General features: G+C 34.6%; 1 pseudogene; it reads left to right on the forward strand.

Annotated features, from left to right (window-relative positions):
• Positions 1-33,366: 33,366 nt before the first annotated feature.
• Positions 33,367-33,485, forward strand: LOC112470240 (annotated as a pseudogene).
• The last annotated feature ends 23,881 nt before the right edge of the window (positions 33,486-57,366 follow it).

The raw sequence follows: 57,366 nt of genomic DNA on the forward strand, positions 1-57,366 counted from the left end.
GCCATGACTGAAAATTTCACAAAGTACTCTCAATCTCAGGGTATTTTTTTCACTACTTTTCATGGTGTAGCCCCAGCTTTACCTACCCAGAAATTCCCATCATTATGAAGGTATTCGTTGTTTAGATAATAAAAGCAAGGACATACTCTCTAGAATTGTATTGGCCAATTGTAGTAGCCACTAGCCACATATAGCTAGTTATGTTTTAATTAACTGAACATATTTAAAATTTCAGTTCTTTAATTGTAATATCCCCATTTCGGGTGTTCAGTATGCACATGTGGTTGGTTGGTGGCTACACAGTGGACAATGATGATCATTTCCATCACAACAGAAAGTTCTCTTGGTCAGTACTGCTCTTAAAGGTCTATAAAACTATCTAGTTAATAACTTGGGTCTCGATTAAGATTCAAGTTACATTTTATGAGAGCCACAGATCTATCTAGCATTATGTATTCGTAGATGTTATTCTTTGTTAAGGGTCACAACAGTCCTGATGGATAGGTATTATCCTTCTCATCTTAGAGATAAGAATGCTGAGGTCATGTATAACACAAGAGTAAATGACAAATTGTAAGATTTTATTCTTTTTTATGGCCAAGTAATATTGCATTATATACGTAGTCACAGGGATGTAAAGTACAACATAGGGAATATGGTCAATAATATTGTAATAACTATGTATGGTGGTGTCAGGTGGGTACTAGATTTACTGGGGTGATCGCTTTGTACATTATATAAATGTCTAGCAACTATGCTATACAACTGAAATTAATATAACATTGAATGTCAACTTCAATGAAAAATTAAAAAAATATATTTTAATTACACAAAGCCACATCACCAAAAAAAAAAAAAAAGAGTAAATAACAAGTTGATTCATGTACTCTCCACCATAATATGCTGCCTCAAAGCCTGAAATATACTCAAGGACAATCCTCAAGAACCAGCATGATAGAAAACACCACCCTAAAAAGAGCTTCATTTGGAAGACTTTCTTCAATGAGGTAAAAACCCTAAAATAAGAATGTTTATTGCTGGGAAAATTGACGCAAGGATGGAGTAAGAAAAAATCTGGAACATAGGGCCCTATCTAGAAGGAATACTTGAGCGTTTTGGTTTTTCTTTTACATATTCAATACATAATAGTGTTCTATCCTAAGGCAAAATGTAAAATATATAAAAATTTTATGCATCGATATAGACTTCATAGTGTTATTTATAGGATAGGAAAAATAGAAACTATTTAAATATATAATGATAAAAATATAGTTAATGAAGCTCAATAGAATAGTATCTAGCCACTGAAAGCAATTGTTAGGAAACAGATATAATAACACAGAAAAGCGCTTTAATATTCTCTTCAGTTCAAAAGATATTTCTAACTCAAAACGTATGTACAAAAATGATTACAACCATATTCATGAAAAGTGTACCCAAACTTGCATAGAAAGATATGAAATGCTAACATTTTGAACTACTGAGTAGTTAGAATTTATTTCCCCCTCTATAGTGCAATGCTAGAAAATTACATGGATCGCACAATTAAAAATGTTTAATAACCTAAACAACAAGACAATTTGGAAATAGTCACAAATCAAATGGGAAGAGGCAGTAAATTTAAAGAACTTCAATTAAGGTCCACTGGTTATGTAATAAAACTTTCCTTATGTGTTCACCTCACCACCACCAACGCATACATATAAACCATCTCTCAATCTATACATTAGTGTCATTTAAAAATTTATCCATCAGATCAAACCCACATATGGCAGTATTGTCATATTTGGATGATCTATCAAAGGAAAAATTGTTTTCTCATTCACAAGTCTATGTACATGATCTCCAGATATTTTCATGGCACTTGTGTTTGTAGGAAACTGCTATTAGGAATTAGAATCAGGGCCAGAAAATGTTAGATCTGGGAGCTCTTTGAGAAAATAATGTAATGGCTGTGGAAAATTATCATATATATGCTCCGCAAAGAAAATAATTGCATGAATTATTATGTCTTACTTCAATTGATCCCAGTCATTTGCAGATTTCACCATAATGTGAACACATGCAGGGACATTAAGGTATTGTAATTCAGATTCAATTTTAAAAATGCAAAAATCAATACCTCAACATTAGTTGTACTGGGCTTTCAATTTTATATTTAAAACAGGTCTCTTCTGAAGGAGAAATATTTCTCATTCCTACCAAAATAAATAAATTCTGAAAAAACAGTTTTAGAACTTCAGTAACACATTTCACAAAAAAGAATGAAAACGTAATTTTCTCTCCAATGGAAAAGTGTTGTTGTTGTTGTTTTTAATTTAATGGTTTAACTTTAATTTCCTTGCTGCAGAATGAGAAAAATAACATGTCAATGAGTAACTATGGTGTGGTGTCTTCACTAAGGAATCTTTCCTACATGCAATATGAGAAAATTTAGCCCACTCCTATTACAGGTCAATAAAGCAGGTTTTTAGAAAGAGTCTCAGAAGGTGCAGGGGAAAAAAATGAAGAAAAGGAACTTGACTGAATAATTGTCTCAGTTTCTAATGGGACATTGAAGTACAAGTGCAGCCCAGATCCATCCAACCTCCAGGATGCACATTTCCCACAGGGGAGAGCTCTAGAAGTGGAGGAAAGCTTTCAGTCATGTCGTAATTCTTTGGTCACTTTTCTGCCTATGAAGTTAAAAGGAATTTCTCGAAGTGGAAATTGTTATTACCTCTGTTCCAAAAGCAAGTAGTGGAATCACCCTTCCTCTAAGTCCATAGACTCTGAAGCAAAGTTCAGAACATCCTAATGACCTTAGTTTTTAATGATGTTTTTTTCCCCCTAGGAACTATGAGGAAAAATGAGCTCATTTCCACATCTAGATATTGTGAGAAAGATAGATGCCTTGGCCCAAGGAATAGATTATTCATTTATTTAAAAATATAAATTCCAAATCGACTTTTTCCTGCTATTAGGAGACAATATGGCTCTTCCTGAGTTTGTTAGCATGTCTGAAATATGGCACATCCATCTATTTATTCAATTAGGCCTCCTTGAATTTATAGGCCTCCTTGAATTTATAGGCCTTTCTCTCTGATTTAAGTTACCATTTTGTTAGTATTCTATACATCCTAATGAAGTCAAGTGACACTGAAAATCTGCCCCATAAAAATTAGTCATATTTCAAAGATATAAATAATCTCTAAATGCCAATTTTAAACTTTTCATCTGAAAATAGAAGTCCTGTTCTCTTTTACATTCAATCTCCACTGTCCCTGGTAGGATTCGCTATAGTAGTTGATATTTCACCAAGAAATATCAGTGCCCTCCTAGACACGCAGAAGTTAGGACATTGCCTTCTATGTTCTCTTGAAACGCACTGTAGCATACTGACTAGAGGTTTTTATATTTTGTAGAAACGAGACATTATATCACTTTGCTTAATGACTAATTAGTTATATATTGCAATTAGACATACCATTTTTTCCAGCTGAGTTTTTGTTACAATTGCGTATTTCCCAAGTTTGAAAGGATTTAAAACACTTTTCTAACATCCTATTGTATCATAACTGGAGTTTTTAAGGGTGATGAGAAATAAATCAACAAATGAAAGTATTCAATTTTTTTTTCACAGAAATAAAGAGAAATGAAGCAGTGACTCGGTAGCAGATAAAGATCCATACTTAAAAACTGAGGGTTCATTAGATAGATGTAGATCTTGAAAGCTCAGCATCATATGCAGTGACATAATTTAGAATACTAATATGTAACCATTTTGAGTCTATTATAAAGCATTTTGGTACGAGAAGCAAAACTTTACAGAATAAATTAGATCTGATGGTCTAGTTCCAAATCTGATAAATGTATGATGCTTTCATATTATAATTCTTTTACTTCCTGTCTTTGTTAATAAAAACCTCTTTTTTGTTTTTAATATTGGTATCCAATATAGTTAATCCAAGGTCTTAAAATAATTAAGTGAAGAACAGGGTATTCAAACAACATTTATCCTTTTCTAAGAGAATATCTATGAGAAATCCCATCAGCATTTGGGTCAAAACAAAGAAAAAAAAATACCTGGAGGCAAATGAATACTTCTAGAGTGAAGAGTGCTTGTCCCACAAGACTGTGGTTGAGATTTGAACAAGGCTTACCACAAAAAGGCAGTATGTAGAATCCAACAAAGCAAAAATAGTTCTTCAGCTACTAGATGGCTGGGGTTGATTCTAGAAAGTTCCAGAAAGACAAATAAATGGCAGTATCATACTTAAGAGTATGACCTGCTTTCTCAAAGAAATAAAGGCCTAAAGTAAGAGTAGGGGTTTAAGAACCATTACACAACAAAAGAGACTAGAGATTTAACACCCAAATTTAATATGTGAGCTTTATTTGGGTCCTGATTCAAACAAACCAACTATAAACATATATCTTTGAAACAATTACAGAAATATAATACAAATCCAGAATGAAGTAGATATTAAGGACTTACTGCTAAATGTATTAGATGTAATAATGCACGGTGGAGGTAAATATACACAAACATGTATGTATGTAAGTATTCACGTATTCATCAGGAATGTGTACTAAAAGCATTTATGGGTAAATACTTTTATAATGTCTGAAATTTGCCTTAAAAGAGTCAAGAAAAATTAATAAATAAAAAAGAGTGGGTTACAGATGAAACTTAATGGATTTTGTTAACCAATGTCACCATAAAAAAATAAATAATAAATAAAATTTAATTAAAATAGGACAATAACAAATAATAGAAATAAAAATAGAATATGTAGTAAAATTTTGATAAATATGCAGTACAAGATTAAGAGCAAGACAAAGAGAGGTTAAAGGATACAGATTAAAAGGTAATATATCTAATTTTAGTGTATAGATTTTACATGAATACTGATTTAAATATTCAAATTGTTAAAAATATGACAATCTGTGAAATAAGTAAACTCATGCAATATCTAATAATATTAATAAATTGTAATTTTAATATGATAAAAAAGTAAATAAGTATATATGTGTTCATCTGTATTCTCCCTGTAAGTGATTTTCTTGAGATTTGACCTGCATTTTAGTCATTTTTTATATCTCTGGCATTTGATATAGTATAGTATCTTGTTGGATAAATGAATAAAATAAAGAAATGAGTGAAAGAACAAGAAAATAGGGGGTAAATGAAATAGTGAAAAAAGATTGGTCTAATATTGACAAATGTTGAAGGTGGTCAATGGATGCATGGGCTTATTATACTTGACCCTTGAATAACACCAGGGTTAGGGGCACTGAACTCCTGTTCACTCGAAACTCCGTGTATAAATTTTTATTTCTCAAAAACTTAGTTGTCTTTTGGTATCCATGGGGTACAGGTTCCAGGACCACCTGCAGATACCCACATCCACAGATTCTCAAGTTTCCTATATAAAATGACACAGATCAATGCATACAGTCAGCCTTCCACATCCACAGACTCCCAACTGCTGATGGAAAACAGTACAGGTTTTCAGTGAAAAAATCCACGTAGAAGTGGACCCACACAGTTCAAACCCATGTTGCTCAAGGGTCAACTGTATACTATTTTTTCTAAGTTTGTATATATCTGAAAATGTCAACAATAAAATGTCTCTTTTTAAATAAAGGGCTCAGTGGGCAGTCTAGTAGGCAGGGAACAATTCTGTCAGATACTAGACTAGACAGAAGAGGTTGGTTCTAAAGATTGACACTCAGGCAGATAAATGTAGAATAATCAACAGTTATGAATAGGTCAGCAAGATTCAGAATTGTGGGGTTCCAATTGTCAACAAAGTCAGAAAGAAGAATCAAATTAGCTCTCACAGCTAGAGCAGAGTCTGTTCTTGCCCTGTTCTTTTTCTCACTGTCTATATGAGGGGGCGGCCTGGCGTCTGCAGTGCCCATTCTACCTAAATGAAATCAGAGGCCTGATTTGATTCCTGCCCCTTCTCTGCTACAAAGATCTAGAGATCGAGTCACAAGGATCTCTGAACAGAATCGGGTAATAAAATTCTGTTTGCTTAAGGGCAGAAAGAAAAGGAAACACTTAAATGAAAACAGTTATACAAAAATGCAATTATAGTACAGTTCTATTATTGTTATAAAGACAGGACATGGAGTATAATACAAATATTCAATATATGTTTCCTTTATGAATTCACAAAACCCAAGATGGAGGAGGAGGGAGAAGCCTGTCCTTGAATCATTTTTATTGATAAAATAAACATGAAACTTTATAAAATCAGATCTGTCCTCAAGATAAACTTCATTTAGAAGTCTTATGAACACTCAATTCAACATCATATTATACTAATTAATTTACTCCATAAATCAACTTTTTTTCTGACTTTTGTCCTTCTATTTTTAATAACATAATCATCTCAGTCATTCAATTTCAAAATTTCAGAGTGACCTGTGACTTTTCCTTAACAAACAAATCTTCTAATGCAATATTTTTTTAATTGGTCCTTTTTGAATAAAAATAAAAATAAAAATGTACTGCTACTGCTCCAAGTCAGGCTATGATATATTTTCTCATGGAAAATTATTCTTGTCTGCTTATCTGGAAATCTTGCTTCCATTTTTCCCCATAAAATGTTACTTCTTTAAATACTATTTATTTCATATGCCCTATGTGTCTAATCTATGCCATGGAGTTAAAGTGATGTGTACAGCTTAAAGGTTTGCTCAGCTATGTTTAAACCACTTGCCTTAGATTTGCCTCTTTACCACTGGATGGAAATGACGGTGACACCAGGGGCCTTGGAAGATGTGGTTTAAGGGTGGCTGAGCTGCCTCACAAGCCTGAGTGCCCCTGGATAGCCTCGTGAAGCCTACACTCATCTATTTCTCCTGAACATCTCTATGTAAAAGAGTAAAATACTTCCATCTTATCTGAGCCAATGATTTTGCGGAGGTCTCTGTGTTAGAGTAGTTTAATCTGTGCCTTAACTAATATGCAGAAAGAGTAAAGTTATTTTCAGCAGTGCAATACCAAGATAACTACAGCTCAATTCAGCATTTTGTTTTTAGAAAATTAAACTTTATAAGAAATTCCATTAAATGCTGAACATGAACATTACTGAATTTGGGGGAGATTTATTTACTAGCAGTGTTTAGAATGGTCTCCTTTTAGAATCTCACTCTGGTGTTGTAGAAATTTAAATCCAAATGACAAAGTAAATTTGTACTTTGATTATCACGGGCATTCTAAATTCATTGTATCCAAAACTAACTTCAACTTCTGCACTTCCACTCACATCTCATTGATCTGAACTTAACCACATGGCCCCATCACAGCTTAAACTCAGAGAATTCTGTTACTAAAAGGAAGAAGGTTATAATGGATGTGGAAGAGAACGAGCAGTCTCTGCCAAATCTTTACCGAATAGAGTTCATAGTTCCAACCTATGCATTAAATTGGCTCTATGTTGCAATACCAGGCTACTTTTCAAGAGTCAGTGAAAGGATTCCACTGAGTTTCTAAAGTGCACTTCACATTTTCCCAGCTCTTCAAAGCCTTATAGAAATATTCTGGTAATATTATTTGTTTATCTTCAAACCTCACCCACAAAAATTCTGCCAGTTCTTTAAGACCCAAACCAAATTTTGCTATCATGAAACTTTCTGGATTCTTTTGACCTCCCCCTAATCATATAATCATCCATGCAATAAACACTTGCTTAGGCATCATCTCTATGCCAAGCTGTGGATTAAATCTTAGGCAATTTTAGGTGAATAACAAAGAACACGTTGTTGCCTAGACGGTGTCATTCTCGTCCTTCTATATCTCTTTGTTTCATTTAATTTGGTAGTTGTTACATTCTATATTTAATTGGAATTATTTGCTCACATAGTCAATTTTTATTTCATTAAGTCCTGGGGCCAGGAACCACACCTTGGTTTTTTTTAATCCCCTCAACATTTAACAAAGGACATCACCTATTATAGCCACATAGTGAACTGCCAGAAAGAGTGAATGAAAGAATAAATCATACTGTCAGTATTCTTTAATGCATCTCTTATACTAAAGTTCTGTGATTCACTACTTTTCAAACTGACTTTGATTCATAGTGAACCACATCATTTCCTTTCCAGTTTGTTCTTACTCCCCAAATCAAAGTAGGCTTTGTGGTTTAAATCTAGAAATATTTTTCAATCAGATAGTCTCTGAGATAGTAGGAAATAGAAATTTCAAAATAGAATAACCTGGGCTTCTGTCACTTTAAACACAAACATCTCTTTCTTAGGTCTCCTGATACTTCATTAAAATTATAATACATAGAAGAGAAACGTATAAGGCCACAAAACCTTGGGAGTAGAGCCATCAACAGCCAAGAAATGACAACAGATATCTGTAGAAAGGAAAGCATATCCAGGAGTGATGTTAATGAATCAGCAAAAAAACCATTTGCAACCAAGAATACATGAAGTGGGTATAGTCGATGGCTAACATATCAGCCCTGCAGACCCTGAAGAAACTGAACTCAGAAAGACCAAGTGAAATAAGAGGGCAAAAGTGAGGATCTCTGCTAATAACATATTAATTGGAGCCAATCTCTCCCCACATCCACAGCTGCCTCATTTTGATTCTCATTTAAAAAAATCATGGCATCCAGGTATTTATCACACTTTTCTAATGCCTTCTTGCCTGGAAAGAGTTAATACACCCCAGGAGGTCAGTGCAGGGAGGCTTGGCATGACAGCTTACTAGCATTGCAAGTGAAGAAACGGTTTGTATTAGAACAGAAGAGTAAAGGTCCCTGGGTGGTGAAGAGAGTGAAATAAGTAAAATAGACATTAGGATTGCATATTTGGAAAATATTGAAAGTATGATAAAAGAATTTCTGGATTTAAAAAATAATCCATTTGACTTTGACACTGGAAACATACCTCACTAAGTATCACAAGGGCCATAATATCAGACTAGTTAGGAAAGGGTCAAACAATCAAACTACCATGCATATTGGTAGATTTGGTGGTAAACGATAATTACCCAATCAAAATACTGTGCATCGGTTACCTATGGATGCATAACATATTACCCCTACTCCCCCCAAAAAAATCCATGGTTAAAATTTAATAAACATCTATTGTCTCTCACAGTTTCTATAGCTCAGCCATTTGGAGTAGCTAGGCAAGGGGTTCCAGCTTGCTTTTTCTCATGAGGCTGCAGTCATCTGAAAGCTGACTGGAGCTGGAGGATCAGATTTGAAGATGGCTGGCTCACTTACATGGCTGAAGGCCTCAGACCCTTCCCATCCTGGGCATCTCTCCAGGGCCGTATGATTGTCTTCCTGATGTGGCACCTGGCTTCCTCCCAGAGCAACTGTGGTGGTTAATTTTAGGTTTCATCTTAAGTGGGCAACAAGGTACTCAGGAATTTGGTCAAACATTATTCTGGATGTGTCTGTGAGGGTGATTTTGGAAGAGATTTGACTTTGGGTGGTGAACACGCAATGCAATATACAGATGATGTATTATAGAATTGTGCACTTGAAACCTACATAATTTTATTAATCAATGTCACTCTAACTTATTAAAACTAAAAAAAAAAAACCTTTAAATCAGCAGACTGAGCGAAGCAGATTGTCCTCCGTCATGGACATACACCTCCTCCAATTCGTTGAAGTTTTGAATATAATAAAAGGCTAACCCTTCCTCCTGCCTTTGAACTTGAACAATGAAATTTTTCCTGCCTTCAAATTCAAACTGAAACATCGATTCTTCCTGGGTCTCAAGCCTATGGGCTTTCAGAGTGGAACAAAAACATCAGCTCCCCTGGATCACCAATTCACCCCGTAGACATTAGAATTTGCCAGACTCCATAATGGCATAAGCTGATTCTTTATAATAAATCTCTTCATATATAAATATAATATTTTATATATTTATATATGTTTATACTTATAAACATATACAAGCACATACACATACATATTCTATTGATTTCATTTCTCTGGAAAACAATGATCTGAAATTTCACTTAGAGTAATGGAACAAGAAATGGAGGTTTCAAATATTTGACAGGGAGGAAAAGATAAGTAGAAGAATTGAGATTACTAATATAAAACTGACTTGGCAGAAGAGAAAGGTTATGAGATGTTATTAATAAGCCAATTAGTCATCATCAGTTGAGAAAGCTGTAGATCAACTGTAAAATTAATAAATAAAAAATTATCATATAATAATAGTATTTAGAAAATAAGACCATAGCCATAAAAAGAACTGTTAACCTCAGGGGAAGGGGGGATACAAAGGTGGGATGATTGAGGGCAGGAGATTATTGATTATATTATATACCCTTCTATATACAACTTGATTTAAAAATATTTGCATGTATGACTTTGGCAAAATGATTAAAAGGTGATTTATCTATCTATCTATCTATCTATCTATCTATCTATCTATCTATCTATCTATCTATATAATTTATTTTTTTATGGTGACATTGGTTAACAAAATCCAATAAGTTTCAGCTGTACAACTTAACAGTAAGGCACATATATGTTTACACTGTGTGTTCATCTCCCATAGTTAGATTTCTTTCTGTCTCCACATATTTGACCCCCTTTACCCAGTCTACCTCCTCCCTCCCCTCTGGTAACCACTAGTCTATTGTCCATGTCCAAGAGTCTCTGTTTGTTTATCCTGTTCATTTGTTGCTTTTAGGTTTATATCTCATAAAAGGTGATTTTTATAAGAATGAATATAAATCCTCATTTTATTTCTTTATGCAAAACTTTTGTTTGCTGTTATTAAAGAGCTAATTAACAGGGTTGTCCTTTGCTTTCTGACACTGAATGGAAGTCGTGTATATCACCCAGATAGGATCATTCATAAAAATAACTAACATTTCTTAATCATTCAGTATGCCAGGCAGTATACCAAACCTTCCACATGAATCAATACATTTAATCTTCAAAGAGCTTATTTTATAACTTGTCCAGTGGCTCACAGGTTGTAAGTGACAGACTAAAGAATCAAATACCTTTTTTTGTGTGTGAACACAGAACAGATGTTCTGAATCTATTGCCTTGAAAAGAAATTATTTGGGAAAGGCAGTATAGAGACTGGAAAGAGGGAGCAGTTGTAAAACCATAGACATAGTATTAATTTTGGCAAAGGTGTGAGATATTTCTGGCTTTCAGGGATATAATCAACACATAGGACTCTTGGAAAGCACTAAATTGAACAAGATTTTCCTTAAGGAAGGATGGAAAATTCTGGAGAAAATCACGACTGGCACTCATGTATCCTCCTTCCTATTCCTTGAATCCATCACATATCTCCTGCCAAAAGGATATTTCTAAAACAAAACTATGAGTATTCCCAATCTGACTTCGCACACGACCTTATGCATAACTTATCCTTCTCTTACTATGCTGTACAAAAGATGTCTCTTTACATACCTGCTTCCCAAACCAGATTGTAAAACAAAGAGGGGAATGTATCTCCTGGATGTTTGTATCTTAGTGCCTAGCAACTTATCTTGTGCACAGCTTGCAATGAATGAAAGCCAGTTGGATCATTAGAAAAATTATGTTTATGCTTAGATTGCCCAAGATATCCCTGTTTAATAAGCATTTATTTAGTGCACATGATAAGCCAGGTACTAAAGCATACTCGCGACCTTGGAAAGTTCACAATTTAAAAGTAGAGGAAGTCTACATTAAAAAAAAAAATCAATGAATAAACTAATGTGATAAGGCAGGTAGCACAAGTAGGATTGTGCAGTACTGGAGGAAAGAGAGAAAGAAAGAGACTGAGTTTAAGGATCAGTGATTAAACAGAGTGAAAAGGTAGCAGCACAATTACTTTCAGTTACTGAGAATTCTGCAAATCCTATTTTAATATGACTTTAGCAGGCAGAACACTTACTGGACAGGTCCCCTTAAGTCAGACCATAGATTCAATTCAGGACCAAGTAATTAGGGAGGTTTCTATATATTTGTCATTTTGATTCTTTGGTATCATGTTGGTATACAATGAATTTTGCTTTCATTGGTCCCTTGGTTCTTTCTATCCTCCTGGAAACATAATTTAACAAGAAATTAATTCTGGTTTGATAAATTGGTAAGGTTTTCTTTTCCATTTTTATTTGCACAACTATCTTTGGAGAAAAGGCCCACAGAGTAGTAAACTGTGTGCCTAGCTGTATTCATGTTTCCCAGTACTCTTTCGAAATGCAAGGCAGTGACTATGAATGATCATCTCCAGTCATGCTTTTTCAATCGGGAAGTGATAGAAATCTGAAAATGAGACTTTATGACAGTCTCAAGTGAATGGGAAAAATAAAATTCAAAGCCAAACCCATTGAAAATTAAATAACCTTTTTAACATATATAATTACATTCTATAACTTTACATACACAATTTAGTTGAACTCCCATATCGAGACCAATACTGTACTAATTACGCAGATTAAATATGTGAAAATTTCACTGTGACTATGGAAGTCAGTTTTAATTATGAAGAGTTAATTTTAATAGGCTTCCCAAACAACCTGTATTATACAGTGTATGCATGACACGTCTTGGTTAATTACATGCTTTTATATCTTGTTATCTATATCATAAACATTTCATGCACTTCCTTATTTAGACTTTCAAATTAATTCTATTGACTTATCTTACCCTAGTTTCTCATAAATTTCCAAGATCATTTTTAATACTTACTTACACTCACTCATTTAGCCCAGTGTATACTTTCATCTTCAGAAAGTCTAATTTTGCACTTCATTTTTTAAAACTTTTCTCTATGGTCTTCAACTTAAGCCTTTTTTAATGCCACAGAATTACACTGGGAGCCTACCTCTGGAGTTTTAAAATAATAGTAATTTTAAAGCAGTTTTAATGGTCACTTAGAAGCACAGAACTGCTTAGAGCAGGGGTTCCCAAACCCCCATGCCAGGGACTTATACTGGACTCTGGCATGTTAGTAACTGGGCTGCACAGCAGGAGGTAGGCAAGTGAGTGAGCAAAGCTTCATCTGTATTTGCAGCTGCTCCCCAACGCTAACATCACTGTCTCAGCTCCACCTCAGGTCATTAGGCCTTAGATTCTCACAGGAGCACTGGTCTCTGGTGCCAAAAAGGTTGGGGACCGCTGGTTAGAGTTCTTTGCATCTCTTTCTCTTCTCTTTCACCTAGTCACAGTTCTAAGAAGGCTTAGAAATTCGGCTTCAATATGTAATACCCTTGGCTCACCCCACACATGTAAAATTATAATGAAATATTATGATGGGGTTCTGGACACACTGCCCCCAAATATAGTGCCTTGAAATATTGAATATCTTAAGCTGAAGGGGTTTGAGAAAATGGAAGAAGCAGGAAAGTCACTTTGACCTTACCCCTCTTGCCCTTCTTCCCTGAAACAGATCATCAAACTCCATGTGAGTGGTGCCTACCAGGGGGAGGAAGACATTCTTACCACCAGAGATAGGGGACGTGGGGCTGAGAAATCTGTACAAACCAACTTTGTTAAACTAACTTTTATCTTCCTAGCTACTTCTTCACCACTTACTACCCTTATCCCAAATTCCTCTGTGTTACCAATTCTTCACAAATTTAGTGGTTTATTTATTTATTTATTTTTTGTCTAAAAGGTATAAAAGTTTCCTGCCCTGGTCACTCACTTCCTCAGAGTCTTCATTCTCTTGTGAAGGCTCCCACATACATGTGAAAATTTAAGACAATGTGTATGTTTGTTTGCTGTTAATTTATCTTGGTCAGTTTAATTTTGGGGCCCAGCCAGGAACTCTAAGAGGGTAGAAGAAAACTTTTCCTCCCCTAAATTGCTAAGTCAAAAATGCTGCAAGGGATAGGTAAAGTCCAAAGACAGCATAGAAAAATATAGAAAAATGTCCACCAATCATTATAACGCTGCATTAAAACAAATGCTAACCTGCTAAATTAAAAATATACAAATATGTCTCAGGAAAAATATTATCAAGGATGTTGATCAATTCATTTTTGTTAGTAGACACTAAATTCACATTCTGTTCCACTTATGTGAAGATCACGTATACCACTGAAATTCATACTCTGCTGTTATGCTCACCATTTATTTGACCATTCCATGCAGCCATTTTCCACATACAAACTTTGTTTTAGTTCAGTCAGTTCTTCTGGGAAGCCAAAATGCATGACAATAAGATCAATAATGGTTAATATATTAGTGACTCATTTGAATCATGCAGTCCATCATTGAGCAAGGATATAAAATGCCTACTCTGTTGCAGGCAGTATTCTTGGTGTTGACACAGGATGCTAAAAGTTTTATTATCAAAAAATTTCTTTGGAGAAGAGGACTTTTTAGTTTTATTTTGTTTTGTTTGCAGAGATGGTGCTCACAAATATATTACAGGAACTATTCTAGTGGAAAATAAACTTTAATAGGTTGATGTGAAAATATCATTGCATTCTAAGGCATTTAGCATGGAACAAGTATCTCAGGTAGCAAAAATCTTTCATATTATACAGTGGACTGGTGAATTACATAAAGATGTTGTAGATTCTGAGATTTGCTTCTCTGTTAACATTTTCTTTTAAAGAAAACCTTACTATGAGAAAAAAGTCAGTTAAATGTGAAATTATATTTAAATATAAGGGAAAGCAGCTCATACTTTTCATAAACGTTTAAAGAAATTGCCTGCAGACAGTTCTTCTATTCTCTTAACCTGACTCTCTAAGGCTAAACCATCAAGCCTGACCCGACTATTTTAGGATTGACAGTAAATGTAGAGAATAAGAGTTTACTTGGGTACCTAAAAAAAAATTTTTTTCATAAAAATCAGAACCACATTTCCAGGCCACAGACCTAGAAACTTCATTTCTTTGTTCCTCCTTTCCCTATCTTCTCTGTCTCACTAGTGATTTGGTTAATTAACACTTCATCCAAGGATTACATCTCTTAGAGGTTCAGGAGAGTGTGATATTGCCCTCCTGGCAATGACAAGGATGAAGGAATATCCTAGTCTCATAGCTACTCTTTTACATCTGGATGTAAATTTTAATTTTTTAAAGAACACTTTCTCTGAGAGAAGTATTACTCTATGACAGTGCTTCTCAAAGTGTGATCCTCAGATCACCGGTATCGCTATCCAGAAGGAACTCCTTAGAATGCAAATTATCCAGCCCCATTCTGGATGTACTGAATCAGAATCTTTGGAGCTGCTGCCCAGGGAATCCGTGTTTTAGCAAGCTCCCTCCTCACCCCGACACCCCTGCCATGATTCTGATCCATGATAAAATTTGGGAACCATTGGTTTATGCAATTCCTTCACCATGTTGCACGTGAATCTATTATTTAGCGATACAAGAATATTTAGGTTAAATTATTGATTAGTAATTTAAATCTTAAATCCTTGCCTTTGAATGTTAAGCAGACTAGTTCAAGCCCACAGGGTTCCATCATTGTTTTATTTCATTACAAGACTATAGGTCTGTTGGCACAGAAATGACTGATTATCTTAGTAGAGCCAAAAAGGAGGAAATGCCAGCTGACAACACTTGTTTTACAAAGGCACCAGTTTAAAAAGTGTACAGTAGTTAGTATTTTAAATGCATCCTGTTCATTCTCGAGATACTGCCTTATCTTTAAGAGTTGGTTTAGTTTTAGTGTTTTATTTTTCCTTGTCTCTACTGTACAGGGATCTCAATCAGCTTATTTGCTATTGTGGTTTTACGTTATTAGTGTTATTTCTTTCAGAGAGTTGCTAATTGTTATGCCAAGGCAACATTGTTGGTAAAGAGGAATGGGAGTTTCCGAAGGAAAGTAAAGTAGCAGAATTTTATTGTCTCAATTTCCCAGACTAGAAAGTCCCATCTTCCTCCCTATTCTCCCTCATCCTCCACACCTGATCTGTTACCATGTTCTTTAAATTCTTTCTCAGCCTTCTCTATCCATCTTCCTCATTTTAATTTCTTTGCCATTGATTCAAGTCAGTTGGTAATCATCTCTCAACTGAATGACTCTAAATCTAGAAACACAGAAGGGGTTACTGTATCTATATGAAGCCAACTCTTGGACAGGGGCTAATTGTCATTCTAGCTTCTGAAGTGAGTTCAGGCACTTAATTATTGCTCCTATTAACCCGAAGTGAACTGAATGGGGAAATAAACTAGTGGTGGATTGTGATGGTTCTTCTGTCCCTTTAAAAACCTTCCGTTCCCCCAATGTATATGTAATGATTATATTAATTCATGCAGTCAACTTTTTTTTGATGCTATTATGCATCAGGAGCTATTTTAAGCATAAAGATAATAGTCAACAAAGAACAAAACCAGAGACTTTTCTTGAAGAATCCATAATCTAATGATGGTAATATATGGATAAAATCATATCGTTATGTTATAGCTACATCTATATCTAGCTATTTTAATTATGATGGTCAATTAAAGGAAGTCCTCTGATGTAGTGACATTTGTACAGAGACTTATGAATGAAGTGATTGAGGAAGCCATATTCCTATCTGAGGAAAAAGTGTCCCAGTATAGCAATTGCAGTAACCTGAGGTAAAGAAATGAGGCCAGCATAACTGGAGAGGGGTAAGGAATGGGCAGGGTAGAAGATGAGGTCAGAGGTAGCTAGGAAAAAGATCACCAGGGACAATGTAGATTATAGTAAGAGATAAAGATTTTATTTTAAACGAGATGAGAAGCCTTTAGAGGTTTTGAGAATAGGAGTGACATAACGTGGCTAATATTTTCAAAGAATCAACATGATTACCATGAGTTAAAGCAAGGAGACTAGTTAGGAGATGATTTGTAATAAACCTGATAGATTTGATGGTGGCACCATGAATCTTGGTGGTAGGAATGGATATGGTAGTATTTCTGGTTGGATTGAATGTAGGGAGTGAGAGAAAGGAAGAAATCAAAGATAAACACAAAGAGTTTTAGGCCTGAGGTAATTAAAGATGGAATTAACTTTTACTGAGAAAGGGAAGACTACAGAAGGAGACAATTTGATGGGGAGGGGGGTCTGAGGATGGGGAAAATAAGAGTTTAGCTTTGGATATATTGTTTGAGAGATCTACTAGAAATCAAAGTAAAATAGGTAATAAATTACTGGAGTCATCAATTTAGGTGGGAGATTACAAAATATATACCTCAACTTACATTTTTTTTCCTAGAATCACTCATTTTGTTGTATAGTGTTGTTCAAGATTTCTGTCCTTATTACAAACCAAAACCACTCGTTCTTCAAAAACAAAATATACAGATGTATATAAAAAAACTAAAAATTAGTATCATTAGTATCATCGAATATTTTCAAAGGTTATCATTTGTCAACATCTCGATGTATATATTTCCAAATTGTATGTATGTGTATATATTACATATGTATTAGTTTAAACCATATGGAACTACTGCTATTCAATCATTTTGACCTATAAAAACAACAATTTCATATTTCAGCCTAATATATAGAGATATTAACACTATAAAATAGAAATGTGCAAAGCATATTTATCTATGCAGTTGTTAGATGCTTTGATTATTTCAACTGATTCTCTTATGCTGCACATGACATGACAAAGCTGGAATAACTGACTGACAATGAATTATAATGAAAGAAAACAGTGTTAAAAATCTGAAAACTTCAACAAAATACAATATATATGTAAAACATTAAGGGTTACAAAATAGCACCAGGCTGCACCAAAATTACCAATAAACAAAATAATCAGGACTAATTCATTTTTATACCATGGTTTTGACTAAAATATATTAGCTACCTTGTTTTCAGCCAAAATTATTTTTATTGTATTATATATTCAAGCAAGTTATGTGGATCTGATTGCAAAACCTCTAAAAATGCTAAAGCCAAAGCTTGACCTGAAGCATTTAAATAATTCAGAATTTTCTAATAGATTCTATACTAGGGCTCACACACACACCCACACCCACACATGCACACACACACATACACTGAAAAGGACAGTGTTCATGGGCCAACCTAAACCATGAAAATGCAGCCTGTAATGGAAGATCTTTATTCCAAGCTATAAAGCTGAATATGTACTATCTTCAAATTCTTTCACCCAACAACACAGTAATAACTCTTTTATTTTAATATGGCTTTTTAGAGAGCCATGTAGAGAGGTCATGCCTTTCTGGTTCTCTCTGGATAGTTTTTTATTGTTTCTGTTGAGGATTGTACCATAAATATAGGAAAACTCTTTCATTTACTTTAAAGCATTTTAATTGTGTTAATTGAATTTCGTGTGATTTTGATTGTTATAGATTCATTCAGCTCAGTGGTATTTTTATACCATTTTTGGAAGAACAACATTAAACAAATTGGGTAATATTGGTTGGTAGTCAACCATGATGTTAATGAGATTGAGTTTATGGGTTTAATACTTGCCTCAGTCATTTTGGGACTTAGTCAATAATCTTAGGTGTGTATGTTATTGGTTTTGAGGAGAAAGTATGTGTAAGCTAGACATCTATGTGTCAGGAAAAATTACCCACAGTAGATATCTCAGTTATTTGAGGATCAAATGTATGATTACAGCATGTGAAAATACTTTATAAACCATAAAGCACTAAATACATTTACAAGATTATTATAGTGACAAGATACAGCTAGCAGACATGACAAGAGAACAATTATTCTTTAAACTTTAGTCTCTTGTTTGCTGCTGTAGGTATTGTAGGGCTTTTTTTGTTGTTGCTTTACAAATGAAAATAATTTAAAAAAAAACCGTAGCGTGTACTATAAGGCAAAAAGAAACTAATAATATATATTTAAAAAGTTCTAGTCTTTTCTTAAAATGTCAATTTGAATGATTTATTTCATTAAATGCACTAATGACTTTTATAAACTTCCCGTTTCACATTTCTCTGTTTATCATTATAAACAAATATATATTTAGTGTTGGGTATGCATAAAGCATTGTGGAAAGTGTTAGAACTACTCATTTATAGTAACCAGATATGTATTAGCCACGTGGTATTCTTTTCTGTACATTCCTTTCCAGATCACTTAGCATCATGCTTTATTATTATTATCTACGTTTTTCAAAGGAAGAAACTGATGCTCAGAAAGCTTTAAATGAAATCTTGGTCAACATTACTGCTTATAATTGTTAGAGATTTAGCTCTAAACATTTTCTTACTTCATGTTTAGCCTAAAGGAAGTAAATATGGAAGTGAGAATGAATAGACCAGTTTTCCTGGAATATAGTTTTTAAAAAGGCACTAAAAGCAGCTTCTTTCAGAACTCAGATGAGAAAGAGTCAAAGGAATGCTAAAATTTTAAAAATTCATTCTATAAGCAATAGAAAGACATTTGGGGTTTTTGAGTATTGTGTGACAAGGAAAAGCAATGATTCAGAAAATTTAATTACCCATGATATTTGGAAAGGCTGAGAAATGGGAAAGTCTATTGAAAGGAAACAACTTAAGAGACTGCTACAATATATCACTTACTAGGTGGTAAGGACCTGAATTAAAGTATATAAAATTCTTAATTCCTCCCATGACCCTCAACTACTACCCACAAACCAAATATTCCAGTTTATTGTTAAGTTTTCTTAAGGACACTGATCATTTCCTAAAATAAATTATATTTTCTCCTATTAACATCTTACATTAGGGTGGTATACTTGTTACAACTGATGAACAAATAACAGACATGTTATTAACTAAAGTCCATAGTATACACTAGAGTTCACTCTGTTCTGTTTTGCACACTTCTGTGGGTTTTGACAAATGTATAGTGACATGTATCCATCATTACTGTATCATACAGAATAGTTTTACTGTCCTAAAAATCTTCTGTGCTCTGTCTATTCATATTTCCCTTCTTTCCTCTCTATCTTTTTAAAATTTATTTAAATTAGTTTCAAGTATACAGTACATTGGTTAGACATCTATATAGTTCATAAAACGATTCTCCCAATTGCTCCCTCCCTCCCCTGATCCTCCACCTAGCCAACATATTAATGCTAACCGCATTCCCTCTGTCATCTCTCCATCCCCGTGACCGACTATCAACTACTAATTTGTACTTCTTTAACCTTTCATCCCATTCTTCCAGCCCCCCAACCCTCTCCCCTCTGTCCGTCACCAAATTGTCTACTATATTTGTGAGTCTGTTTTTGATTAGTTTGTTCTTTTTGTTCCTTAGATTCTGCATATAAGTGAAATCACATGGTATTTATTTTTTTCTTTCTGACTTATTTCACTCAGCATAATAACCTCTAGGTCCATCCCTCCCTATCTTCTTCTCCCCAGAACTCTTGGCAACCACTGATCTTGTCGCCTTTTCTAAATGCCATAGAGTTGTAAATTGTAGCCTTTTCAGACGGGAGGATCCTCCACTTAGAAATATGCATTCAAGATTCCCCCATGTCTTTTCATGGCTTGATACCTCATTTCTTTTTATCATTAAATCATATTCCATCTTATAGATATACCACAGTTGGTTTATCTATTGACCTAACAAAGGGCATCTTGATTGCTTTCAAGGTTTAGCTTTTATGAATAAAGCTGCTGTAAACGTTAGTGTGTAGGTTTGTGTGGATATAAGTTTTCAGCTCACTTAGGTAAATACCAAGGAGTGCAACTGCTGCTTTGTATGGGAAGACTATGTCTAGTTTTGTAAGAAACTGCTAAACTGTCTTCTAACGTGCCTGTACAATTTTGCATTCCTCACATCATTTATACCTATCTATATAAAATCAAGATTACTTTTAAGATTTTTTAAATTAATTTCAAGTATACAGTACACTAGTTAGACATTTACATAGTTTATGAAACGTCCTCCTGATTGCTCTCTCCTCTGGCTCTCCATCTAGCCAATACATTAATGCTGACTGCATTCCTTATGCCATGTTCCCCATCCCCGTGACCATCTATCAACTACTAATTTGTACTAAGATTTTTTATTTATGATGTTTTTATTATGATTTTTTTTTCTGAACGAGTTTTGGTTTGGGTCATTTTGCAAAATTTCTAATCACTAATATTTATTGAGAAAAGACAGTCTCTCAGTTATAACTTTTCTTCATATTCATTTTAGAGCTTATAAATTATTGATATAGTTTCCTCTATTTTGAACTTCAAGTAAGTTATCAGAAGATATTAAATCAGAAATGAAATCAGAAGACACGGCTTATGTTTTAAAAGGATCTCTCTGGTTGATGGGTTGAAAGTCAACTCTTTGGGGACAAGAGCAGAAGAAGAAAGACCACATATTATAATAGAAGAGGTAATAGATGATCATAAGATCTAGGCTATTAACTCTGGAGATGATGTGCAGTGCTCAGGTTCTGGATTTAATTTGAAGGTAGAACCACTAGGATGTGGTAATGTAATGGATATGAAGAATGAGAGAAAGAAAATCTTATTGATGACTTCAGTAGTGTTGGCCTAAAAGATGTCAAGTTGCCTTCATCTGAGGCAAGTAGGGATGAGGGTCTTTGGAAAAGTCAATAATTCAACTCACACTTACAATATATGAGATCACTAGTAAATACTCAAATGAAAAGAGGAACAAGCATTTGGATTTACTGATTTTGAGTTCAGGAGAGTTCATTAGAAGGACCAAAATTTGAGAAACATCGCATATACATAGATATCAAAGCCATAGGATAGAAAGAGACTTCGAACATGAATATAAACACCTCCCCTTATAGCATACCTTTGGTTCCAAGAAGATGCATTCATGATCAAAGAAACTTACCCTATTATAGATCTGGCGAGAAATGGATTGATAGAAATAACTCCTCCTGTACTACAGCGAGGCTGTTTCTGAACTCTGTTCCAATTATCACTATATCTCAAAGTTGGACCTCTGGGCACTTTCTGAATAAATAAATGTCCTGGTTTCTCTTATACTATTCTACCCTCCCCCTCTTGTTTCTATAGTAACAATTTTAGATCTGCTATTCAGTGGTTCACCTTCCACAAGATGGTACATTAAAAACAGTGATTTATTTTTCATTTGGCCAATCCATTAAAAGATGAGGCCTGCTTCTTTTTAATTTGATTACAATACCTTGATTAGTAACTATGTCAAGTATGAAACAAATGTAACATTCAAACTGGTTTATTTGAGGGATGTTTAATGAAATGACAATTTACAATGTTACTACCCCCATGCCTGAAGAGATGAGAGTGGGAAGAAATTTCTAGAACCTAGGGACAGAGAGCCATGTGGAAAAAGTCAACTAGGTCTGGGGATTTGCAACCAGCTTAAGGAGATCTACAAGGAGGGAGCAGGAGGAATAAATACCCTAATCTCCTCCCATCTTCTGTCTCTGAATATTGTTACTTTCTGGTATTTTCAATTGACATCCAAAAAGATTCCAAAATGTGCATACAGGCCATACAGGTCAGCCTCCTGTAGTACAGAGCAGGGCAGCAAAGGTAAACAGTGAATCTGGAGTGTCAAGTGAAAGATATCCAGCTGAGTAGATTTTTAATAATTGTAAGAGTTAAAACATTTCAGGCTAGCATCATTTGATGAATATAGTACAAGTTTAATTTTACTCTCTTAAGTATTATTTCCCATTTACCTTACTTGAATGCCTCAATTTCCAATGCAAAATAGTCACCAACAGGATTTTTACATACAATTAACACACAACAGAAAATGGCAGAGAAAAGTAAACTATCAAATAACTGAATAAAGTTGAAGACTTTTTTGCATAATAATAGATCACTGGACTAAAACTACATAAGGCTAAGCCACTACTTACTAGTTCATAATCAATTTTCAGACTATATAATAAGGAATAAAGAGGTAGAAATTTAAAGCAGTTAAGGCAACAGTGTTAGATGCAATCTGCAAGATAATTATCTCATTAGGCATGCTAATTTAAATATAGTTGCAGGTTTTGAATGACGCTTGTCATGTATAGATTAAGAGGCTGCTAGACAATGATGGATTTTTTTTTCCTTTTAATAGGCTCAATTAAGTAAGATATTGTAAAATTCTTCTCAACTGCAATTTAAATTAGGAACAATAGTTTTTCATTATTTCATTATTTTGTAAAAACTATTACAGTGTGATGAGGTTTGATTAGCAAAACTCATATCTTACAAGATGGAAATTTTGTTTATTTTAAGATGCAGTTCTCTTGGTTACAAATAAAAAAATACAGCTTTTTGATGGGTTAAGTACAAATGAATAAAAAATAAAAATGATTTTCTTTGAGAATTCATATAAGACAAAAATATTGTAAATTATATTATGGAACATAAGGTCCTTTCAAAAACTAAATATTAATAAATTTGATAATATGTCCATCTCTAACTTAAAATTGAACATACTTTTTTCGACATTCGCAAAGGAGGAAAATAATGTGTTTGGCATGTTATTTATTTTTAAAAACTAAAACTGCTCTTAACTCTCATAATCCAAGAGGTTTAACTGTAATCTAGGCTGGGAGAAAAAAACTGGCTCAGACATATGGAACAGTGGAAGGAGCAAGAAATTGGTGGTGCCAAGGTTATGGGATCATCCAAGTTGGAGGAAAGGACCAGAAATCGAATAGGACTGGAACTCCACTTCTAGGAGTGGGGTGAGGACTAGCCATGGACGAGTCCTTCACTGAGACTAGGGGCAGTTACCCAGTTGATGAAGTCAAAGACAAAAAGATACCTTTTATCATTCTTTTGCCTATTGGTAAAAGTTACTAGTAGAATACATCAAGTGAATACAGGCAGAACTACTAGGCTGAGAAACTTTAGAAAGTTTTGTCATCTCGCCAGGAAAAGTACTGTGACCAGTTAAGGTTTTATCTGTGGATAAAAGGAACAAAAAATACATGACAGAAGAGAGAACTTAAAAATACCATACAATCCCATGACTAGTGGAAAAGAAAACTATAAATTTTATATATATTATTATATATATTATTTTATTATTTTACATATAAAATGTGTAATTTACCTTATTAATTGAAATGTTAAAATAAAATATAAAAGGATAGTGACTAAGCTAATAAAAGAGTATATATTACTCAAAAATGGATAGAGATATTTATGGGCAAGGGGACCTATAATTTATTGTCCTAAGAAAATATTAAATTCAAATGGGATGTTAAAATAACAAAAGATATAAATTTTTAAAATTTTTGTCAGTGAACCTAAAAAATAGTTCTATTCAAGTTATTTTCCAAAGTAATTTCTCAAAAATCATGTATCTGCATACATTAAAACAAGTAATCCTTTTAGTTATATTCTGAACATTAAAATTTAACATAGGTGAAATGATTATTCTTGTGATATATCCACATGCTTTTATCAGGTTTTAACTATTTATATTTCTAATAATGTGTCATTAGTATTTTTCTAAAGAATGTATTTTCCTATATTGTCTTGCTTTTTATTTTTTCCAAAAATTATTTGTGACTTCTTCAAAATTGCATTTGATAACTAATAAATTTTAAGTTGTTGACAACTTCAAATGATTTTCTCTGTAGACTTTAATAATTGTATTTTTAAAATTTTTTTTATTTTTCAATTATAGTTGACATTCAATACTATTTTATATTAGTTTCAAATGTACAGCATAGTGGTTAGACATTTAATTTATGGAATGATCTCTCCAATTAGTACCTACCTGGCGCTATGCATAGTTATTACAGTATTATTGACTACATTCCCTATGCTGTACTTTACATTCTCTTGACTATTTCATAATAACCAATTTGTATTGCTTAATCCATTCATCTTTTTCACCCAGTCCTCCAGCCCCCTCCCATCTGGCAACTATCAGTTTGTTCTCCGTATCTGTGAATCTGTTGCTGTTTTGTTTCTTTCGTTCTTTAGATTCCATATGTAAGTGAGATCATATGGTATTTGTCTTTCTCTGCCTGATTTATTTCACTTAGCATAATACTCTCCTGGTCCATTCATGTTGTCACAAATGGTAAGATTTCATTCTTTTTTTATGGCAGAGTAATATTTCATTGTATATATGTACCACCTCTTCTTTATCTAGTCATCTATTGATGGACACCTACGTTGCTTCCATATCTTGGCAATTGTAAATAGCGCTGCAGTGAACATAGGGGTGCATAGATCTTTTCGAATTAGTTTATAGAATTTCTTCGGATAAATATCCAGAAGTGGTATTGCTGGGTCATAGATAGTTTTATTTTTAATTTTTTAAGGAACCTCCAGACTGTTTTCCATAGTGGCTGTACCATTTTGCGATCCCACCAACAGTGCACAAGGGTTCCCTTTACTCTGCACCCTCGCCAACACTTGTTTTTTCATTTATTGATGATAGCCATTCTGACGGGTGTGAGGTGATAGCTCATTGTGGTTTTAATTTGCATTTCTCTGATGATTAGTGACCTTGAGAAACTTTTCATATGTCTGTTGTCCATCTGTATGTCTTCTTTGGAGAAATATCCGTTCAGGTCCTCTGCCCATTTTTTAATTAGAGTGTTTGTCTTTTTGGTGTTGAGTTGCATGAGTTTTTGTTTTATTTTTAATAAATTTTGTATGGTAACCCCTTACTGGATGTATCACTGGCAAACTCCCTCTCCTATTCAGTAGGTTGTCTTTTCATTTTATTGATAGTTTCCTTCGCTGTGCAAAATTTTTAATTTGATGTAGTCCCATTTGTTCGTTTTTTTCATTTGTTTCCCTTGCCTGGGGAGATATATCAGGAAAAATATTGCTGATAGCAATGTCAGAGAGTTTACTGCCTATGTTTTCTTCTAGTAGTTTTATGGTTTGGGGTCTTAAAATTCTTTAATCCACTTTGAGTTTATTCCTGTTTATGGTATAAGAAGGTGGTCTAGTTTTTTCTTTCTTTTTTTTTTTTTTTACATGTGTCTGTCCAGTTTTCCAAACACCATTTATTAAATAGATTGTCTTTACCCCTTTGTGTAGTCTTGCTTCCTTTGTCATAGATTAAATGACCATATAGGCATGGGTTTATTTTTTAGACTTTAATTTAGGAAAGTGTCTCTGTATAGGTGCCGAGGTACTTGGTAAGCTCAAGCTAATTCTGATAAATGGAAGATATTCTCAGGCCTATTTTTTCACATTGAAAGGTATAAATATTTAATTCCAAATTCACCTATAGTAACTTTCTTGAACAATATTTTCACAAGGCAAGACTTAACACATAAGTTCCTTCTATTATGCTTTTAAAAAATATTTCACTGAATTTAGATGCTATATAATCATATTCTTTCAACTTCTCTCCTTTTCAGGACAGAATATAAATTTTTTCAATTAAAACTATGAACTCCATCAAAATATTCTTCCCACACATCTAGAATTCTAGGCACAATTACAAAATTTCAAAATCAGATATTATACTTCTTTAAAACTCTCATTATTTAATTTTTTCTGTTTCTTCCTTGCTTTTATTTATTTTAATAAAAACTGTATATATCTAAGTTGTACAACATGATGATGCGATGTACATATACACGGTGAAATGATTACAACAGTCAAACTAATTACATTTCTCCTCCCACAGTTTCTCTTTGTTTGTGTGGTGAGAGCACCTGAAATCTTCTCTCAGCTCATTTCCATCTTCAACATGGCATCATTAACTAGTCATTGCGCTGCACATTAGATCTCTAGACTGATTCATCCAGTGTAACTGCAACTTTGTGCCCTGTGACCCACATCTCTCCCTCCCCCACCTCCCCACCCCTGGTAACCACTCTTCTACTCTCTGCTTCTATGTACTAGACTTTTTTAGATTCCTCATATCAGTGAGATCATGCAGTTTTTTTTTTCTTTCTGTATCTGGCTTATTTCACTTAGCACATAATGTCGTGGGTTTATCCCTGTTGTCGCAAATGGCAGGATCTCCTTTTTAAAGGCTGAATAATATTCCATTGTATATTGATACCATATCTTTATCCATTCATCTGTTGATAGACACTTAGGTTATTTCCATATCTTGGCTGTTGTGAATCATGACGCAATAAACATCGGAGCCCAAATATGTCTTTGAGGCACTGATTTTCATTTCCATTGGGTATATGCCCAGAAGTAGGATTGCTGCATTATATGGTAGTTCTATAATTAGTTTTTTGAGGAACCTCCATACTGTTTTCCATAATGACTGAACCAATTTACAAGCCCACCAATAGTGCACAAGGGCTCCCTTTTCTTCACATCTTTTTTGTTGTTTCTTGTCTTTTTGATCAGCGGTCTCCAATCTTTTTGGCACTAGGTACTGGCACTCCTTGAGTATCTAATGCCTGATGACCTGAGGTGGAGCTGAGGCGGTGATGCTAGCACTAGAGAGCGGCTGCAAATACAGATGAAGCTTCCCTAGCTCACTCACTCGCCACTCACCTCCTACTGTATGGCCCAGTTCCTAACAGGCCATGGATTGGTACTGGTCCATGGCCTGGGGTTGGAGACCCCCATTTTTGATAATAGCCATTCTGACAGGTGTGAGGCATTACCTCATTGTGGTTTTGAATTGTATTCCCCTGATGATTAGTGATGTTGAGCATCTTTTCGTATACCCATTGTATGTCTTCTTTGGAAAAATGTCTGTTCAGGTTATCTGCCCATTTTTTAATTGGGTTATTTTTTGATGTTAAGTTGTATGAGTTCTTTATATATTTTTGGATATTAACTCTTTATTGGATATATCATTTGTGAATATCTTCTCCCAATTTAGAGATTGCCTTTTCATTTTGTCGATTGCTTCTTTTGCTGTATAGAAACTTTTTAGTGTTATGTAGTCCCACTTGTTTATTTTTACTTTTGTAACCTGAGTTTTTGGTGCCAAATTTCAATAATTTCCTATTTATAAACTTTGTTTTTAATAATTGGAGTTTGTAACTTAAGTTCTTTTTTTTGCTCCATTTTGTGACTACAGTGATTAAAGATTTTTCTACTCATTTGGGACAAAATGCAACTGAATTTTAGAAGCATAATTTAGAAAAATGTTGCATTGACAACAAATATAGTCAACTGATTTTCTATGATACTTGAACAATAGATATCCATGTGCAGAAAAAGAGAGAGAATACCCACCCATATCTAACACCACATACAAAAATTAATTCAAAATGGACTGTAGAGATAAATGTAAACCTCAAATTGAAAAACAGAAGAAAACATAAGAGAAAAATCTTAATTGTCTGGGATTATCAAAGATTTCTTATATACAACACCAAAAGCATAATACATAAAAGGAGAAAAAAAGAAAAACTGGGCTTATGAAAGACACTGTTGAGAGGATGCAGATAGAAGTCATATTTCTGAAGAATGGTTTTTATCCATGATGTATGTATGTGTGTGTGTGTATACACACATATATATATATACATGTATATGTATATAAATGTGTATTTTCTCTCTCTCAAAACTATAAGAAAACAACCCAATGAAAATAAAATGGACAGAAAAAGTAAACAGGCACTCATCTAAAGAAGATAAATAGATAGGGGAAAAATACAGATGCTTATAATCACTAATCATTAGGGAAATAAAAATAAAAACCATGAGCTATCACTAAACATGTATTAGAATATCTAAAATTAAATAGTCTGGCCATACCAAGTGTTGACAAGATATGGATGGAACTACCAGAACTCTCATTCACTGCTGATGTAAAATAGCACAATCACTTAGAAAAAACAGTTTGGCAGTTTTTTACAAAGTTAAAAATACACCTACCATACAATCTAGCCATTCTACTTCTAAAAGAGAAGTTGAAGCATATATGCATTCAAAGACTTATGCATAAATTTCATAACAGCTTTATTTGTATTACCCTCAGACTGGAAAGTATCTAAATCTCCATTAACACGTGAATGGATAAATTAATCGTAGCATGCCAGTCAATGGAATAGTATCAGCAACAAAAAGCAATGAACTACTGACATGTGCAGCAACACTGATGGATCTCAAAATAATTATGATGAGTTAGAAAAGCTAGACACGAGAGTTATGTACTCTATGATTCTATTTATATAAAAATTCTAGAACATACAAACTAATCTACAGTGACAGGAAGCAGATTGCTACTAGCCTGGAAATAAGCAGTGAGGGACAAAAGGAAGAAAGTACAAAGGAGCATTAAGTAACTCTTGGAGGCCATGTTTATTATTTTGATTATGGCAATGGTTTCATAAGTGTATACTAATGTCAAAATGTATTCAAATTTTACAATTCAAATATGTGATATTTATTGTATGTCAAGTATATCACACCAAAGCTGTTAAAACTGCAGATTCAATCATTAAAACCACTGGTGAGGCAGGTAATTTCAAACCCTGAGACGATTAATGAATTTACTAATACAATTGATTACAGAAACATAAAAATGTGTGCATCTCAAAATATATCAATAAAAGAGCTAAAAGTTATTGGCAATGTGATCATAAGTATTTGAAATATTTATGTCATGCAGTGTGTTAATGCCTTTAATGTATGGAAAGTGTTTAAAGTATAAGCATGAAGTCAAAAATTATTAAAAGGTATGGATGTGAAAATCACTAGAAATAAAACAGAAATTGTCAATAAGCATATTTTTAAAATTATACCTCATAAATTATAAAAATGCACATTTAATAATAATAAACCATTTCTCAAATTGTCAAATACGTAAAAAATAATGTTAATATCTAATGTTCTCTCTGCAATGGCCAATTGGTTGTTCCTATATATTGAGGAGGAAATCAGTACAAATTCCTAGTTCCAGTTGTCAACATATCTCAAAGTCCTTAAAATATACTCTAATTGGCAGTTCTACTTCTAGAAAATTATTCCAAAAGTTATCATGGATATGTTCATTTACAAAGTTTTAACAAGTACAACGCTGTTAATATCCAAAAACAACTTATATACCTTCAAATAAAATAGTGATTGGGACAACTGTAGTGTGTGCATAGGATAGTATACATTGCAGCCTCCTATTTCTTGACATTCGAATATTATAGCAAAATGTTTGGAGTGCATGTTTTGAATGCATACAACCTGTGACACTACTTATTAATACCTTCATACCTTCGTTATAATGCTTAAGTTGTTTAACGTACCCAAGTCTATTCCTCCTTGTGCAAAAATGGTGATAATTATAGCACTTATCTTACAGTCTTCTTCTTAATGTTAAAAAAGGTAATAGATGAAACCTTTGTAGTGCAATGCCTGGCCCTAGCAGGGATCACGAATAGTGGCCATTATCTATCTTTAAGTGAAATGTTTAATACATATTTTTTATTTTTGTAAAAAAGTACACATAGGGGATTTAAGGTGGCATAGAAAGTAGTGGCTGTGCACGCCTCTTCTAGCGATTATATCAAAATTACAACAAAACTACAGAGCAACCAGTACATGGAGTCACCAGAGGTCTGGCTTTACAGAAGCCCTACAACTAGGTCACCTTAAATAACAGGTCATTTCAAAACTGTAGGAGGAGTGGAGACATAAAACAGCACGGTCCCATAACTGCATGTGGTGATCAAGAATTATGAGGGTTATCTTGGCTGCAGAGCCACCCCAGCCCAGAGTTCCAGGCCTGTGAAAAGATGTCCCCACGACCTCTGGCTGTGACAACTGGCGGAGGTTGCGGCTGAGTGAGACCGAAGGCTAAGGAAGTTGCACATCTTCCTCCAGCAGGGCCTGTGCCCGGCCTGACTTGCTAGCTACTCGCTCTGAGCTCCAGCTCCATACAAACGGGCTATCTTGGCTCCTGCTACGAACTTTCATAAAAATCTCTCACAGGCTCACAAAACCCAGAGAAGCAGAATCTGGCCTCAATGTGCCCTGTACCTCTTGCTGAGCAGCCCCAAACCCTGTACCAGTGGCATTCGGCCTCAATTTCTGAGTTGGCCCCTCAAGGTACCTATAAGCCCAGCACGGGTGGCAGCCATCTGTGGTGACCCTTACCAGGTGGCACTGGAGGTGCACAGGCTGTGGCTGAACTTGGCCTGCAGCTGGACCCTTCCCAGGACTGTGCCACTGGGCCCAACAGGACACCTTTATTACATAAAGCCACTCTGCTAAGACTGAAAGACTTAGGAGCCCTACCTAATACATAGAAAAAGACACGAGGAGGCAGCCAAAATGGAGAGACAGAGGAGCATGTCCCACATGAAAGAACAAAACAAACTTCCAGAAAAAGAATTCACCAAAATGGAGACAAGCAATATACCAGATGTAGAGTTCAAAACACTAGTTATAAGGATGCTCAAGGAAATTAGGGGAAGAGTAGATAAACTCAGTGGGAACTTTAACAAAGAGATAAAAGACATAAAAATGGAGATGGAAAACATAGTAGAGAGCTAGTCAGAAATGAAGAATACAATATCTGAGATGAAAAGTACATTAGAGGGAATCAATAGAATGGATGAAACAAAGGATCAAATCAGTGACATAGAGGATGTGGTAGCAGAGAACATTCAATCAGAACAGCAACAAGAAAAAGAATCCAAAAAACTGAAGATAGTTTAAGGAGCCTCTGGGACAACGTCAAGCATAACAATATTCATATCATAGGGGCACCAGAAGGAGAAGAGAGAGCAAGGAATGGAAAACCTGTTTGAAGAAATAATCATGGAAAGGTTCCCTAAGCTGGTGAGGGAAACAGACATACAACCCCAGGAAGTTCAGAGAGCCTCAAACAAGATGAACCCAAAGAGTCCCACACCAAGACGCATCATCATTAAAATGCCAAAAGTTAGATTCAAAGAGAGAATCTGAAAAGCAGCAAGAGAAAAGCAATTAGTTATGAACAAGGGAGCACCCATACGACTGGCAGCTGATTTCTCAAAAGAAACTTTGCAGTACAGAAGGGTTTGGCACAAAATATTCAAAGTGATGAAAACCCAGGACCTACAATCAAGAATACTTTACTCAGCAAAGCTATCACTTAGAATTGAAGGACAGATCAAGAGCTTCCCAGATAAGAAAAAGCTAAAGGAGTTCATCACCACCAAGCCAGTATTACAGGAAATGTTGGAAGGACTTATTTAAGAAGAAGAAAAAAAATGTATCAAAAATGTGAATAAAGAATGACAATAACTGCATGTCTATCAATGAATACTTCAAATGAAAAAGAATTAAATGCTCCAATCAAAAGATAAGGTGGCTGAATGGATAAGAAAACAAGACTCCTACATATGCTGCGTACAAGAGACTCACTTCAGATTAAAAGACACACAGACTAAAAGGAAGGGGAAAGAAAAAGATATTGCATGATGGACCTAGAGGGTAGCGTGCTGAGTGGAGTAAGTCAGTTAAAGACAAATGCCATATGATTGCACAGGTGTGTGGAATCTAAAGAACGAAATCAACAACAACAACAACAACAAAATCAAAAACAAACTCATAGATACAGAGAACACTTTGAGGGATACCAGTTGGGAGAGGGGTTGAAGGGGTTGTTAAGGAGAAAGAAATTATGAAGTACAAATTGGTAGTTACAAAATAGTCATGGAGATAGTACAGCATAAGGAATATAGCCACAATAACATTGTAATAACTATGTATGGTATCAAAGGGGCACTAGAGTTATTGGAGTGATCACTTTGTGAGTTATATAGATGTCTAAATAACTATGCTATACAACTGAAACTAATATAATATCGTATGCCACCTATAACTGCAAAATAAAAAATTATTATAAAAAAGTATAAACATGTTAACAGTAGTCATGACTCTTGGAGTTATACAGAATTTTCATATTATGTTTTGTTATTTAATTTTACAGAAAGCAAGCATAAAATGTTTCATTTAAAAATTCATTCATAAATTCATGAAAACAGATTTTTAGAAAATTCCTAAAATAATTTCAATGAAGATTAATAGTGTTTACTTTGGAGTATTTGGGACTACGACTAATTTTTCACATCTCTTTTACATTTTCAAAATTTGCTACGTTTATAAATAGAAAAAGACCATAAATATGAAATTTCTTAATATTTCAAATATTTAATTTGAAAATGCACTTAATTGAAAAAAAATGTGTATTTTTATTTTATTAAAGAGATAAATTAGTTGTTAAATGAATGTTGAAAAAGCCATATTGATTAAGTTCTCCAAAAAAGTAAGATATTTCATTAAAATTATAGGTTTTAATTCAATAAAATATTTTGGATTGACTTTAATAAATAGTTATCAATTTACATTTCCTCTGAACTTGTAATGATTCATGAGATAATTTGAAAAGATCGAGGTTCAACTGCCAATGAACTTGTTTCTTTATTTGTAAAATAGGGGTAGTGAATCATCTTAACTGTCACTACAGGATATTTCCATATAATAGAATATGGAAAAATGTCCTGATAAAAGAAATATCCTATAGAAATAGAATTTTTATCATGAAATTAATCAACTATTTGTTTCATATTGTTTTTATAAGTTGAAAGCATACCAAAAATTATTAATCAAGAACAAAAAAAGTCTATGGCCCTGCCACCCTGAATGAGCCCTATCCCGTCTGATCTCGGAAGCTAAGCAGAATTGGGCCTGGTTAGTACTTGGATGGGAGACCACCTAGGAAGACCAGGTGCTGTAGGCGTAAAAAAAAAAATAAAAAATAAGGGACTGTAAGATGACAAGGTCCTTGCAATCTGTGAGGTCAATCAAGGGTTGCCTCACCTAAAAAAAAAAAAAAAAAAGAACAAAAGAAAAAAAGAAGCCCTATCTGGATTAGTTAGGATAAAGATCAGATTCCATAACAAAGATAAAAATGTACAATAGCTAAAAGTGGACAGAAGTATATTACTTTCTCATGTGAGTTCAACATCCAGATTGGAGGTGGTGTGTCTCATTACCGTCCAGATATTCAGTGGTGAGGGCACTTTCCATGTTGGTGCTTATGCCATTCCCTAGCATATAGCCCTACTCTGTAGGGTGATAACCATCCGCGGCCTCATTTGGCTTTCGGGTTATGTGAAGGGAAAACAGAGGGAGTCCAGATCAAGCAAAAATTGCTTGTGTTCCTACTTTATTAGCAAAAATTTAGTTAAGTGGCTATACATGGCTGCAAAGGAGACTGGGGACTATGGTCTCAAGTTGGGTTGCCCTTATACAACCGGGGAGAAAAGTACAACAGATTTAGAGACAACTAGAGTCAAATGTATCACTCCACACTGCACATCTGGCCACTTACAAATGCTGAATCCAGTAATAAGACTTGAAGAAATTTCCTGGAATCATGATTAAATTTGCTTTGTGCCTAAGTCATGCTCTATGTCTTTTATTATGTGTGGATTGTCTTTATTGTAGAAGCTATATTTTAGCATAAGACAAAAAGAATAATTTTGACAAGTCTGCATGTTACAGGGGTTTCACCTCTTCTAGTCACAGAACTCTGCCCCATCATCAGGTTTCTTGCTTCTCAATTGCTCCCTGTGTGAAACTTTGTGAGAGCTATAGAAGAAATTAATGTTTGAAATTGGGTAACTTTGATAGAGTTTGTAAGGATAGGAAAAAAGAGAGTGGGGAGGGGGGAGAGATAGAAAGACAGAAGAGAGTGTTTGAGCTATTTCAGAGAAAAACACATTTTACAAAATGCAGCTTAAAGATTCAGCAAAATGCCCAAGAGGTAGTTTAATGTGCCTTAGTAATGGGAGGTTGCTTTTATACTGCTCATGAGGAAGCAATTCCTTTGTTAAAGCACTTTCCAGTTGAATGAGTATGCCCTGTGCTTAGGAGGCCTTACTTTCCTAGGAACTCATGTTCATTGCTTAAAATGCATGCCTGGAGACAGAGCTAACCTTGATTTCTCAAGGAAAAAAACATCCTCACCTTTGATTTGAAAAATGGACTTAATAGATCAACCCATTAAGTCTTTCATTATCCTTAGGTATTATTGCTAGGATTAGGAATAACCTCACACTATTCAAAACTCTCTCTGTTTAAGGAAGCATGTGGTTTGGGACAGAAAGTCTCAAATCTAATTTCAAAACATCCACGGCTGCTGTAAATTACTTTGGGTAGAAAGGTGGTAGCAGACAAAGTTGCTATGAAAGATATCATTTTCAATGTCATGGAGAGAATCAATAATCAAGGTTTGTAACATAAAGTTTCTTTTGGCACATACAAGAATGAAGAAAGGCTCTATAAATTCTCTAAGGTCTTCTATCTATTCCCTACAATAGGAATTAATAGTAAGTGAATAGGATGAGGGACTTGAAAAGATTACAATAATTCCTCCATGATTTGAAGAATGAAAAGTAATGGGAAGTTGTAAAAATGTGTTAGAGTCATTAAGCAGTTGTTCCAGAAGTTGTGAAAAATAAGGGTGGAAGAAAGCCATTATATTGAGAAATAAGACGTGCTTGTTTTGTATGTAAATGTTTTACAAAAATATAACATTCAAAAAACAAAACAAAAGAACATAAGAAAACTCTGAGAGGTATTGAATATGTCTGTTACCTTGATTGTGGCGATGGTATCACAGGTGTTTGCCTATGTCCAAACTCATCAAACTATGCACATTAAAGATTTGCAATTCTTTGTATATCAATTATACTTCAATAAAGCTGTTAAAAATATAACATATATGCAAAATAGTGCACAAATCTTAATTGTACAGCTTGATACATTTTCACTAAGTAAACAAACCATATAACCATCACAGAGATCAAAAAGTACAATATTACCAATATCTTTGGGGCCCCCTTGTGCCTGCCTCCACTCACTAAGTGCCACCATAAAAGTAAACACCATCCTGCTTTCTAACACTTTAGATTAGTGTTGCCTTGTCTTGAGCATTATATAAATGGAATTAAACAGTGTAAAGTTTTTGCCTGGCTTCTGTTGCTAAATATTACACTAATGCTCATCTATGTAATGGTCTGTAGCAGTAATTTTAAACTTTTCATTGCTGTATGTGTTCAATTATGATTTTCCTCAAGTTGTCTATTTTTTCAAGAGTTGATGTGCATTTAGATTGCTTTAGGTTTAGAAATCACATGAATAATACTGCCATAAACACCTTTTTATATATATTTTTGATGCATGTACATACATGCAGTACTTTAGTTATATACATAGGAATTGAATTCCTGTGTCAGTGAGTGTACATGTGCTCAGCTTTAGAAGATATTGCCAAAGAGATTTCCTAAGCAATTGTACCAATACTGTAAACTCCCAGGAGCAGAATATGAAAGTTCCAGTTACTTCACATCTGTAACAATCCTTGAAATTGTCAGGCATTTTAGTTTTACACGTTCTGATTGCCATGTGGTTATAACTTCTTTGCCTTTTAAATTCTCATATAAATTTTCATTTAAGCATATAAGAATAGGTCGATCTATATATGATTTGGGGGCAGTAAATTAATTATATAAAGTAAATAAATATAATCAATCATTGCAAATATCAAGCATTCTATAATTTTATGTATATACTCTTTCTGTATGTTCATTCTATCTATATATAATCTATGCACACACACATACTTTCTTTTTCTTGATATATATGGAAAAATTGATTTTAGTTGGTGACTTACTTATATACTTTATCTTAATAGCAATTTATTCATCTTAGTAGACATTTTATGACCTTCATTATCCCTCATTTAGGAATAAAATGAAACATTTTCTATATTTCCAATCCACTGAATTGGTTATATCATAAAATATAATCAAATCATTGAGAGAAACAGTTTAATAGCACATGCTGGGTCTCTAGCATAAAGTTTGGTTCAAGAAGTTTCTTTTCCATTTAAGGAGTTGGGTTATTATGCTACAACTAATGAGAAATTAATAGATTTTTAAAGTTCTGCAAGCAATAAAGACCTTATACCCCACATTATTTTTAATTATAAAATATTATAGTTGAGTTCCTTCAATGTTGATCTATAAAACAAAGGTATAATTTTAAATAGATGTAAATCTCTCATTAAAACACAAGGAAAATTCAGTTTATTCCTATAAATGGTTCAGAAATTAAAGCCTGTAATTTAACACTCATAGATTTACTGCTAAAGAAACAGTTAATACAAAAATTAAAATATCCTTATGTTTCACTATGTTGAGACCTCCTTGAGAGAAAGGAACTAGAAATTAATTATCAATGTTTGCATAGGTTTAGAAAGAATCTTAAAAATAACAAGATTAATAAGTGTTTTTTGAATCATTTTCATTCTTTGTTATAACACAGTGTAATAATAAGGTGGACTAATCTATGCAGCCCTCATATGATCTAAGTTTAGAATCACTGAGTATGGAAAATGGGCCCACAGATTAGAACTCAATAAATTCATTTATCCTTTGAACAAATGTTTTAGCAGATGTGATATAACCAAAGGCAAGAAATCTTCTTGGTAGGGCTTATTCTCTTGCAATTCTGCCATCATCATGAGAAGAGATGGGGTCTCGGAATGAACGTCCATTCAGTAAAATGGAGCAAGCATCCATATCCAGCAGAATGTACAATTTGAAGCAGTCAGGGGAGATCACCCAATTCATAATCAACCTGCATACCCATGAGTGTGAAAATAAATGATTATGGTTGCATGTCGCTGAGTTAGTTATTCAGCATTGTTGTAGCAATAGATAATTGTTAGAATTCTTAAAGGCAGACCCCATGTTGAATTCAAGATTGTCTATAACACTTATCCAAGTGCATATAGTAGGGAATCAATAAATGATTATGGAGTGAAATATATGAAAAGACTTATTTTCAAAAACATAAACTTTGAGGACTTTTATCTCAGTTTTTATTATGATAATTTAAAGACAGAAAAGTTGAAATAATTGTATAGGTAACATTCATATACCTATCACATAAATGTGCAAACTTAACATGAACTTTCAGATGCCATTTATAATAACTAAACAAAACCACCTAGATGAAAGAATGTAGCAATAACTTAAGAATCTAGGAGAACATTCATGTACTTCCCCCCCCCCCCGCATAAATTGTGGTTATTACATTGTATCATAATTTCTTTTTTATATTTCTTAAAAAACTCAGGAAAGAAACAGAGCAAGGCTAGTGTCCTGAAAAATGACCGCTCCATATATTCTCTATTGGAATTTTAGAAAGATTAATTAAAATAACTGGCGAATTGTACAACTAAATCTCATCTACATAATATTAACAAAGTATACAGTTTAGTAAGGATTGTTTTTGTCATTCACTATCTGTTCCTGGCATAGTTCTCCAAAGAAATGGCCAAATTAATCATTTTTATGCAAGGAAGAGGGGATCATCTTCCATGAAGTGGCATTAAGCCAGTCTAGCCAATTCTGGGCCTCCCATTAGACTTAGGGTCTTTTCTAGACCCAGACTAGAATGATGAAAGGAAAGAAGTGACTTGCATTTCATAGCTACACACATGTCCAGCAATAAATAAAGACTTTCATGTGTACAAAGTAAAGTAAATGGATTATAAAGTTGAAGCAATATATCTGGGCTGGATGAATCTCTCATCCAGAGATGCTGTGTGTCTCTTCTATACTATATGTATTTGTTCTTATATTATACTGTTTGAGCACAACAAACATGCATTTAACTCATACTAATTCAAGTATATATACTCAGGACAATTGAGAGGAATTGAGGAATGAGAGAGAAAAAATATTAAAATAGTGCCTATGATTCTGTTAGTGATTCCATTCAATCGGATGTGCCACAAAGTAAGGATATAATAAGAGTTACACATCTGATCTTCCTTTAATCCACTCCATCCCTGAATTCCTCTATCTGGGTAAGCTTCTTGCTATCACAAGAGGATTTCCAGTGTTTAAAAATACACATTTGTGTTCATTTAGTATGACTTTTAAATATAAGCCAACTGCTTAACGTTGCCTAAACATTTGAGCATATGAATACTATACTTTTATATTATTCTAAGCCAAAATAGAGTCAGACTAATTATCTTACATTAAAAACTAAACAGGAAAAACAGTATGAGATAGCAACCACGACACATAGGAGATCTAATATGATGAAAAATAAATTTTTTGTATTTAATCCACTGAATTTTAAAGATTGACTTGGAAAAATATGGAACCAAAAGAAAACACTACAATGCTAGCATATATTGACTACTTAAAAAATCTTATGAGACAGGTACTATTCTTATTTTTATTTTGCAGGTGATAAAAATGTCATGAGAAGTAATTTGAATAATATCACACAGGTAGTGTCAGCGCTAGAATTTGAACCTAGGCAGGCTGGCTCTAGAGCTTTTATGTATAATCTCTCCGTCATACTGCCTAGTGCTAGCCTTATGACACTAACAACTTAAATCTACACAAATAATTTCCCTTTTTGCCCTACTGGGAGAATTCTTATATGCATGAATTACATTCTGAATAGCAACTACCCTTTAAAGAAATATATTCCCAAAACAATGTAACTGAACATAAAATAATAATGGAAAAGAAAAAGAAAAAGCTTTGGAAGCACTACATGAGAAAATAATGCACCAATCAGCAAAATATGTCCCTTGAGTCAATTCTAGGCTGTGGAAGGAGCTTGCAAAGAAAAGGAATAATTCTTTAGTACTAACAATTCATCAATAAAGGTTTCATGAGTAAAAAACAAAAGTACCCTTTATACTATCGTAACTGTTTTATGGAAATCCAAATAAAAATCTAAGCATACTGACAATCTTTCTAGTCATGAATTTTTCAAGCATGCAATTGCTTTTTGAACCCATGTTCTAGTACGATTATTATCTATTGTGGTTTAGCATCCTTAAACTGGCAAAGACAAGCACCCCTGAAAAGACTGAATATAAGTTATATCTTGTCAATTATTTATTGCATTATCCTTACATCTGGAGATAAATGTGGTTCTACATTTTTTCTATGTGTTTTAATAAATTCACATTTCCAGTGCTCATTCTAACACAAAAATGTAGCTCCCTATGCCCCATTTTCCCTATCTCCAATCTGTTTTTGCGTTTTCTCTGCTGTCACTCCTTTCCTATGTTAGCACCTCTCGCTACTCAATAAATATTTGTTCAATAATGAATAGTATAACAAACAAAAACCCTCAAATCCCAAGCCACTTTATATGCTGATTTTTTTAGCCTTCAAACACCATCCATGAGTACTTGCCTAGTGGATCAAATTGACATTCAAAAGGACAGTTTCAATCCAGTTAATCCTCTGGTTTTATTTGAGGTGATTTTAATGCAACCCAGATCTTTTAGTAAGCTAAACAGGTCCTTTACCACTTCTAGCTTTAGGACTGACAGACAAAGCTGGAATCTGATTCTGATGAACTCATCCAATAAAGTTCTGTGGTAAATAAAGATAGTGTGGTTTAGTCCCCATAAACTTAAGTTGAATAAAGCATGTATATTTTTTATTTTATTATTATTTTTTATGGTGACATTGGTTAAAGAAATCCAATAAGCTTCAGCTGTACACTTTAACAGTAAGGCATATATGTATTTACACTGTGTGTCCACCTCCCAGTTAGATTTCTTTCTGTCACCACATATTTGACCCCATCTACCTCCTCCCTACCCTCTGGTAACCACTAGTCTATAGTCCATGTCCATGAGTCTCTGTTTGTTTGTCCTTTCCTTTGTTGCTTTTAGGTGTATATTCCATATATAAGTGATATCATGTGATTTTCAGCTTTTTCTGTCTGGCTTATTTAGCTTAGCATGATTATCTCAAGGTGTATCCATGTTGTTGCAAATTAAAGCATCTATTTTTTATTTTATTCTTATCCCTTCCATTCAGACCCCTGACATTTGGGTCTTCATTTTAATAACTTTAAACTTTAAGAAGTTTTTAAAAAAGGCTTTAAAATTACAATAAAATATCTGTTTCACCTTATTATAATATACAGTTAGAATTCATCAAATACAATTTGAATAGTAGGTTAAGGTACCATTTTAATAGGTTGAATGTTACTTTCACTGCTTGCTTTTCAGATCCTCTCTGCCTGAAATAACCAATCACCTACATGAACAAAGCCACCCTTGCACTCTAAAACAGAGCTTCCACCATTAAAATATTCAAGCTTCAAAACTTCCAGATGGATGGTTTCCAATTAGGAAGAGGGAGTACACGATGCTTTCATAAGTAGTAAGAAAAGAGCCTGACAAAGGATTTTAGCTAATGCTACGTGGGTGGAAATTTCAGTCAAGAGAAAAAAAATCTCATAAGAAAGATATTAAAGAGAAAAGAATGAATCTTTTAAAGCTACAGGAAGTAGAAGTACAGTAACTTTCCAAAACTTGACATAAAGAAATGTGTGTCACCAGATTATAGGGCAAACAAGCTGTATGACCCTATCAAAAAGTCAAAAACAAAAACAAAAACAAAAACAACCCTTTTCAATACCTCCCATTGATATGACCTAAGTTAGTAAAATTTAGACTTCAAGATAAGATAACATTGTTTTTTCAGATATAAATGAGAAAAACTTTACAACATTGAGGTCATTGCCATAAGAGAGATTAAAGGTGATCTGGGACAAATATGCCACAAAGCACATTGGCTAAAGGGACAAAATCTTGGATTGGACCTTCTGGACGCGATCCTTGTTTTCCTATATTTTGCCTGCATAACCATTAGTAAATGGCACAGTTTTTCAGGTCTCAGCTTGCTCATCTCTAAATCATACCAAATTAATAGAATTCTCCAGAAGGAATAAACAAAAGTTGTATGTAAAGCCCTTGAGACAGTGTCTATGCTGCAGGACAGCTGGAGTTATGAGTTGCTTATGGCAGCAAGACTCAAAAGACAAAAATAAGCAAAAAAAACCCACAAAAAACAAAAACAAAAAATCCCTACCAATTTGATGCTACACTTATTTAGTTTTATAGAACAATTCAAGGCAGGAGTTAAAACAGGTACATGATCAGCATGTCATCGGCAGTCCCAGCATGTGCCCAAGTACACAGATTATTTTGCCCTATCACCCATCCAGAACACAAGTGCCAAGGTACATGTAAGTCACCTGAAAATACAGAAATCACAAGCCTGTCCCCTATTAATATTTTATACTGTCCTAGTCACATGGGTTGGAATCCTGCATGCCAAAGCAAAGCTCCCTCAACACAGGTGCAGTTCCACACAACAAAGGAGGCAGACACACATTTCCTATCTTTACTGTTTCCAAGGAAACAATGCTGCAGAGCCCAAGGTCATTCTCAGTCAGGTCTGTGGCAATCCAGGCCGGATGGTAACCCTTACTAACATTCTGTCATATAGAAAGTGCTCTAAAAATGTTACCTGCTATCATTCCAATTAGCAAACAGGTCATATTCTATGTGAGTTAGTGCATACTCTCACTATCAATGAAGATGCTGTCAGTAATATGCTGTCTGAAAGTGAACTGTCAGAAGAATTTAAATGATCTATCGAGTACTGAGACAGTAACCATATGTTGAGAGTACTAAGAATGCTGTTTTTGCCTGATAAGGTATCTGTTTCCCCCTTATTCTAGTAAAAATATTCCAATTTTGGGGGAGGTCCAGTCTTACCCCAATTTCATGTAGTACTGAAGGGGGTGATCCCTTCTAAGGTCATGCCTTGCATTGCAGGCTTGTGCCCTTATGATTAATTCAAGACTAACATGTGACTCAAGTTAGGTCAATGAAGGTTACCTTGGATTTTTATCAGAGTTATTACAAAAGAGAAATGTTTGCTCAGCCACTAGTTTGTCATGATAGCACTTCTGAGGTTAGCATCAATGGTAAGGTCTCAAATGGATAAAGCTGTCCTGAGAATGCAGGATACACAGAGAAAAACAATGACGAAAGATGAAAAGAGGGTGAAAACTGAAGTCTCTGGAATTTTCAAAAATATAAGTCAGTAAATTCCCTTTTTGCTTTAAGTCAGGATGGTTTGGTGCCTGTTAAGTGGAGTCTATAAGATTCCTGACTAATGCAAGATGTGAATTAGGAGGAGAGATGCAAATTACAAGGGCAAAATTCACAACATATAGTTCCAGGAAGCATGTGACCATGTAAACCAATTCCACACATGCATCCATGGCTGAGAGAGCTGGTCTGAAGGACCAGGACTAAGGCTGGGGAGCAGGGAGAGTTTACCCCTTCTTCAGAATTAGACACTGATGATGTCCATTATCACAGATGAATGGTCTACTGTGAAGCAAAGATTAGCAGAACTTTGAGCATAGGATACATTCCAGTCTGCTGGCTGACATGTGGGCCTTGGCTTGTCTAAGGCACTGGAAACCCAGTGAGAATGAAAAAACCCTAGGTTATTCAACAGACAGAGGCTGAAACAGATCAATCAGAGACCAGATGGAAGATGAAATTGATGTTTAAGAAAATGACTTCCTGATTGTGGCGAAAAATTCTTGGATCTAGTCTGAGCAGCCTGGAGATGAAGGAGGATGATGGCCAGTATCTGGGATGAGACTAATATGGGGCAGGTTTTGCCATTTAATTATTAGGAAAATACAAAAGAAATGGTTTTTCCAAAACTATTGTCTAAGAAAAATATAAGGTCAATACAGGTAAAACTTTTTTTTTTTAATAATGCTTGTCATTCGAATGAGATAAACTTTTAAAAAAAGGTACAAAATGGGACAATTTCTCTTATTATTAGGTAAAAATATTAGATGGCATTTGTGATGTGGCCTTAGATATTCACACAGAACAAAATTCCAGAAAGCGGCATCATATACAGCAATAAAATATTTCTCATCTTACTGGTTAATATAAAAATATTGAGATACAAATACACTAGAGACTAGAAATCAAACTTGACCTAATATAAGCAAACATTACTGGGTTATGTGATATATTCTGGGCAGAGCTTCTCTATAAATCAGGTAAGATAAAAAGTATATATTCAAAAGTATCAGTGCATAGAACATCATTTTTAAAAACTACAGAAGATTTAAAGTTGAATATGTTAACCATTTGCTTTCTTAAGCCATGCTCCTTAATAGTATATTATACTTTCTTCACAATTTACTACACGATGTTAACGATAAGCATATAATATTTAACGAGTGCTTACTATGAATATGTTGAGTAGTACACATATGCTTTTTTATTTGTTATCAGAATTTCCTCAGACCCTAGCACACCAAGAGTTCAAATGCCATCCTATTAAAAGTAAAAATCTAGATTTCAGTAACTTTTATCCCCAGGAACCTCTACTTGCCTGAAAAATCTCCCTCAGTTCTATCTGAGAGTCTGTAGGTGTTAATTTATGTGTGTTCACATACCTGCCTATACTTGCTGAGAACCATTGTAGCCACAAGCAGTGGATATACTTGGAAAACTGCTATTTATTTCCAGTCACTACTGGATACCCTGTTACTCTGCCAGACATCCACAGAGGTCTCAGTCTCTGCTAGTCACTCTCTAAGTACCACCATGTCCTTCTTCTCTTAAGTCAGACATCTAGAGTTGTCACTGAGCAGTGTAAAAGAAGCATTGGCACGCTCCTTGGCAAAGCTGTTCAGGAGTGGTTTGCTGAAGTAATATGTCACCTCGTATCCCCAAACATCCTAGCCTGTCCCAGTGCTTTACAAAATTTCTAACAGAAGTGCTCTTTCTGATTTTGGTTTTCAACTTAAATCCCCTCCACCCCTGATATTTTTATCCCAATATTCTATAGGACTTAAACGGGGATAGGAAGTTGGGGTTGGAAAATTAGATCGGATGACAAATCCCAAAAAGGGATATTATGTTTTATATAAGATTTACTATTCTTTCTAGTGTCAAGTTCGTCTTACTTAGCTCCTACTTCCCTCAGAATTAACTCTCCTAAAAAACCCTCTAATCTTGTATGTTAGAACTTACTTGGTTTTAAGTAACAGAACTCTAAACCAATATTGAGCTGGTAGGGGGTAAAGGAGAAATGTTACTGATTCAAGAAATTAGAATTCCAAATTCCAGCGGTAGTTTTGTCTTTCTACACAGCTTTGTCAAAGGACTTCAATGACATCTTCCAGTTTCTCTCTCTTTTTTTTCCATGACTCTGTTATTCTTTGTGTTGGCTTTTGTCTCAAGGAGAGCACTTCCTTCTTCTTGGTTCTAGAAAAAGTCATTGAGATGACTTTGATTGCTCCAATTTGAGTAACTGGGTCCACAGCTCAGTCAGGTACTTTGGCCTGGGAGATGGAATATTCTGATTGCCAATCCTTGTCACTAAGCAGGGCAAGGCACGTAATTAACATCTCTAGTAGTTAGAGAGAGGACAGTTTACCAAGGAGAAAATAAGCCAGGCAGTAACAATTGTCCACTAGAGCCCTGCTCTCAATAGATACCTGCAGCGCCAATCAGATCACGGAGCATGCCCAGACAAACCGGAACCTCAGTAGTGGGAACGACATGGTTTAAATTCTTCCCTTAGCTCATGTGCAAAGAGCCAAGAGTCAGAATTGGGTCTCAATGCTCCAATGCCTATGTTCATTTGACCATATTCCCTGATTTCCTAATTATAACGTTTTTTGAAATTTCACAAGAGCATTCGCAGCGAAAATTATGCAGGCACAACAAGAGAAAATACAACTTTGGAGAAGTCAGCAAGGCTAAGGTAGAGTCCCTCAAACTATGTTCTACACCACCTGCTTCAGAATAACCCGAGGGTGCTTATTACTGTTTCTGATTTGGGAATCACTTCTGAACTCTTAAATCAGAATCTTTGGGTTTCTCCTCTGCTGCTCTGGCTTGTGCTTGTCCAGTGTTATCGGTATAGTCCAAAAGGGATTGACCATCTGATAAAACGTTGCCTGCTGTGATGAAAGTTTCCTTTCAACCAGATATTTGCATCATCGTTCATAGCAATGTGCACAGAAGTAACAAACAGCCATGTATTATCAATGATTTAGCAAGCCATCAGTGCAATGCTAAGTTTTGGGATACTGCCAATGCTATGGCTCAAATTTCTCATATTCAACCCAACATTCAAGCTGGGATATTTTCAGAAATATATGTCAGAGATGCTCTATGTTTGCATAGAACCAGACACAGCACCTTTTTCACCATAGAGTTATGACACAGAAGGAGTGTATCATTCCCTCTGCCCTGGCCACTTCTACAAGTTCCCATATTAAGGAAGCTCCTCAGTTACTACTGTGACTGAATATCAATTAAAAGCTAAAAGAAAAAGAAGGGAGTTGTTTTTCTTCTTAAGAAATTTAAGGCCTTAAATGATATTTTTAAATGCCTATGCTTTTTACTATAGACAGCTGGCAAGGGCAAAATGAGAAACAGTCATGCATCCACAAAGGAGCGCTTGCCTAAGGATCTGCACCTTAACACTTTAAAGCAGTTGTTCTCAACCTTTGCAGTATATTGGGATCACCTGGGGGAGGACTAACAAGCAGTGTCACCTCTTGTAGTCTGATATCATTGGTCTGGGGTGCGGTCCTAGTGCTCCCCAGTTGCTTCTAATGTTCAGCAGAAGTTGGAAACCACTGCAATCAGACAGCTATTATCTGATTAGTGAAAATGCCTATATAAGTGTTTTTAAGGCATTTTTCATTTCAGGAGAAATGTGAAGAAAGTGCAATAGAAAAAGCAATTGGGGAGATTTTTCTAGGAGAAATAAGAGTAAACATGAAAACTCAGAGGCAAGCCTAAGACATCAACTCTCAAAAATAATTAGGTTTGGAAGACGGCGAGCTGGGAACATGGCAGAGTGAAAAAGAGGGACGTTAAGATAAAGGAGAATGAAGAGGGAGAGAACCTTACCACCTAGGATCAGGAAATTGAATTCTACTTGAGAACCAATTGAGAGTCACCATAGGTATCTGCAAATGGCAATGGTGTGATGAAAACCGTGCTCGAAAATGAAAACATCACTAATAGCATAGCAAGGCGGTCAGTCCAATGTATCCTTAAAAGAACATCTCCAGGGAATTTTATTTTCTTGTTTCTCTGTAACAGGATTTTTTAGCTGCAACAATGAGGAAATTATACTCACAGTAAAGAAACTGCATGTGGGATCATTAAGTTACCTAATATTTGCTAATCTAAGTTTGCATTGCCTGTAGAGCTAGGCCAGACCGCAACTGTTAGTATTTGGTTAAAGATTGGTAAGAATGAAGATTTAGAGCTAGTTTAAGTTGTCTTCAGTTCAGTTTACTACTGAACCTGCAGACAGGCAGCACAAAGGATCCATGTGAGTGAACATGACGCCTTGATGCCTGAGCTCTTCCTCATGGAGGCAATTACATACGTCTGACATTGGGGGATCACCAGAGCCAGCATCGAGTGAAGAATTCATGTGAGAAGAGTTAACAACCATGAGCTCACTGCTTTTTAAATTATTTGATTTAGGCTTCTATATATCTCAGCACTCAAGGGTACACTTAATATAAAGGATTATTGCAGCAGCATTTAACATACTTTCTGAATATGTTCTTGGAGCAGCATTAGGCCTGAGGACTACTGACCATACCTGGCAGCTGCCAAACCAGGGATGTGCTCTGCTGGACCATTGGATGTATGATGGTGCTCATGATTGGGGCGGAGTGGATTGGAATAAGGGTAGACTTTATTTAGGAACCATTAAGTTACAGGATGATCAGTTGAGGCTCTTAAGTTTAGGTGTTTCTACTCTAAATATATTAAACTAAAAATCCTTCACTTGGGACTTATAAAACAAAGGATTTGAGGAGAACACAAAACCTTACTTTGGGAGAACCATATGAAAGATATACTAAATGGCTAAACATAATACTCATATAAATATTGTGTTAAAGTATTTAAACAAGAAGGCCATTAGACTAATGCCTTGGTAACCCACAGTAAACAAATCAATCCTAAGCCAGAGTCAATGCACTGAAAGCAGAGAAAATGAAACTTACGAACAACCAATCACAAACTAGGCTTTCCCAAATAACGCAACCACTTAAGCTCTAGCCAACCAAATAATTGCTTTGCTTTGCTTCCTTGTCCCCTCTATAAAATCCTTGCCCCAGCTCCTATCTGTGGAGCTGTCTTAACCACTTCTGGTTTAGTGCTGCCTGGTTCAAATCGATGTTTGCTTGAATAAACACTTAAAATTTTTAATGTGCCTTAGTTTATATTTTCACACCTGTAATACGTTTGGTAGTTATTGTCAAGCCCTGTCTGATATCCAGAGTTTATATTCCTCTCTCCTAACATTTTGGAATATTTGCCTTCTATACGATGCTTCAAATTTTAGGACATGTTTTATGTGGTGAGAGTTCCTCAAGTTATGATCCTTGATCGGCTGTATTAAAATCCTAGGTTTCTTTTCCCTCAAATGCAGTTCTTGAGTCTTATCAGAGATCTATTGAATCAGAGTATCTGGAGGGTATAGGCCACCCAAACAGTCTCTGGTGACTTTCAAACCTGGTGCTTCCTAAAATCAGGAAGTTGAATGTTAAGCAGGAGTTGTAAACTGCCAGCCTGAGAACAGACTGGATGCCAACATTTGGATACCGATGTCCCCAAGTCTGTCTGCATGGCTCCAGGTATCACATCCTCACTGGATACAAATTCCCCCTGGTCCTGCTGACCACTTTTGGTACCCGCCCAGTATCGGGGTCATTATCTCAGACTCTCATGTGCTTTGGATGTCAATAATCCCTCTGCTTAATCCTGATCCTAAATCTCAATTGTTCCTATGGCTTTCACCAGCACATTATAAATGTCTATAAATTCTTGCCCTGTGGTCTAGGGTAGAATAGTGATGAAATGTTTCTAGGCATTGCTGACTATGGTCTAATTGCCAGTAATGAGACAGAGCAGATGAAGTAGATCCACGATCTCAAACTAGACATACCCATTTGGATAGGGGTATTCTAATGGATATTCTAATCTCAGTTATTAGTTTAGGTAGTAAATCCAAGCATGGGGGAGCAGAGGGAACCAGAATGCAAAATGCAGAGATGGTACTCCAGGGGAGAACTCTATTGAGGGATTCAAAATCAAAGTTTCTTAATCAATGGCAAGGGCAATGGTGGAAACCACGGTCAACACTGCAAAATCAGGATTGACAGAGCTGGGGATCATGAAATCTTATAAGTAGAACACAGTGCTCTAAGTATCAGTCTTTAGTTTAAGCGCAGAATTCTACCCAATTGGAGTAAAGGTATTTTTTTTCCTTTAACTCCTATTTTTTTAGGGAAGTTATGAAGTCAGGAACTCACAAATAGGGAGCCTTGCTACGGCACATGATGTGGGAACATATTTTAGAACCTACTGGAAGAAAAGATGACCTGATGGGCTGGAGCCTCCTGAATCCCTCTTGTTTCCAGTTAGGATAGGCCTCACTAGAGGCCTATCGGATTTATCTTCAGAGCATCTTTGTCATTGTTATTTTGATATTTATATATAGATCTAAGGACTATCTAATTGGAATGTCCTATGTTTGGGCGTGAACATCTGTGCCTTTTAAAACTATATAGGCAATTCATATGAACTACTAGGATAAGAGCTACAGTCCTAGGAGTGAGAATCGGCCTGAATTGGAATGGGGAGAGGGGCAGCCAGCAGTGGTGGTGAAAGTGGCAAGTGGAGGATGCTACCGGTGCAATCAAAACAAGCCTCTGGGCAAAGTGCTATGAGGAAGGTTAACCCTTAAGAAACAGAAGAGCATTGCCTCCTTGCTGGTCCACCTACTTCCTAGAATTATCAAGTATGAATCAAAAGAGCTCTGCATTGCATTCCAAAATTATGGATGGACAGGAACCACTGCTATCACAGGAACGGGGAGCCTTTTCTGTACCTTTACCTTTTTCCTGCCCCACCAAATATAGGTTACCTTGACACATAAAAGATTTTATTTGTAACCTATGGACCATTAGACATTTAGTTCCAGTATTCAAAAAAATTCTCTACGATGAAAAATCTCTGAAACATCTAAAGAAAGTAATTTCAGCACTTTTCTATCATTCAAAAATTGATAACTTATTTGCTTCTTGCCTTTCAGGTATATTATTTTAGATGAAGGAATTTCAGTAGCAGCAATTCTTTCACATCGGTCCAGAAAACCCATTACAAACAACCACAGGAAGGCCCATCATCTCTCTGAAAGTGAAAGTAAACAGGAGGCTTAATTTGTTCATGTGCAGTAAACAGTTTAGTTTTGAAAGCAGAATCTAAAGTGAAGATTTTATCTCTCTTTGGTCATTTTTATCTCCCTGGTTGAAAGATACTACTGAGATAAAGGAAGCGTTAAAACCTAGTGCTAGGTAATAAGAGTTGAAGGAATATAATTTTGTTTGGGAATTATTGTCTTAAATCTTCTTTGGCTCAAGATAGAAAGCTTGTATCCCTTACACGCTTTTTTCTTTCTGAAGTGGCTTGAGCTAAGAATCAAGCCTGTAGGGACTTAGGAGTCAAATGGCCAAAAGCAAAGATTCAGTTGGTAATTAGGTGCTCGGAATTCATCTCTCTCTGCCAAGTGAGGACAAGAAGACAAAATATATTATATTGCTTCTAAGTTTCAAAGGGGAGGTCACTTTGTGATTATGTTTGTGAGATACCCAAGATCATTATCGGTGTGTTAAAAGAAAACCAGCTCTGAAACAGCTTTGATCAGCAGGTGCGCCCACCACGGATGTGGGACTACAGAGGACGTTATATCCCTGAGACCAGGGTAGCTTCCACTGAGAGCTCAGAATCGCTAATTGGCTCACTGCTTACTGAGAGATGTACCCTCTCTTGCAATCGGCACAGGAACTAGTAGAGCTCTTGGATGCATGGCTTTTAAAAAATAATAATAAAAGTAGTAATTCTAAGAAAGATGATTTCGGAACAGGTATAAATATCTAAAGCTGCAGTTCTTTATTGACACCAAGGAATATATACCGTTTAAGTTGAAAGTCAGCTATCTCTTACCAGTAACTTATTCCGGTGTCTCTTTAAATTACTAAAACAGACATAATTTTTCTTCACTCGCTCCTTGTCAAAGCTGAACAGACAGCCTCCATAGAAATGATACTTCTCTAGAAAATATTAACCTCAAGGTACAATAATTTGTCCTTGGAAACAGTAAAAATATTACAAAGAAAAGTTAAGTCTGTAACGAGAGAGCCAACTATCATTTCAAACCTCCAGACTAACACTTTCACCTCCTCTCCTTATTCCAGATCACTAATGCGTGGAGACAAGTTTAGGAAATCAAAAAAAGTCAAATTTCCACACCAGCTTTGTTTCTAGTGTACTCCGGAAGCGGAAGACGATCAGTGCTGGGATAGCCCCTGATCTAACTTAGCTCAGTGTTTCTTCCATGGGAATTTAGAAGTCACCCTGAGAGAAGCAATAGCTTAACTTGCTAAACATAAAGTCAAGAGCTATGAGTTGTTTACAGCAAACCATCTACCACATTTTTTTTCCAAGAAAAAAATAGGGGGAGCCTATCATGAGCAAAAAACGAACAAACAAACAAACAAAAAAACAGCGAAAAAAAAGGGGGACAAGCATACCGTGAGAAACAAGATGCAGAAAGAATTGGGAATCCCAGGGGCATTGGCTCTCAATTTATTTCTGAGTCTTGGAAAAAAACCCTGCCTTAAAGTTCGTTGAGATACTTCTGATTCTTGCCATTAAATAGCACCTCTAATTTTTGTAGGTATGAGATAACTAAAGTCAGTTTCCCTGACTAGCAATAGGAATCTTTACTATTATAACTAGTTAAAAAATATATAATGGAAAAAAATATATTATTGCTAATAACCAAAAATATGAAATCCCTGGTAATAATAAACAATTAAATATCATAAATTATATAGGATTTTATATCTAAATATAAATAATTATTGAAGGATATAATAGAAGAGATGCATGTGTGGAAAGAGAATCTATTCTTAGGTAAAAAAGAATCACATAAGTAGAACTGTGTTGGCACTATCCTATATCACTAAGGAAGAGTAAATATGTGTGACCTTTCCATCAAGCTGCTTTCCAAAACAGATCAGAAATGCTCAGAGCCTAACTTAGCTATTTAATATTAGGAAGTTATCCTATGGAAATCATCAGAAATATTTACAAAGATGTAACTGCAAGGATGAACACTGCAGAAACTTTTGCAACCTAAAATTGCTAAAATATACAATCGTAGGGAATTGATCAATTGTTGAACGACATTATAATAAATACTGAACAGCCATTAGATTAGATTATCAAGGAATAATAATAGGAAAAGCTTGCAATATTATAAGAAATGGTAAATTAAAAAATAACATTCATAATATCTATAATAGTTTAAATTATTAATTTGTTTTAATAAATTACTAGAATTATATATACCCAAACAAACAGTTCTGGATATATTAGGATGGTGAGATTTGTGTTTTATTCTTTACATTTTTCAAAATTTCCCAAATGTTCCAAAATGAAAAGAAAACCAGATAAGAGTATGATTTATATTACTAGAAAAAAGTAAAATGCAAAGTACTAATAATATCAACAGTACAAAATAAAGAAAAAATGGATGAGATAAAGAAAGTAGGAAAAGCCATTTCAGACAGGAAGCACTAGAGTGGAAGAGAGTTTGAAATGTTCTGGGGGTTTGATGGGGTGAGGGTATTTTTAATATGGGAAATACTAGAGCATATTTATATGTTAACAATGATCTTTTAGGGAAGGAATAACAGGATTCAAGAGAAAGAGGACTCACTGCAAGAAGAAAATCTTTTGGAAAGCAAAATATAGGATCAAGAGATCATGTAGAGGATGTAGCATTTTGCCATGCAAGTGCAGTGGAAGGAGTGAGGGGCAAGTAACTTACTGATGATCAGGATTTTGTTATAATAAAGCAATGGCCCCTAATCTTTTCGGCACCAGGAATTGGTGCTCCTATGACAATCTAATGCCTGATGATCTGAGGTGGAGCTGAGGAGGTGATGCTAGTGCTGGGGAGCGGCTGCCTGCCCGCCGCTCACCTCCTGCTGTGCGGCCCAGTTCCTAACAGGCCATGGACCAGGGGGTCGGGGACCTCTGTAATAGAGGACTCTGGAGTCTGAGCTGGATAAGAGGGGAACTGCACTTTGTTGAGGGGTGTGATGATTACAGAAATATTACTGTCATGTAAATAGAGTATAGATTTAGGTGTAGTTAAGAAATGACAGTGAGGATACAGAATAAACTGTAAGGCTTGGTGGTGGTGGTAGTCGGGGTTGTAATTACAAGATTATCTCTGTTGAGTGTTGAGGGAGAAATAAAGGATGTTGCAGGAATATAAAGCCAGACAGACCTAGCCAGGTTTGCAATGTCAAGAACTTTTCCTAGCAAAACGGACATTCAAGTTGGGCCTTATAAGATGTAAAAAAGACAGTTAGATGGAGAAAAGTAGAAAGGGTTATATTGAGAAAGAAGGCCCTGACTATTAAACTGTATAGAGAACTGCAGAAGTTAATTAATTTATGTGTTCATGCAACAAACATTTGAGGGCTTTCCATGTTTCAGGCACTATTTTAGGGTGTGGAGATACAGCAATTGATGATGGACACAGTTACTGCCTATGTGAAGCTTGTGTCCTAGTGCAAGGGTTTTTGTTGTTGTTGTTGTTGTTTTTTAAAGTTCTTCTAGAAGAATAGAGAGCAAGAACAGAAAGTGGTACAGCCAAGGATGGAGAGACTGGGGAGCGACATCATGGCGGGCCTTGAATAAGGACTTAGGCCTTTCTCTTTGGGGAAAAAAGAAAAACAGAAAAAAAACCTATTAAAGGGATTTGGATAGTAAAGGAAACAATATGCATTTTTAAATGATAAAAATTCTACATGTCATTGTAAAAGAAATCAAAGCAAAGAAGGTTAAACTATAAAAAAAAAATGATTTCCTTCTTTTCTGGTGATTCAACCACATAAATACCACTGTTGATATTTCTTTTTTTACAGATAGACACATAGACACACATGCATATGTGTATTAGTTTCCTTTACACAAATGTAACCATACAATATATATGTTGAGTATTTTTCATATCAGTATATATGGTTCTACCTGTTTTAGAGTTTATTTCCTCGCATTCTTGTATTTTAACTTGCCATCTATTGTTAGACACGTAGGTTACTATTTTTTTTTAAACCAGACGTTAAACAGATTTTTAAAATTGTAAATCAATTAAAAAACACTCTTCTCACTAATTTTATTTTGTTTTGGAAAACAGTTATTTTTCATAAATTATTTTATTTATGTTAACATGAATGGGTTGGAAGACAATTATCTGTGGGTCCCTCGTGTTTCTGTACTTTCTTGCACTCGCTACGTGCAAGAAAGTATACTTTCTACTTTTTCAAGGTTGCCTAAATAGTGAACTGCCTGGGGGATAGAGGTAGCATTCCCCTCTCCCCCCTACCCCCCCCCACCCAGAGCAAAGGACAGGTATGTTTACTACACATTATAAAAGAATCAGGCTCCTAAGGTCAGGGTTCATCTCCTGTAGTGACTCCCTGCATGTGCTGTGTCATCTGTATTACATCACGTCGCCCTGTGGGAATTGGGGCTCTCACAGGTAAAAGAATATGCTGATACTCTGGATACTGTTATTGTCTGGAGTTATATCCTTTGTCTCTGACCTAGGCATCATGTTTCTTTTGTCAGCATCCATGAAACTGGGGGGCTAACATGTTAGCTTGCAAGTAGGGTAAAATCTCAGACATGGATCAGTGCTTAACAGTTTATTAAAAAGAAATCTCACTTTCAGTTTCTAATACTGTATGTATTGATAGATATAGCCCACATAAATAAAGGCTTTTCAAGATCCTCAAATTTTTGATAGAGTGTAAAAGTCCCCTAAGATCAAAAATTATAAGAACTATTGCTATATAACATTTCATTGTATTCTTTATACAATTTATTTATCCATTTACTAATGCACACTGGGTTATTTCTCATTTTTGGTAATTTGGTATAAAGTTGCTATAAATATTTTAGTACATGTTTTTTGATGCAGTTTTATCGTGGGAAGATATGTGGGATTTATGCTATTAAAATGGCATCATTTTTTAACATTTCATTTTCCACTTCTGCTGATATATAGAAATACAGTTGATTCTTATGTATTGACCCTGTATACAATGATCTTGCCAATACCCTTATTAATTTGATTATTCTTTCTATCGATTATTTCTAAATAGACAATGATATCATATGAGAATGGTAATTTTATTTCTTCCTTAAAATTCATATTCTTTTATTCATTTTTCTTACATTTTTGTGCTGTTGGGACCTCACATTCGATGATGAATATTAATGATTATAGAACACATCTGTTTTTTCTTTATCATAGAAGGAAAGCTTTCAACATTTTGCTGTTAAGTAAAAATATTTCTGATAGTTTTTTGCTTTGCTTTGTTTTTATAGATAATCTTTTTCAGATTAAGAAAGTTGTCTCAAATTCATAGGTTCTAAGAGGATTTCTTGTTAGCCATATTTGGATTGTATTTTATCAAATCCTTTTCCTACATCTATTGAGATGATTGTGTGATTTTCTTTCATTTTGTTAGTGTACAAAATGGCACTGATCAATTTGCAAATGTGAATCCGATCTTGTATCCATATAAAGCTATTTGACCATGATACATTTCAAATGTTGCTGGATTTGAAATGCTAATTTTCATTCAGGATTTTTGTATAAATGTTTATGAGATTTACCTGTAATTTTCTTTATCATTAAGATCCCCATAAAGGTTTTTCAACTCAAAGTTTACATTAAAGTCACAAAACAAGTTGGGAAGTCTTTTCTCATTTTTTGTTCTCTGGAAGAATTTATATAAACGATGTCATTTTTTTCTTAACTGTTTAGAAGAATTTATCTCCAAAGTAATCTGTGCTTGGAGTTTTCTTTGTGAGAAGACTTTAATAATAGATTTAATTTATTTAATAATATACAGATAGTCAGAATTTCTATTTTTTGTTGTTTCAATTTCGATGATTGTGTTTTTTTAAGAAACTTTTTATTTCATCTAAGCTTTTAATTTATCATTCCAAAATTAGTCATAATCTTCTTATTCTCTTTCATCTGTGTAATATTTAATGTGAGTAATATGTAATAATTTATCTGTAATATTTTCATTCTTGATGTATATATTCCAATTTTTGACTTAAATCAATTTTGTCAGTGGATTATCAGTATTTTTAGTCTTTTCTAAAAGGACCATCTTATGGCTTGATAGTCTCCATAATTTTCAGTTTTACTAATTTCTGCTATTACTTTTATAATTTTTTTACTGTATTTGTATATACTAAACATGCTTTTCTTTTTCTAATGTCTTGATACAGTTCTTTTCTCAAAAAGGATCCCATCAGGAAAATAGCAATCATATTAAGCATTGAAAACAGATGGAATTTAACACAAAAAATTGTTTACTTCCCATCTTCGGCCTCCAAAAACCACTGATGCTTTCCAACATTATAATTTAGATTTTTCGTTTCTAGAATTTTATATAAATAGAATCATATAATGCATATTCTTTACTGACTGGCCTTTTTCAGTCAGTAAAATATTTTTCACATTCATCCATGTTATTATGTGTTATCTTCTTGCTAAGTAATATTCCATTGTATAGCTAGAACATTATTTATTCACCTGCTGATAGACATTTGGGTTGTTTACAGGTTTTGACTATTAGGCATAAAGATTCTATACACAGCAGTATATAAGTCTTTGTGTAGACATATTTTCTTTTTCTCTCAGGTAAATAACTACCTGTGGAATTTCTGGGTCATATAAAAATTTTATTGAGATTTTAAATGTAATTCTTAAGAATATTTAGTTTGTCGTAACTGGTCTTATATTCTGTTAATAGATTAGTGCTTAATCCTATTTTTTAAAAATATTTATTATAACTTCATAGATAGGGTTATGAGTTGTTAGGAGATGCTGCATTTAAAAGCTGGACCTAAATTCATGGTCATTGACATTTAAGTGCTAATATAGTGGTAGCAATATTATAATTACTTTATAATATTTCATTTAATTTTCATGATAACCTAAAACAGTCTGCGTATTATTCTCATTTTTCAGATGAGGTATAAACTGAGACAAAATTATGTTAACTTGCTTAAAGAGACAAAACTAGTAAGTTGTAGAGCTCAGATTTGAACCAAATGAGTAGGCTTCCCAAATCGTTCATAACTGTACTGCCCTAAATAGAGAATAAAAGAGTGAATATATACTTAACAGTTGAGACAAGAAAAGATGCATGTGTTGCAGCATAAATGGTAGTATCCATTTAAATGAAGTAGATTTCTAAGGTCTAATTTTGGTTAGTATATCCAAATTATGGATTAAAGTATACAAAGTAAAAGGTAGAAAACAAAGTTAGGTATATTTTTAAACTGTGATTGATTTTGTATATCTTGTTACAATCTGACAGTTCCCAAACCTAGTAAGGCTATTTACCCCAGAATTCAGAACTCAGAAATCAGAACTCAAAGTCCATTTCTCTCTTTCTCTTTCTCTTTCTCTCTCTCTCTCTCTCTCTTCCTACTCTCTCTTTCTTTCTCTTTCTTTCTTTCTTTCTTTCTTTCTTTCTTTCTTTCTTTCTTTCTTTCTTTCTTTCTT

Source organism: Pteropus alecto, unplaced genomic scaffold (genome assembly GCF_000325575.1).
Source record: "Pteropus alecto unplaced genomic scaffold, ASM32557v1 scaffold659, whole genome shotgun sequence".
Lineage (NCBI taxonomy): Eukaryota > Metazoa > Chordata > Mammalia > Chiroptera > Pteropodidae > Pteropus > Pteropus alecto.